The 72,089-nt window shown below is 33.5% G+C and overlaps 4 protein-coding genes across 5 annotated transcripts; 2 read left to right on the top strand and 2 right to left on the bottom strand.

Moving 5' to 3' along the window:
* Positions 1-22,278: 22,278 nt before the first annotated feature.
* LOC105774696 (protein DETOXIFICATION 51) lies at positions 22,279-24,315 on the bottom strand. The gene has a single exon (XM_012597254.2). The coding sequence runs from the start codon at positions 23,977-23,979 to the stop codon at positions 22,405-22,407; it is 1,575 nt and encodes a 524-aa protein (XP_012452708.1). The 5' UTR covers positions 23,980-24,315; the 3' UTR covers positions 22,279-22,404.
* Positions 24,316-33,251: 8,936 nt separating this feature from the next.
* LOC105774564 (uncharacterized) lies at positions 33,252-35,596 on the top strand. The gene is made up of 3 exons (XM_012597097.2): positions 33,252-33,369; positions 34,837-34,897; positions 34,991-35,596. Exons 1-3 carry the CDS (start codon positions 33,317-33,319, stop codon positions 35,162-35,164), a joined length of 288 nt encoding a protein of 95 aa, XP_012452551.1. The 5' UTR covers positions 33,252-33,316; the 3' UTR covers positions 35,165-35,596.
* Positions 35,597-46,580: 10,984 nt separating this feature from the next.
* On the top strand, positions 46,581-54,011 carry LOC105772824 (hexokinase-1). Of its 2 annotated transcripts, XM_012594290.2 has the most exons (10): positions 46,581-47,150; positions 50,435-50,585; positions 50,674-50,856; positions 51,362-51,436; positions 51,570-51,725; positions 51,896-51,994; positions 52,080-52,210; positions 52,583-52,664; positions 52,976-53,340; positions 53,458-54,011. In XM_012594290.2, the coding sequence occupies exons 1-9, from the start codon at positions 46,879-46,881 to the stop codon at positions 53,321-53,323; spliced, it is 1,497 nt and encodes a 498-aa protein (XP_012449744.1). In that variant the 5' UTR covers positions 46,581-46,878; the 3' UTR covers positions 53,324-53,340; positions 53,458-54,011. The 2 variants fall into 2 exon arrangements, with proteins under 2 accessions (XP_012449744.1, XP_012449742.1); XM_012594288.2 differs by having other exon boundaries at positions 52,976-54,011.
* On the bottom strand, positions 52,804-55,385 carry LOC105772825 (probable 3-hydroxyisobutyrate dehydrogenase-like 1, mitochondrial). Its single transcript, XM_052633005.1, has 2 exons — positions 54,291-55,385; positions 52,804-53,566 (listed from the first exon to the last, which is right to left on the bottom strand). Exon 1 carries the CDS (start codon positions 55,316-55,318, stop codon positions 54,296-54,298), a length of 1,023 nt encoding a protein of 340 aa, XP_052488965.1. The 5' UTR covers positions 55,319-55,385; the 3' UTR covers positions 52,804-53,566; positions 54,291-54,295.
* Between the last annotated feature and the right edge of the window lie 16,704 nt (positions 55,386-72,089).

The raw sequence follows: 72,089 nt of genomic DNA, 5'->3' as shown, positions 1-72,089 counted from the left end.
TAGGACACAACATATCGAATTCCCGAGAATGAGCCTTTTATTTGTGTTTTAATTAAAAAGGATGCTCGGTTTCTTAGATCCTGAGGAAGATTGGAATCCAGTAAGTTAGGACACAATCTTTTCGAGTTTCAAAATACGAAATTTTGTTTATTTTAAAACCATATTAAATAAAACTAACTTAACATAAAATGGTAGGAATAAACACAATATTAACTTGTATAACAAAATGATGATGATAATACAAGCACAAATAATATACTTAATGATCACAAGAAATAAAATACATAAAATAAAAGAGTCAAGTATATGAGATAATAAGTAAAAAAACTAAAGCATTTCCTAAAAATAATAACGAACATATGAATAAATAAATGAATAAATATTGAATAAAACGACAATAGCAATACAAATAATAAGAGGTAAAATATCTACGTATTTATATTAGTAGATAAATTATAAAGTATACAAAAATATAAGTACGTACATATATATATATATAATGAAGTCTAACAGTATAAGTGGGTAAAAATAATAATAAAGATATTAAAAGATATTTACATTTAGCTAAACAAATAAAATAGAAATATGGTAATAATAACAATGTAAAAATCATGGCATAATATAATAGTGAGAAACAAATAAATAAATAAATAAATAAACTAAGTTAATTTATAAAATAGCAAAATAACAGGAAAAAGACTGATTTAAATTTTAAGACAAATATTCGGGGCAAAATGGAAAATGAAATAAAAAGGGAGGACCGAATGGGAAAAATGCGCAAATTCGGACACGTGTCCGCTTTCAGTGCGCTGATGGGTCAGGGATCTGATCGAAGTCTAATCAAAATTTTGTGGGTAAATTTCAAAAAGGTTAAAAATAAGCAACAGGACCAAATCGAAATAAACTGAAAATGCGGAAGGACCTGGACCGCAAATAACGCACCCGCACGAAAACACGCGGACCCTGGGTTGCAGGTCGGGTCAACACGCGGGTAGGAAGGGATAAAACGACCGATACGGCGCCGTTTTAGGGCCACTGAAACAGGCCCTAAACGATGTCGATTTTCGCACTATAAAAGATCCCTCCTAACCCTAAAACCAGTCTGTTGACACACAGACACCAAGCCTTCAACCCTCTGCGCCATTTTAGCAACGAAAGTCTCCCCCCTCGTCTATTCAATCTTGGCCTGAACGGAGGGGGATTCGGCGACGCACCGAACCAGGTAATGTTTCTAAACCCTTCCCCCTTTTATTTTATAAATATGCCTATATATATGATTAAGATCAGGCAGAAAAAAAGAAAAAAGCCATTAAAAAGGAACCGAAAAGAAAAAAAGGAGAACCTTTTTTTGGTATTGATTTCGTTTTTTCTTTAAAGTATGCGTGTGTAACCCCTTTTTACAGAAGACGATTGGCCTTATATAGCCAAAACAGAAAGAAGAAGCTCAAAATAAAATTCTCTAAAACTCTTTTTTTCTTTTACATTTTTTTCTGCTATTATCTTCTGTCCATTTGTTATGGTATATTTCTTTACTGTTGCTCTCTGTTTTTATTCTTCGTTTGCTTGTCCTTTGCAGGTACGGGTACGGAGGTGCGTGGGCGCGCATGTACGGAGGCTCGCGTGGCACAGTGCATGTGAGGAGAGGCGTACTCGTACGGAGGCTCGCACGCACGCACGAGAGCTCGTCACGTGCGGAGGGAGAGCAAAGGGACGTCACTGCTGCGGCGCTGGGAACCTTTGCTGCTAGGGTTTCCAACCTCTGACTTTGCGTTGGGCCGCTTCGTGATTGGGCCAGGGTATTGGGCTTAGGCTAATTGGGTTTAGGCTAGTTGGGTTTCTGTAACTTGGGTTGATGTTATTGTTTGTTTTGTTTGGTTTTTGGACTTTTTAATTTGGTATTTATTTGTGCACGGGCCGGGCAAATATTGGGCGTTACAGCTGCCCCTCTTTTCTCGTTGTCGTGTAACGAGAATAGAGCAAAGACTAAAGAGGACCAGTTTTGCCCGGTCGTGTTTGGACTTTGGTGCTTTTCTTCTTCAAGTTGCCTCATTCCATCCTACAGCATCTTCAGAGGTAATGGAATTGGTGCTTCGATCCACTCCATCGCAATGTCGGAGAGATAGGATTTGTAACTCGTAACTTTAATCTGATTAACTGCAATGTCGGGGAAGTAAGATTCACCATTGTGGCTTTAATCTGTTCCACTACACCGCTTGGGAAGTAAGATTCGATATCTTCGGTCTATTCCACTGTAATCTCAGGGAGGTAAGTCCTGATGCGATCTACTCTACTGTAATTTCAGAGAGATAAGATCATTTTAATCCTCTCCACTGTAATCTCAGGGGATAGGATTATTGGCTTCAATCTGCTTCACTATAATCTCAGGGAGATAAGATTACTGGCTTTAATCTGCTCCGCTGTAATCTCAGTGAGATAAGATTTGAATATCTTCGGTCTATTCCACTGTAATCTCAGGGAGATAAGAACTGATGCGATCTACTCTACTGTAACTTCAGAGAGATAAGATCTATTACTTTAATCTGCTCCACTACAACCTTAGGGAGATAGGATTATCGATTTCAATCTGCTCCACTGCAACCTCAGGGAGATAAGATTTGCTTCTTCAGTCTGCCCCACTGTGACTTCAGGGGGGATAAGACTCGTTTTCTTAGTCTGCTCCACTGTAACTTCAGGGAGATAAGACCCTATGCAATCCACTCTGCTACAACCTCAGAGAGATAAGATCTATTACTTTAATCCGCTCCACTACAACTTCAGGGAGAGAGGATTATCGACTTCAATCTGCTCCACTACAACCTCAGGGAGATAAGATTTGCTTCTTTAGTCTACCCCACTCTGACTTCAAGGGGATAAGACTTGTTTTCTCAGTCTGCTCCACTGCAACTTCAGGGAGATAAGACCTGATGCGATCCACTCTGCTGCAACTTCAAAGAGATAAGATCTATTACTTTAATCCACTCCACTACAACTTCAGAGAGATAGGATTATCGGCTTCAATCTGCTTCCTTACACTTGAAGATAAGATTCGCCGTCTTCGATCTGCTCCGCTACTGCTTAGGGAGACAAGATTTGTAATTTCCAACCTATTCCACTGCTGGTCAGGGACATAGGACTTGTGGCTTAAATCTGTTTCCCTACTCCTGGGGAAGATAAGATTCGCCGTCTTCGATCTGCTCCGCTATTGCTTAGGGAGATAAGATCTGCAATTTCCAACCTATTCCACTGCTGGTCAGGGACATAGGACTTGTACCTTAAATCTGTTTCCCTACTCCTGGGGAAGATAAGATTCGCCGTCTTCGATCTGCTCCGCTACTGCTTAGGGAGATAAGATCTGCAATTTCCAACCTATTCTACTGCTGGTCAGGGACATAGGACTTGTGATTTCACCGATCTGTTCTCTGGGGAACATGACCTGTATAATTCGTTTATGAACTTAATTATGCCTAGTGATTAGGATGTCATGATCAGAATGAATCAAATGCTCCTAACTAGACATGTGTGAATGGTGTTTGTATGAATGCAGAATTTTATTTTTCTGAGAATGATCCCGCTTAGGTTGTCATTACTCGAAGTTTATTAAGGCTTTAACACTAACGTGCTACAACGTCTTCTCGCTTGACCAGCTTCTTCAAAGAATCACTTAGTCAGATTGCCCCCACTATAAACTTCAAAGTTTAATCCATTGGGGCCAAAACTTGTACCATTTTTCTCTCGCTGTAACCCCAGGGTAGAAAAATCTGGCATTTTCTCAATCCCTCTATCACAATTCAAGGATATATAATCTAAATTGTTCTAGTTCCTTGCACCATTCACAAGGTGTCGTACCAAAGACTTATGCGCAGATGAAGGCTCTTTTCTCCGAGGTAACATCTTCTTCTTGCCTGGTGATCATTGCTTGCTTGTTTACTTAAGCTTTGTCACCAACATGACATCTTGTCAATCAATGCATTTGACAACAAAATCCAAAGAGAAAGTCCAAATTTAGACTCTTCCTTCTCAAATTTCCAACATTTAAATTTGGTGTGCTCTAAACAATAGTCCTGTTTCAGGCTCCTATATTATTTAGAAACTTTTCAGAGTAATATGCAAAACTTCCTTTGTGAAAGTTTTATTAGTCTATTAATCATTATTCCAATGCAACATGTTTGCAAAAAAAGGTCATAACAATGGATAAGAATAAAGTTGGTTCTGAGCATAGCTCAAAATAAATTATCCAAAATAGTAAAGATGGATGACAAAGAAACTGATTAGGAATGTGTATCTTGGAAAAGAATGAAATATTCCAAGAACAACAAATTCAATATGAATAGTATGAAAATTGGGTGCCCCAGATATTGCAGCTTGAACTTCTCTGTACAAACTTTCTGATGACCATTCTGAGTTTGACATGTGTTTAGGAGATCTAAAGTGCTTTGTTGATACCCCAAGATGTCGCCTACCCTTTCCTGTTGGTTCAGGTATGACAAGATTACCACATGCCCTAATCTGATTAAGATTCAAATCGCTCTGATCACTTCATGCCCCCATTTTGATCAATATTTGAGCCGCCCTTTTCAGGTTTTCAACTCAAATCCCCTTTGGCCTAAGGTTCCCTTTGCGAGTTTTCCCCTTAGCCTCTCCATTTTTACTTTTTCATTTTTTCATTTTTCATTTTCATTTTTCCCCCCTTTTTTTTGACTCAAAGTGCCCTTCGCAGGTTTTCACCTTGGTCCTTTCGAAGTATTTCTTGACTGGATCCGAGTTTATAGGATTAGCAATCTCACTCAGGATCAGTGCACTTCTGAAAAATGTCTTCTTTACAGGGACATCCCCGGCTTAGCATCCGTTTCCCCCTAAAATCTTTTTGTAGAGGAATGGTCTTTTTCAGTATCCACCCTTTCGTGGAATTCTCTAATATGGCCCTGTTTATTATGGGCTCGTATCATCGGGTACATCCGACCCTAATGAATAGCTTTTAACCTTTTTCCTAGGTCCAACTAATCACATCACGATTGGATCCTTCCAACTCTAATACCTAGAGGGAGGGGATTTCAATAGGTAAAACTACCTTAACCCCGTAAACCAAAGAGAACAACGTTGCTTTGGTAGAAATCTTGATAGATGTTCAGAAAGTAATGAGGGAAAATGGTAATTTTGCAAGTCTCAGTCATTTTTCAATTTTCTTGATGTTCATCTCTAGTCAATTTGGTGACGAATCGTGGTGTCTGCTTCTGAGTTGATTTCAGACCTCAGCTATCGTGCTATTGTTTAAGCTCAATGCATTCTCCAATACCATCTTCTCTGAAATTCTGTATCGGTATATGATGACTTTGGCCCATGAAGTAGCCTCTCAACAAAAATGAAGCAATGCCCATTAGAAGTCTTCGATAATGGTGATGTCCATGCCCCAATGTACTCGAAATTTGAGTCGCCCTTTTTGGGTTTTCGACTCAAATCCACCTTTGGTCAAAATGCCCTTTGCGGATTTTCGCCTTGACCTCTCATTTTCTTTTTCTTTTCTTTTTTTCTTCTCTCTTTTTTTATTTTCATTTTGACCTTGATTTTTTTATTTTTCTTTTCTTTTTCTTCTTTTTGTTTTGATTTTGATTTTTTCTTTTGCTCCTTTTTTTGAATTGGATCTGAACTCTTGGGATTAGGCAAGTCCTTATTATCCCTTTCGAAGAATCTTCTCTGATAACGGATTTCCTTTATAGAGCCTTTTGGGGCAAAACTACAACTAAAAACTTTTGATATTTCTCTTCCATCAGGATAAAATCCAACAACATCTTGAAGGGATAAAAACTCGACTTCAAACGGACAAAGCTATGCTGAATCAACGAGAAAGACATTGCCCTGGCAAAGAATTGTATCGTTCATATTGCAAATTTCTGCCATCGCGCTGCTGTGCAGATTTCATAATCAGCTGTTAACCTGGCATATCCTGATATGATGATACAAAGACAACTTGAACTCTAGAGGTAACTCAACAAGGTCTTGCTTCGTTTTTGTAATCAGGTCAATTCCAATATTCACCAAGCCTACAATTCCTAATGATTCATTGTGAGGCAGGATCTGTCTATCCTCTCATGCTACCATCCTCAACAAGTCTAGAGATAAGTTACGATTTATGTCATTTCTAAAGTCATGAGATCCGTTAAAAAACATATCTCGCTCAAAAGGGATTCTAAGTCTGTAGTAATGTCACTCATGTCATTGATATCTGAGGACCCATAGTAAGTACCAAAGAATATGCAAAAGAATGTATAAATTTATGAATAAATATTTGTACAATATAATTATGAATGAATGAATGATGTGGAAGAAAATCCAAAAGAATGAAATACTCAAAAATAATTATTCAAAAGGAACGAAAGAATATTGGCTCAAGTGATCACAAAGATGTATTTCATTAGAATAATAACGTTCAGACATGAGCCTGTTTCACAAAGAAATTTCTATCATTTCTAGGCTAAAAACAAAAAAATGTTCTGAACATTACTCTAGATAAGCTCTAAAACTATAGGGATTTCTTCCGCAGTCTAATTGCTTAGAACACTCCAGATTTACAAGGGCAGATATTTAACAAGGTCCCTTTTCATTTGTGTCTTCATATATGTCATTCATGTGAATGCTTTCCAACACCTCTTCATTCACTCCATTATCCATCATGATTGGGTAGTGGGCCTTCTGCACTAGATGAGCGGTCAAGCTTGACAATACCCATGTTGATAAGTCTTTCAACTTGTTTTTTGAAGGTAGTGCAATTCTCTTTTGAGTGCCCCGTAATTCCCGCATGGTAGTCACATTGTACGTTCGCATCATATCATTTGGGGTATGGAGGTTGTAGAGGTTTCACATGAAAAGGGGAGACAACATATGCATCAAACAAATTTTGATACAGCTCTTTATATGACACCGGAATTGGTGTGAACTGGAGCTTCTCAGTACTTGGCTTCACTCCAGATTATTGTCTCAATGAACCTTGTTGACTAGCGACCCCTTTACCTAGATGGCTTACTGATCTTGAGTAACCTATGTTATTCATCTCATCTTCTTTTCTCCTTGAGACTAATTTTTTGTTACTCTCTTCACCCTCTATTCTTCCATTCCTGATGGCATTTTCAATCATTTCACCATTCATGATTATATCTGAAAAACTTTTTGAAGCACTTCCCAACATGTGCATGATGAACGGGGCCTTCAGTGTATTGATGAAGAGCATTGTCGTCTCTTTCTCCAAGAGGGGTGGCTGAACCTAGACTGCAACCTCTCTCTACCTCTGTGCATACTGTCTAAAGCTTTCATTCAATTTCTTTTCCAAATTTTGGAAGGTGATTCTATTGGGAACCATATCTGTCACATGACTGTATTGTTTCATGAATGCCTGTGCTAGGTTCCTCCATGAACCAATCTCGGTACGGATCAACTGATTGTACCATTTCGACGCTGCTCCAATGAGGCTATCCTGAAAATAATGTATTAATAGCTGATCATTGTTAATATACCCAGTCATTCTCCTACAGAACATGGTGATATGGGCTTCGGTGCAGCTAGTCCCACTATATTTCTCGAATTCAGGCATCTTAAACTTGTGAGGGAGTACTAAGTCTGGAACCAAGCTCAGATCTTTCGCATCGATTCCATGGTGATTATTGGCGCTTTCTAGGGCTTTGAATTTTTCCTCCAACCATTTACACCTATCCTCCCATTGTTTTGACAGTTCGACGCTTGCCTTTTCTTTTCAGTCATTTCATCGAAATCAGGAATAACATGATTCACTGGGTTATCTCTAGGATTAGAACCTAATCCAGCCTGAAAGTTCATCGGTAATGAAGCATCGGTTTGAAACCTCTGAGGTCTAATTGAAACAGAGGATCTGCGCGGAGGCTCTTTGGTCTGAATCTGCGCATGCAGAGGCGTAAAGCCTAGAGGATAGGAAGGTCTATCCTTGTCCTCTTCTTTATCATTTATCATAGGGCCTTTCCCATTATTTATTCCTTTTAGTAATTGCGTCAGCTCAGTCATCACGTTCTTTTGAGACTTCAGCATCTTTCCTGTCATGTCCTGTTAAATTTTTTCCAATTGCTCTTTCACTTGCATCTGTAACTGATCTTGCATATCCTTTTGCATTTGCTCCAATTTCTCTAATCTTTGATCCATTTCCTTAGTTTTGCGACGAGTACCATAAGGATGTTTGGTTGATTGGTTTTCCAGATTAGCTGAAACAAATTTACTCGTTTAGACTCTTTCGATGGATTTTAATGCATGTAATGCAAATGCGTGAAATGAATACCTAGAGAGACATTGATTTTGATTCAATTACATTTAGGAAACTTTTCTAGAAAGCAAATTCCTTTACATAAAGCAGATGCATGTACGGCCTCGCCCTTATATTCCAAGAGACAACATCGATCTTTTTCTCCATCCGCATGCTTGAAATAATCTCGCCAATTTCCAATAGATGCCACTGCTAGCTCCTTTTCTTGATCTTGGTCGCGATCCATCACCTACCCATCTTCATTAAGCTCGTCAGCTTTTTTAAGGGAGTTGGAACGTCGAAGGCTCTTAGACAATTACCTTGAATCCTCAGGCTACGAAGCAAGGTCACGAACTCTTTCATGTGTTTTTCAGAATATATTAAGCTAGCCATATTGTTTTCCACTTTATCAAGGAATCTGTATTCCATGACAAGCTTTCTAATTTAGTAATTGGACTTGAATCAATATCTCTTTCCTAATATGCAAATGCAATGCAATCACAATCAAAACACAACAAAAGGGGTTAGTACAAAACATAAGTAAACAAGGAAAACAAAAAGTACCTAATCAGGTAACCACTAGGGATTTGGAGTGGCTCTACCTAGGTTAAGTTCCTAAGTCCACTATATGAGGTTTGGTTCTAAAGTCAAGGTACCCGAACCAGCAGATTCCTCGATCTTCACCCATTATAGGCTCATACAGACCGAGTTTGGTTCAAGGGAATACATTTCCCTATGGCTACACGGAGATGAAAATCTCACGAAGACATAGGTACGGATGTATCCCGAAAGTGATTCACTATCCTGCACGGAGGTGAAAACCTCACGAAGGAGTAGCGTCTCACTCCTACTTAAAAGGACAAGACTAAACAGTCTTATGCAATATGATGCTAAGGTATAAAACTCAATTTACAGTAATTATACAAACAAATGCAAAGAGAAGATCCTAATTAAATCAAATTTTAATTTTCGACAATAAGACAAAAACAATCAATTTTACGGCCTGACTCTCTTATCCTCCCCAGCGGAGTCGCCAAGCCGTCAAAACCATTTTTAAATTTAGATAAAATGAGGATCGATTTTTAAAATGAAAACGGGGAGTCACCACCGATCTTGTATTGAGGTGTGATCAGATCACCTTGAAAATAATTTTAGGTTTGCAAATTTTGAGAAAACAGATTCGGGAGTCAGTTACGCACAAGAAAGGGTTAGCACCCTCGTGACACCCAAAATTGGAACCGAATTGATTGTTTAATGTCTTAATGTCTAGATTTTAACAATATTTTAAAATACGATCCTTTTAACTTGAATAAATTGAATAATAAAACACTCTTATTTCAAAGAATAAAATGTCACACCCAGTGAGTTAGGGCGCAACATTTTTAATCTTCAAAATTAAGTTTATCTCCTGACTTTAAAACCTATGCATTTTTAGAAGGATATCTGATTATTTGGGTCAAATAAAAAATCAAAACCCAATAAGTTAGGGTTCAATTTCACAAAATTCCTAAATATCGAATATTGCCTTTTTTTATTTAGAAGAACCCTCGTCTCGAGAAAATAACATGTCATATCCAATACGTTAGGACACAACATATCGAATTCCCGAGAATGAGCTTTTTATTTGTGTTTTAATTAAAAAGGATGCTCGGTTTCTTAGATCCCGAGGAAGATTGGAATCCAGTAAGTTAGGACACAATCTTTTCGAGTTTCAAAATACGAAATTTTGTTTATTTTAAAACCATATTAAATAAAACTAACTTAACATAAAATGGTAGGAATAAACACAATATTAACTTGTATAACAAAATGATGATGATAATACAAGCACAAATAATATACGCAATGATCACAAGAAATAAAATACATAAAATAAAAGAGTCAAGTATATGAGATAATAAGTAAAAAAAACTAAAGCATTTCCTAAAAATAATAACGAACATATGAATAAATAAATGAATAAATATTGAATAGAACGACAATAGCAATACAAATAATAAGAGGTAAAATATCTACGTATTTATATTAGTAGATAAATTATAAAGTATACAAAAATATAAGTACGTACATATATGAAATATTAAAAGGTATATATATATATGCTAGTATGTATATATATATAAAATGAAGTCTAAAAACAGTATAAGTGGGTAAAAATAATAATAATAAAGATATTAAAAGATATTTACATTTAGCTAGACAAATAAAATAGAAATATGGTAATAATAACAATGTAAAAGTCATGGCATAATGTAATAGTGAGAAACAAACAAACAAATAAATAAACTAAGTTAATTTATAAAATAGCAAAATAACAGGAAAAAGACTGATTTAAATTTTAAGACTAATATTCGGGGTAAAATCGAAAATGAAATAAAAAGGGAGGACCGAATGGGAAAAATGCGCAAATTCGGACACGTGTCCGCTTTCAGTGCGCTGATGGGTCAGGGATCTGATTGAAGTCTAAACAAAATTCTGTGGGTAAATTTCAAAAAGGTTAAAAATAAGCAACAGGACCAAATCGAAATAAACTGAAAATGCGGAAGGACCTCGACTGCAAATAACCCACCCGCACGAAAACACGCGGACCCTGGGTTGCAGGTCGGGTCAACACGCGAGTAGGAGGGGGTAAAACGACCGATACGGCGCCGTTTTAGGGCCATTGAAACAGGCCCTAAACGGTGCCGTTTTCCGAACTATAAAAGACCCCTCCTAACCCTAAAACCAGTCTGTTGACACACAGACACCAAGCCTTCAACCCTCTGCGCCGCTTTAGCAACGAAAGTCTCCCCCCTCGTCTATTCAATCTTGGCCTGAACGGAGGGGGATTCGGCGACGCACCGCACCGCACCGAAAAGAAAAAAAGGAGAACATTTTTTTGGTATTGATTTTGTTTTTTCTTTACAGTATGTGTGAGTAACCCTTTTTACAGAAGACGATTGGCCTTATATAGCCAAAACAGAAAGAAGAAGCTCAAAATAAAATTCTCTAAAACTCTTTTTTTCTTTTACATTTTTTTCTGCTATTATCTTCTGTCCATTTGTTATGGTATCTTTCTTTGCTGTTGCTCTCTGTTTTTGTTGCTCGTTTGCTTGTCCTTTGCAGGTACGGGTACGGAGGTTCGTGGGCGCGCATGTACGGAGGCTCGCTTGGCACATTGCATGTGGGGAGAGGCGTGCTCGTACGGAGGCTTGCGCGCACGCACGAGGGCTCGTCACGTACGGAGGGAGAGCGAAGGGACGTCACTGCTGCGGCGCTGGGAACCCTTGCTGCTAGGGTTTCCAACCTCTGACTTTGCGTTGGGCCGCTTCGTGATTGGGCCAGGGTATTGAGCTTAGGCTAATTGGGTTTAGGCTAGTTGGGTTTCTGTAACTTGGGTTGATGTTATTGTTTGTTTTGGTTTTTTTTTTTTTTGGACTTTTTAATTTGGTATTTCTCTGTGCACGGGCCGGGCAAATATTAGGCCTTACAATAATGATATTAAATTTTAATTACTTATTAGGCTCATTCCGGTAGAAATCTTGAGAAATAAAAAAAATAATTAAGTTAAATTATGCAATAGAATGTACTCTTTATAAATTTGGGAATTTAGTTCTTATACTTTGATTTCTATTTTCAAATTTTAAAATTTAGGTCTAATTGTTAACACTGTTAATTTGTTTTTGTTAAATTTGTTGGTAGTAATGTAACTAAAAAATGACGTTGTAATAAACCTAAATTTAACAAAATAATTTTAATAGTGTTAATAATTAGACTTGAATTTTGAAATCGAAAATAGAGTGACTAAAATCCTAGAAATAAAAATACAATGACTTACGACATATTTTAAATTTTAATTTAATACAAAATTCAAATTGAATAAGATAAATAGGTGGATAGTTATTCATCGCTCAAAGTGTGTTTGGACAACACATGATAATTGGGTGAAAGTGCAATTAATAGGGTAGTAATTGCAATGTCTTTTAATTTTCCTAGACGTGTTTGATTAATAGAGTGTAATTACATCCTAATTTTCTGTCATGTTTGATAGTTTAAATTGTAATTACATAACCACATAATTTAAATTCTAAAGAAATATTAATTACTATTGTAAAAATTATCTATAATACTTAAGAAAACATCTCCAAACAAGTAGCAAAACCTAAAATCAAACCATTGTATACAATGCGTGAGTCAAAAAAACAAAAAAAGCATTCAACAATATAATTACCAATAAAATCAATATAAAACAAAAATCATAAGCAATTTTATTTAATTGTTCTAGCGCTCTATATTTGTTTAATTATACTTTCTCTAATGTTAAACATGTGCTCATATCTATAATCAATTGATCATTAGCCATGTATAAATAATTAATAATAAATATTATGTAATTTAATTAATTAGTAGGTCAATATGCATAAGAAATTATCTTTCATGAATAAAATTTTCAAATTATTTAAATAAAATTAGTAATTAACATATAATTATATTTTAAAAATAAAATATATATTCTAAAATTAGAATATTATTATTGTATAAACATAAAATTTTAAATTTAAATCATGTATGGACATGTTTAGAAAGTCATAGGATAATTAGATTAAGTGTAATTGTCTGTCGTTACCCATGTGATTATTCCAATTGAGAATTAAAAGTGTAATTAGTGTACTCAAATTACACCCTCAAAATATTAAAATTATTATATATAAAATTAATTTTTTGTAAAAATATTAAAATTATTATATTTAACTTTTATCCAAAGCTATCTAAAATGATATAAAATATTACATTTATAACATTAAAATTACAAAATAAATAATTTTAAAGATCATTTATTTTTATGAAACAACATGATTATATATACCTACTATTTTCATAATATAAATTGAGTACTAGAGATTCAATATTTAATTTTTCAAATTAAAAATAACTTTGTATATTAAATAATCCAAATAGAACAATTTAACTAAAAAAATTTTAATTTTTATTAATATTATGCGATTTTTGTGGGTTAAAATTCATGCATGATTTTCAAAACAGAAAACCAAATCTGGATGTTATAGGAGATGGGACAGTACAATTTGGGTTAATTTTGTGGGCTATGAAACTTCAGAGGTTATGGGCTTTCGGGGGGTGATTTTGCAAAAAGAGCCCATAATCTGAATTGGACGAAGTATCCCTCAATTGATTGTCGCCCAATTATAAAAGAAAGGTCTCATATGACACATCTAATGTTTTCTTTTTGTTTTCTATTTTTTACATTTCAATTCTAATCCTATAATTTTTTATGATTAAATTTTATTTATGATCATATCCCGAATGTCTTCCTTACATGCCACATGTCTAATTTTTTCTTTCTTAAATTTTAGTTTTGATCCTATATTCCACTCAAATTTATTTTTTAACATGAGTAGATAATGGCTACATTTTAATTCTAATTCCAATAATTTTTATGGTTAGATTTTAGTTTTAATCCCTATATTTCACTCAAATTTGAGATTTAATCTCTATACTTTAATTTTAACATAATTTTGTACTTCAATTTTATAATATCGTTAGTTAATCTAAATACTTTATTTTGATTAAAATGCTTATGTGAATTTTAAAAAATTTAACACTATTTGCCACGCCCCAAAATATAGAAAGTTAATTGAAATAATGAATTAAGAAATGACTTAGGTTTGATGGTTAAGTAGTTAGAGCACTCCATAAAGGCCTTAAGTTTAAGTCACTCCTCTCCCATTTCTTTTCTTTTTAATTTCAACAAACTAAGATAAAAACTATACCAAAATATATATTGTTAGGAGTAAAATTTTAACTAGAAATAAGCTTTAGGCCTAATTTTTACTCATATGCATCTCCCCTCTCTATACCCAAGTTCGAGTTGCCCAAATCCCCAAAATCCATATTATTTTCGGCAGCAGAGGTAAATTACCATGTAGCCCCCTAAAGTTTGAAAATCCTAGGTATTTAACCCTATTTTCCTAATTACAATTGAACTATAACTTTCTTTTCCAAACTCTATTGAATTTTTTTCTTTCTTTTTCCTTATTTCTTCTCCCTTTTTCTTTTTCATCTTCTTCTTTGCAAAATATTTTCTCTCCATTGCTGAAATTATTTTTGCTTCTCGAATCAAAGTCAATTTCCGTTTGAATTGTTTTTCTTCCGGTAGTCGATATCGCCATTGAAAGCATTTGTTTCTTTTCATCCAAGATCAGTAAGTACACCTAGTTTCAATGATCAAATCTCGTAATTCTCGTAGTAGTAAATCTTTGTTCAATGACGTAAATCTTTGTTCAATCAAATAATCTTTTGTGATTCTTGCCCAAATCTTGAGTCAATCTAGAAAACATCACTAACTTGTGTATAAATGTTGTTTGAAGGACTCATTTTAGGTGGATCGAATTAGATTTGATCGCGAGGAGCGTTGATTAGGCTCCTGGTGAAAGGTGTGTGTTCTTTTATAAGCGAATCTGGGCAAACCGTGTCTAAGAATAGAGCCACATGGACAAGCCCTCACCCGACCATTTGACCTGGAAACCCTTGGCTAGTTCGAATCTCACATGACCAAGAACCCTCCACACGGCCTACCACACAGTCGTGTCCCTCTTGTAGGTTAATTTTGTAATTTTTACACGGCCACAGTCTGTTACACGACTATGTAACCCTTCCACACAGGCTAGAGCCTCTCACACGGACTAGTCACACGGTCATGTGACCCCTGATTTATAATTTTACCCAAAATTTTATGAATTCATCAATTTAGCCCCTAAATAGTCCCCGAACTATTTTTAGTGTTCTGTCTCATTCAATTGAGTCCTTGATATTATGAATAATGTTGGAATCCATGATCTGATTAACTAAATTGTTACTATACATGCACAATATGTGATTAGTACATGTTTACTGTCATTGGTTTACTGATAAAATGTTATTGTTACTCGTACCACTGCGTTTTCGATTGCATGACCAACATGACTATTGTTACTAATAAATTGAACACATGTCATACATGGCCACTACTACTGTTAATCTGAATACATGCTAAGCATGTCTACTATTTCTCTATTGTACTATTATTAGCATGTCGTACTGCATTGCATGAGGTGAGACGATTGAAAAGAGGAAGTAATGTAGTTTATCTACAAACACTGGTGGTTTACCCACAAATTTATTGGCAGCTTTTATCTACAAACACGTTATGTATTCACAACCTACTGGCAGCGTATTAACCTGCAAACACTGGTGGTTTATCCACAAATTTACTGGCAGCTTTTATTTGCAAACCTATTGTGCATTCACAACCTACTGGCAACATATTAACTTGCAACACTGGTGGTTCATCCACAAATTGGAGTGTCCGGGTTAAAGAGTTCTAGGGAACTCTTACTGTGGAGGGTAGCGATGAGGTAGGACTTTTATTTTTTGTTAAATTGATATCACACTGCATTGACACACATAAGCATGCTCGAATGAACTGTCAATTTCTGCTATATTATATTATCATTACTGTACTGAAAACTGTTATTATGTATGCTAGGTTTATTATTCTACACTGATTTTCTTGTGATTGAACTCACACTGAGCTTCATAGATCTCCCCTTTTATTTCCATCTCTACAGATAACCCACCAAGTTAGGACGCGGACACGACATCCGGAGGGAGTCGACTCGGATTTGTTTTCCTTTTATATAATATTTTAGAGTTATAAATCAGTTTTTTATTATTCAGAGATTGTAATGTTTTATTTTTAAACTGTGGCGTAGTACTTAAGATTGGGGTTTTATAGCATACATGACATTTTATTTGATGTTAGGACGTTGAAATATGCATTATAATTAGCTATGCACGAAATATGATTTTTACTAAAACTAGGTTAATTATCACTTTTCCGTTGCTAAAATTATAATTAAAATTTTGACTAATAAATAGGTTAGGAGTTAGCTAAGTTTTTAAAAGTAATCACTATTACATAGGATAGTTAATCTAAATCGATTTTTGACTACTTATGGGTTGTTCTAAAAATAGACTAAGTTTTCTTCTAAAAAAATGTTTTAATGTGACTATTTTAAAACTCTGATAGCTTATTGGCCATCTTGGTGGCCAATATAATCTTCCAAAATTCGGGCCTAACTTCTAGGTCAGGTTGGGGAGGTTACATTTGGTGGTATCAAAGCCTAGGTTTTCTAAACACAGACTGTGGAAATTTGATTGAGTCTGCATGCATGTATTAAAAGGGTATTTTGGAAAAAAACCATGCCACAAGTTTTTGAAAAATTTATTTTCTACAGGAAATTAAATCCGAGACTCCAGTGTCGGTCCTACTTTAGTTACTTTACCTTTGAAAAGTTCAAAGATCAACTGTAATCTTTAGACTGGAGATACTCAGGAAATAGCTAATGCTTGAACTTTTGTTTGAAAATTGTAGATATACTCTAGATTTAAAATTCTTGTAAGATCATAACGAACACTTAAGGTAGATGTGGTAGGGGTAGGCTACATAGGTTGCACCTGTAGAGTCGCTCACTGTTTAGGGAGAAAACTTGATCATTGAGGAGGAGTACGTTGAGAATTCTACCGCCAATTGTGGTGGAAGCTATGAGAACAACGACGACGAGGTGACATAGGCGATGCTGAGGGTGTTACAAAAGGTTGTTGGAGCCCAAACTAGATCGGGGAGCTGTAGATTTATTGCGGAGAGGCTCCAATCGAATGGGACCGAAACATTCAAAGGCGTTGCTAGAACGACTCCTACTATGACAAAATACTGGATGAAGTCGACGGAAAAAATTCTGGAGAATCTAAATTGTACTCCAGAGAAAAAGTTGAAGATGATCTCAACTTTATTAAATTTATAATAATATAATTATACTTAATTCTAACTTTATACTATTTGTTTGTTCATGTGGTGTTAAAAATAATCAATTGAAACAAAATATTTTTTGTAGAGTGAAAAAGTATAATATATATTTTATAATGATAATCTCACATATTTTTGATATATCATAATATTTTTACATGACTCCGTTTTGTGTTCTTTTATCATATAACTTATCCCCAATATTTCACGAAGAAATGATTTAAAATAATAAAATATTACTCATTGAAAAAATTAAATTATTTAAATTATAATAAAATGTAATTGAAGATGAATATAAAGTGTTAATTCATATTTCTTGAAATTTATCTATTTTAATTTTTATTTAATTAATTTTAATATAATAATATTTAATGTTTATGGGGAGTGGAGACCGTTGCAATTAGTCTTGGTTTAAATAAGAAATATTTAAATTTATAAAATATTGATTATTTTATTGATAAAATTGAATAGTTTAAACTATAATTAAAATGTAATTGAAATGCTAATAACTGATACGTATAAGACAACTTTTCAAAGGTTTTAAATTCTGTTTTGATCAGACGAATTCATTAACTGTTGACAAAAGCAGGCCAATGACAAATCTAACATATTTCGAGAGAAAATAATAAAGTTACAGACTATTTAATAATGTTAAATTGTTTGTGAGGTATTAGACTAGGTTTAGCCTCTCCCAAGTTATTTTTTATAAATAAAAAAAGGTATTTGTGCTTAATCACTAATTAATTGTTATAAGGGCTGTTGAATAAAATTAATTTGTTTAATTATTTTTTATTAAGGATAAAATTATGAAGTTGCCCTATGAATAAACTTGTTCAAGTGGATTAAGAGTTGTTAGATATCATTATATTTTAATTATTAATTATTTTTAGTTTAATGTTATGATAAAATTAAGAGGTTAATTATCCCATTAATGATTGTTTATTATGATTTTATCTAAATAATTAAGCGTTATAAGAGTTATTTTCCTTCTTAAATTATTATTGTTTTTAATAGAGACGTTAATCATCACATTAATCACTAATTACCTAAAGTGTCTTTAATTATTCATATTAATCTATGATAAATACATCATTATTAAGATTTTATCTAAAAATATTATTTAAATTTAAATTTAATTCGTTTTATTATTATGATTTTATATAAATATTATTTTTAAATATTAATCCTGTAATATAGTACACCATAAAATTTTTTCAAACTCGTACTTTTATATGTATTATAAATTATAGATAAAAAAGATTTTGCAAGCAAATTGGAAGTGAATCCTAAATTAACTCACAAGTAGGTATACTTACCAAACCCTTCTAAATATATCATGTAAAATTAAATTAATGTTATTAAAATTAAACTTATGATACTTATATTTAGAGATAAATTTAGACATCAAATAAATTTGAACTCAATGTATAAATAAATTATTTTGGATAGTTATTTTAAAAATAATAACTTTTTTTATATCGGATTGAACTCCTTTAAATACATAATTAAATGTACTTATAATTGTAAACTTGTGTAGGCCAAACTTCTACTATGTACAATGTAAATTCTTTTTATGTTGTGTATTCTTGGTACAAACTCTTTTTTGCTGCCGAATGAAACACATAGTATAGGAGTTAGTACATGTATTTTGCATGCTTTTTTTTTTATAGAACGTAGTAGCTAAAAATAAGTGGTCATCCAAATTATGAAGTGGACCCATGATGTCAACCTCTTAGGGGTAGAGAATCATGGGTGAGCAAATTAAAGGAAGGCTAACATGGTTGCTAGGCTAGCTCTAGAAGATTACAAGTTCAAAAAAAAATTATATGATAGAAAAATGGTTTGGGCTGTTTCTCAAGGGGACATGTAATGGCAAGTTGAGAAATAAAGAAGCAGGATACAGTTGAACAAATCATAGCAACCAACCCTACTCTATATGCGTATATTATAAGTTAAAAGGGAGTGGTTGCCAAAAAGAGTAGCCATGTGAGAAGCATGATGCTGTAGAATAATGCTGCCACTCTTCTATTTTACTATAAATGGGATGGCAACTTGATTCGTTAGCTTATTATACTCCCAATATGCTTTGCAAGTATCTAACCTACAGGTTCTCATTTTTCTAATGAAAAAGATCGATGTGCTGATGGGATGACTACAAGAGTTGCAATGAGGTGCGAGAGTGGACTATATATAAATAACAAGAGTTAAAAGGTAGAAGACAGGAGTAGGTAAAAGTATCCAAGAGACTTTTGTAGCAAGAGGTAAATTGTATTCTGTTTTTTTTTATTAAAGAAATATACAAATTAATCATTATACATTAGATCAAAAATTAAATTGGTTCTTTTACTAAAAATTTTATCCTTTTATACGGTTAAAAATTGGTCTCCATTTGTCAACATGAGATATGTGTGATACGTTACAAGTAATTATCTGGTTATTTCATTAACTACGTAAACTTTTAATGATAAAAATATGTGAAAATTTTAATATAATGTACAAAATAAAATGCATGTTGTGTATGTCGAGTAGTTTGCTGTACTTATTGTGCGAAAATGAGGCTTTGTGCTAGCACTCACCATTTGGGTGACTTTTGAGGATATAAATTTATGATTTTTTTTTTTTTTTACTTTATAAGAGACTAGACTACATATACATCTTTTTTCTATGTAGTTTGGCATACATTGAAGGAAACTGTAAGTCTCTTCGGTAAAGAAGTTGAGTTTTGTGAATGAAAGGATACTAAAACGAGAAATGATTGTATGAAATAGTGATATTATCATTTTTTAATAGTTTAATGTTATATCGGATTTTCATTTGTATTTAATTTTTTGATGATGAAAATACTGAAATTCGAATGAAAATACATTGTAACATTAAATTGTTGAAAAAGAATACAGATAACTTGGCATCAATATTTTTATTTAAGAGTTTTATTTGATTTGATTTTAAATTTAATTGGTTTCAATTTAATTATGAAATATTAGAGAATCTCAAAAAAAAAATCTCCTTAACAAATGGCAATGAATTATTGTTTTAGATGGAAAAGAAGTCAAATAGTGATCCTCCCCCTTTTTTAATGTAGCACACTTGCAATTAACCAGATTTGACCTCACACAAGTTGATTAGAGAATGGAAATTATAAGGGTGAATCTGTTGAGATAGGACCACACAAAAACCTATTCAATTTAGTACATTGAATTATTGAAGCCAAAATTCAAAATGCAGTGATTTATGTGCTACAGCTTTTTTTATTTGGAATGGAAGAAGATAATGCTTTATAGGGAGATCTTCTAACTCTTCTTTTTTCCCACAAGAGGGCAATTGAAGATATTTCGTTGGGCCACCGGGATGTGTTTCAGCTTATTACACTATAGAATATATCCACTATCTACACACAGAATGAAGTTTAAAAGATGCTAAAATTATCTTATTCTAAACCATTAAATCTATTATCCAACTCCAACTTGCGATACTCGATGTTGATCTTAAAAATTCACGCTATAGGTTAAAATAACAAAGATCCTCCAAAAATGATAAAATCATATCATTTGATTTATTAATGGTTAGTATAGTTTAATAAGAATATCTATTTAGTTGAAATATGAAAATGAGATAGATTGATAATATCTTCCCTAATGACAAACAAATTGCCTTTATGATTATAATTTCCGTCAATTACAAATAGGGATGTATCTAGGGTGTGGGGTGATTGCCCTTTTAGAATTTTGAATTTTATATAAATTATCATGTAACATTCGCTTCCTTTGATCAAATTGTATTTCATATAATTCGCCTCCTTAAGCTATAAGGTTATATTTTATATTAACAAACTATTTTTCAGTTTTTAATTATACAACTTTAATAATAATCAAATATTAATGTATGATGAACCTTAAAAGACTAAACGTAGAGGCTCAATATGGATTTTTAAAGTCAAATTCTAGAATTATTCATCAAGTATTTATTTTCTTCTTAATAGAATTATTCGTCTTGTGCTAACTCTTCCCGTGTCTACTGCAACAACCGAACGATTATTTTCAGCCATGAAAATTGTGAAGACAATGCTTTGCAATAGAATGGAGGATGATTTTCTTTCAACTTACTTGGTGGCATACATCGAAAAAGAGACAGCTTGAGAATTTTCAACAGATTCTATCATTGAAGAGTTCGATCTTATGAAAGAGCGGATGGTGCAATTTAGGATGCCTAGTATTGAGAAATAGGACTAAGGTCAAGTTTTTTTAATTTAATTTTTGAAATTATAATAATATTTATGAAATTTTTAGTATAATATTAGTTATTCTTTTTTGCATATTGGAAAGGAATATTTAATAGTATATAGTATGAATTTTTTTCCTTTTAATTTTTTTTATAGCTAAATCATTTGTGCTTTTTTTAAAACATTAAATTGATAAAATCTGAAAAGAATTGACACTTTTTTACGTTAAAAATAAACTTACCCCTTAAAATAAAATTATAGATTCATCCTGATTACAAAGGTTGACAACATCAAATGGAGGTGAAACCATGAAATTCCAAAAGAAGGAAGTCCCTAACCAAATATATAAAAACATGGTGGGACTACATTATTCTTTGCTTCTTTATCAAGCTTCCCTCAGTTCCACGCTATCATCTTCCTAAAACCAAATCTAATTTGATTGTAAACCAAGTTAGAAATTTCTATTGAAATAAAAATATGTATTTTTAGATATTAAAGAATAATTTTATTATTTAAAAAAAAGTTAATCAAGTCTTAATTGATTGACATTAATATTTTATTAGTTGAAGAGGACGTAAATTCAATTATGCTAAAGCACAATTATCTTCCTATTTAGAGTTAAAGAGAGGTAAATGAACTCGGTCAAATATGTAATGTTGTACGTAAATTTTAATTTTGTATAATTTTATATTCACAACTAAAACCATTATCCATATAGCACCACCTAACGTTCATATATTATATACGTAAAAATAATGTTTATATAATATAAAATAAACCGATAAATTTATTTAAATGAATTAAACTAAATTTGATGTAAAGAATTAAAGATGTGGTTATTGCTTGGTTTGAGGTTAACAAATAATGTGGATGTGAAGTTTAAAATAAAATAAAATTTAAAATGAAGAACAAATTAGAATTAGTTTTAATTATATAGCAGTATTATTGAAGATGTTGAAGTAGAGATAACAAAACCCTTTTTTTGCCCTTCTTTATTTGTTAATTCTTATTAAGCAATGAAGAAATAAATTTACTAAAAATAAATAAATATCAGATTCTAAATTTACTACTGCTAATTTAGGTTAATTAGGCAGCTGAAGTCAGCACACTGCAAATGAACGGCTGTTGTTCTTCCTCACCCTTACTATTATTATCAAAATCATGAGGTAGCCATGTAGTATCTACACACGTCAGCATCTGGGCCCTCTTGGCTTGTAGGTCCCAGTCAGTGGACCCCACCACATACAGCATAAGCCCAGCGCAACACACCTGGGCCGAAAGTAGGCCCAACCATATCCCAGAAAATCCGACTCCGACATAGAATCCGAGTCCGACCGCAACGGGCATGCCCACCAAGTAAAATGCCCCGAGGTTCACGTTAGCTGCGGTGGAAGGACGTGCACTCCCTCTGAGGACCCCACATCCCACTGTTTGCGGGCAGTTCCCCAGCTCGCATAACCCTAGGATAGGTAGTGCAATGGATGTCAGCCGTAGGATCTCAGGATCAGATGTGAACATCCTGGCCCACTTATTTCTCATCCCTGATGCAAACGTCGACGCTGATAAGCCCATCATGGCTGATACGAAAACCGCCACCACAGCCAATAATCTCGCTTTATAAGGACGGTTTGCCCCTAATTCGTTTCCGACACGAGTCGAAACCGCGAAACCCAACGAAGAAGGGAAAACGTACAACAACGACGTCGTTTGAATCAATATCCCCATTGAAGCGACCGGCGCCTTCGGGTTCACCAAAAGCCCACACATCACGATCATGATCTCGTACCACCACCACTCCAAACAAACAGAAACACAGCTTGGCGCGGCTAGCTTGAGCAGCGGCTTCCAGCCGGTTAAACACTCCAAAGTGGGTTTTTCCCACGTGGGATGGTGGAGGCCCGAGGTCCAAATGTAAACAACCAGGGAGACGAGAACGAAGAAGTTGGAGATGGAAGCAGAAGCGGCTACCCCGGCGACGCCCAAGTTGAAATGGGAGACGAGTAAGAAGCTGATGGGTAAATGGAGAATGGTGGCGGCGAGGGTTGCTAAAGTGAGCGGGTGGGTGATGCCTTGAGCGCGAAGGTAAATGCGTATTGGGTGAATGAAAGAATTGGTGAAGAGGTCAAGTAGGGAAAACAGTAAGTACCTTTGGCCGATGCGGGTGATATTAGGATCTTGACGAAGATAAACCATAATGTTGAACATGTTTATCCAAAGAAAGGATATCAATATGGAAACGAATAAGAGGAAAATAACGTAGCGGTGAAGGGTTAAAGATAAAAGTTTATGTCTTTGAGCTCCAAAGGCTTGTGAACACAGTGGCTCCATACCTAAAGCAAGGCCGGAAAGGACAGAGTAGCCGGTGACGTTAGCAAAGGCTATAGCTAATGAACCGGCAGCCAGTTGGATATCGCCGAGATGGCCAAGGAAGAGCATGGAAATGATGGAACGAGAATAGAGAATGAGACCAGTCAAGGCTAAGGGGAAGGCTAGATTGAAGAGTGATTTAGCTTCAGTTATGATGTCAGAGATCGAAGGGCATAGGTGATGGGCTCCATGGTCATGGTGATGCCTATGCTTTCCAGGGTGGAAATAAAGGTGGGTTTGAGAAGAGTTCTGAGTAGAAGTAAGGATGGAAGCGGTGGTGGTTTGGTTACACATGATGAGGATGATGATAAGAGGGAAGAGGGAATCAAAGAATCAAACCAAATCCTGTTTGTTGTTTTCCGTTTCAGATACTCTCGTAAGGATCACTCTTTTATTTTCTCTCTTAGTTTGTATGGATGCTAAGTTTCCTCTTAAGGATAGACAGATTGGTTTGATTTTCAGCAATATTAATAGAGAAGTTGAGGTGGTGTTTTTATTTTTTTTTACTCTTCTTTTTTGTCTCCTATACAATAGTATACATGCAGTAGGCAGTATATATGTATATTATATATGTAGTGTGTGTGGTTTGTAGTTGTTTGATAAAGGGTTCAATTTCCGATAAGTGAAATGGAGTTTTTCACGAGAGGTTGTTGGAGGTGTGACTTTTTAATAATTTCTGGCCTCCTCGTCCGGCAGCTTACTTCTGCACTGCTATCACTTTTTTTTTTTTTCTATTTTCTATACCATTTTGTTGTTTACTTTTTTTAGTAATTGATATACTTAAATATGTCTGGAATTTTATTTTATTTAATAAGGGCAAAAAGGAATTATTATAATACAATATTATACAGATCAATGTAAAAATAATAATTAATGTAGTTATTTTATTATTAAAAATAATATGTTAATTAACATGTGATCTTAACTCTTTTACTGTTTGATTTATCCTGATATCAATCTCATTTTAATCAAACTATATTCTTTTGATAAACCCATTTCAGAATTGATTAAAATAGAAAATTGACTTAAAGAGAGAAATAATTTTTTTAAATACTGTGACTCAAATAAAATTACATTGAAATTTGAATGTGTATCTAAATAGTTTCCTAAATAAATAAAAACACAACAACTTTCGAAGCTCACAAAAATAAAAATAAAAAAATTTGGAGATTCCTACATTTTCTACTGATTAATACAGTAGTAATGCTATGCCATAAAGTACTTTAGCACACTTGTTAGCAAAACAAAATTTTCAGTAATTAGCCAAAAAGAAAGGTTCATTACTCAACAAAGAAAAAAAGTGAGTAAAAATGTAAAGAAATAATCAGTGTGAAAAGAAAAAAAAACTAGAACCAGAGGGATGATAATGACACGTGACAGGTCACACGTGCAGTTAAGAAGTTGCTTTTGTCCTTTAGGATTTCATTCTTCGTTTTTTACTTGTGGCAGTCCTTGAAGGACGGTGCAGAAGAGACAGAGTCGAGCAGAGCAGGCCAGGCCAGGCCAGGCTAAGAGAGAGAGAGAGGGAGAGAGAGATCGAAGAAGACGAAGACTGAAGACCCTGAAAGGACTGATATTGGATTGGACGACTGAAAGTTCGCTTTGCCCAACCATTTGGGACACCACAAGCCCAGGTCCCTACCCTACCTCTCGCATCAGCTAAAACAAACTTGGATTCATTTCACTACCACAACTGCTGTTGCTGGCTTTTCTCCCCACCACGCCATTTCTCGTCCCCACAAACGATGAGAAATTACGCATATTTCTGGGTGAAACGAAACACCGTAATACATATATACATGATATCTAGTAAGTAGTACAAAAGTAATTATAAACTGCATGCAGCCACATTCTTCCTTGATTTTGTTTCATTCATGTTTTCTCTCTCATTTTATGTCCCTTTCTATGTTGAGTTGGGTGAAATGGAGTGATGTGTCGTGTTGTGTTAAGGAAAAGGAAAACAAGCTTTTATAGTGAATACTTATGACCCACATATTTGGCTGCACCCTCCCACCTTCCCTTTCTTCCTTTCCCCATCTGACACTCTCTGTCACTGGCTGGCCTTCTACTTCCTGCACCATTTCTCGTGTTTCTATAACGGGAGCGCCCTCTGCTGTAAGGTCCCTTTTTTTGTGGGCTCCTTTCCCCTGCAAAAAAGATTTCTACTCTTTTTTTTTTTGTTTTTTTTTTCTCTCTAGAATCCCTGCTCCATGCTGCTTCGTTTTGGACCATTTGATTTCATTCCCCTTTTGGGGTAAGAATAAGATAATCATCCATCCCTTCTTTATTTCTACTTGTATATATATCATCCCTGACCAGTATTAGTTAACTGAGGCCAAGACTCTTCTACAAATGACAGATCAATTAAGGAAAAAAGAAGTTTTGTTAAACAATGAGCAATTAGCTATAGTTAATTAATATACAGGAACTTGTTCTGTCAATGATGGAATAACTTAGATGAGACTATGCATAAACTTTTTAACTTGTCATGGTTTCACTTGCATGCATGCAGGCACATGGAAAACAATGTCGAAGGTACTTTATTAGGCATATATTCCGATTTCCTCGTATATATTTCAATTTGAACGTCTTTTGTGGATGGTACTTGAAAGCTTATCTTACCCTAACTTTCCTTTTCGCTTGCAAGCTTTTTCAGGTGTGGGTTTGAGCTGGTGCCTTATAAAAATGCATGGGTCATCAAAAAAGAACAGGAAAAGCAAGAACCAAGTTGTAAGAGAAGAGACCCACACGTATGTCATATCCTATCCCACGTGGGGCGCATCTCTGCACATGGTTTGTGAGACATTATTCTTGTCTTAATTATTCCACTTTCCTTTCCCATTTTCAAATCCAACTTCTTCTCCATGCCTTTGATTTCTCCTTTTTCAGCAGCACACACAATATACGCAGCAAAATATGATATTTGATTTGGTTTGATCTTAAATAGGTTATTTTATTTAGTAATTGGAGATCATACACTTTTGAGTGCGACTACTTTAGCCACAATGTTTGACTTACTTATTGGTCTTCTATACTCAACACGCTGGGAAGAAAACAACAAGCAAATTGGTTAATGGGGTTGCTTTGATTAGATTTAGACACTTCAAAGGAATTGTAGTCGTCAACATGTTCATGTTCCACAAAAATGAACCAACACTTATTATTATTCTTAAATGTTTAGGTTCCTTGATTGATGCAGAAATGATTGAAGATGTAATTGGTGATCAATGGCTATTTACTTATAGAATTCAATTGGATTCAAGCTTCTAGTGGAGCAAGTAGTAGACCTTTATTTAGACGGCTCTCTTTGGACGTAGTGTACACATGTGTAGTGCAATGTTGCAAGCCACGAATCAAAGTCCATAACGAATGCACACAGAGTGTCTCATAGAGGTCAACTGATTAAATGGGGCTCATTTGACCCATTTGAACTAACCCGATTCGTGGAACACATGGAAAAGTCCATCTACTTGAAGCGTTAGTGACCTAGTGAAACATTCCAGTAAAACTAGAGTTACCAGGGTCATTATTGTAAATCCTAACGTATAAAGATGTATAGAGTTTAAATCCCTTAGACTCTTATATTGTAGATAGGCACTAATCTTAGCCGTTGATGTAATTCAATCTGTACCGTTAGGTCTGGAGGAGTTCAACTATAAATAGAGGCATTACCTCTCATTTGTAATTATTCTATTGATAGTTAAAGAATATATTTGAGAGTATTTACTCAAATACATTGTGTGCATTATTTTACTGTGGCTTTTATGTTCAATTCAAGTTTCTTTCTCTTTTGAATTGCTTCTATTTTACTTTTGGTGCCATAAAGTATTTTCAAGAGAATTTTCACTTTTCGAGAGTTATTTTCAAGAGAATTTTCACTTTTCGAGAGTTAGGTTAACTTAGGCGGATTTGAAACAAAGAAATCATGCGGTTTGCCAGACTTAAGTTCTAATCTCATGAAACAAGTATGTCCTTATTATGTGTGCGTGTGTTAAGTGTACGATGAGGGAGATTTCATGTAAGTGATATTAATTATTTAGAGTGAATGATTAAATATTAAAATAAAAGTAAGAAATTGTGGAAGGTGGGGTCGGGAATGACATAGTTGAAGTTGAATAAGTGAGGCAAATCTATGTTTTCGCGTTGAGAAACACAATGATTCAACCTTGTCTCCTACTCGGTCACTTGGTGCAAAGCAGCACGGGTCCAGGGCCACCACCACCCAATCCCCTTATTACTTTATGTATATATACAAATGGAAGGAACATGTTTAGGCAATAATAATAGTAAGCATAGCTAAGACTTTTCATGCTATCACCCATTCATTGCATGTGATATTCACTAATTGCATATAAATCAATATATTTCTTTGATATATATGATTCTTTTATTGTTCCTTTGTGTCAATGTTGAGAATAAGTTGTGAATTAGACATTATATAGCAAATACGATTATAGGGTGTGTTTGAAATATGATGTCATTCATTGCTCTCTTTTATTTTCTATTATCATATTTTGTGGGGTTATTTCGATTAATTAAATTAACTACAATTCAAACCAAAATTAATTAAGAATAAATTAATCCAATTAAAATGATTTTGATTAATTTATTTTGTTTTTTTTAACGAAACAACCTATTTTATAAGATAAGAAACAAAATATTAAAATCAACTACAATGCAACTTAGAGGTTGATGCTACCTTTGTTATTTTATCTGCACCTCTTTGAATTGGATCTCTTGAGCTTTCGTGTAACAACTCGTTTCCAGTGAAATCGAAACAGTGGTTTCGGGGCCACAAATTTGAAGTCAAAAAATTTATTTTAATATCTACAGCATGATAATATGATAGTATAAAAATTTCGTTAAGAAATTTTTCCGGTTGTATACTCAATTTGTGAAAAAGGACTAAATCGCGTAAAATGCGAAAGTTTTCTTCTATTAGCTAAAGATATTAAATAGCTATAGAATTTTAAAGTGGAGGTCTTTATATGGTAATTAGACCAGTAATTGAGTTAGTGGATGTGCATGCTTGGTAATTATGAAAAATTTAAAGTTAGGTAAGGGTAAAATGGCAATTAAGTAATTAAAGGTTAAATTAATTAAAGAAAAGCTATCATCTTCCCCATTTTTCTTCACCATAGCCGAAATTTACCCTAAGAGAGGAGAAGAGATTTTGTTCAAGCTTTTCCTTTGCATGTAAGTGAAAACCTATCCCGTTTTTAATAATTTTTATGTTTTCGGGATCGTTATAGCTTAACCTAGCTAACTAGGGGACTAATTTGCAAAATGATTGAAAGTATAAGGTTTTGTCACGAGAGCATTTGAGTTGTTTGTGAAGTTTAATGGAAGAAAATGAATCCTTATTGTGAGTTAAACACTTTTTGTTAAGTGATATTTTTATGAAATTGTAAACTAGGGATTAAATTGTGAAATATGAAATTTGTATGGTAAATGTGTGAAATTCTGAAATGTATGGACTGCCATGAGTATATATAATATTCGGCTAGGCTTAGGTGTGAATGAAATTGCATGAATTTCATTTTACGAGCCTAGGGACTAAATTGTAAAAAAGTTAAAAGTATAGGGGTAAAATAATAATTTTTCCATAACATGGTTTTTGGATTAAATTGTATGGAATGAGGTTTAAATTAATTAAATTTGATTGTATAGATCAAGAAAAGCAACATTCGAAATTAAATCAGGGAAAAGACAAAGTAGTGGACTTACCGATCGTTTTACCTCCGTACTAATTCGAGGTAAGTTCGTATGTTAATAAGTATAAAATTATATGTGCTTTAAATGCTTTATTATTATATTTTTGATGATACGACTTCACGAAAATATTCGATGAAGTTTCGGAGACGTATGGATCCTGGTTGAACCTTAGGAATAGATAGAAACAAATGACATGTCATTAGGGGTTACCGTATTTTGGGTGTTGGTCTCGTACGTCCTACCGGTGGCTGAGTTTTTGGCATGTGTTGCGGTTACTTTACAGCTTGTGAGAGCAGCACCGTGTAGCTACGTCTTGACTGACAGCTTGTGTGAGCAGACCTAGTTATGGCTCAAGAGAGAGCATTGATACGAGATATGAGATAGTGGTGGTTTTGACCACGTATTGACACTTAGTGTGAGAGATACCTGTGTATCCGATATTATTCCAAATGGTTCAACGAGCACAGTGTTGTTACAAGGATTATACGAGTTTGATACGAACTACTACATGTATTTTGTGAAATACGGGAAGTGATATACATTTGACATATGAATTCATGGCTAACATGACTATGGATTATGTGTTAGGCTTTTGGGCCGAATGGAGTTGAATTATGTCTTAATTTTACTTACCTAAATTGTGGTTGATTGGTAAGTTGTATTTTTAGTTATACGAACTTACTAAGCTTAACTGGTTACTCTGTTTATTTTTTCGTGTTTTACAGTGTATCGAAAGCTCGTTCGGATTGGAAGTTGTTGGAGATCTCATCACACTATCAAACGCTTGTTTTGGTACTTTTGACAATATATATTTTGATTAAATGGCATGTATAGGTCATTTTGGCTAATGGTAGCCTATATGTTTTGGTCATGTATTTAGCCATTTGATTTAGCTTGTTTTGGTATATTTTGTTATGTATATATATGTAATTGGCCTTATGTTATGTGGTGTATGGTTGCTATGTGAATGCCTTGTTGTGAAATGGTATTTAGGGTACCAAATGGTTGAAATTGAGATGTGGTATGCATGCTAAGTTTTAGGCACAATGTCTCAAATATATGTTTGACCATTTAGGTATATTTTGGAAGCATATTTTGACATGTTATAAATGGTCTTTTGAATTACCTATGAGAATCATGATTGTATGTGATATTATAACATGTTATGAACTTGATATTGGTTGGTTTTGAACGTCTAATTATGCCATGGTTATACGCAAATTGTCAAGTTTAGGTTGGTACCAAGTTGGGTGAGAAATATGGCTTGGAAAATGGCCTATTTTTGTCCACACGGGCAGAGACACTGGCATGTGTCTCAGTCGTGTGTGACACACGGCCGTGTGTCCCCTGATACTTCTATAGAAAACAAGTCAGTAGGTTCACACGGCCTAGCACACGGGCGTGTGGCTTGGCCATGTGGCACAAGTCAGTATACCCTCCAACTTTCACACGGCCTAGCACACGGCTTGACATACGGGAGTGTGAGGCCATTTCGAAGGGTACACGGCCTGGAACACGGGCGTGTGGGTTGGCCGTGTAACCTAAGTCAGTGAGTTACACAGGGTCGGACACGGGCTGGGAAACGACCGTGTGTCCCAATTTCGAACGCCCACACGGCCTGAGACATGGGCATGTCTCTTGGCCGTGTGAAACACATAGCCTGGCCACACGGGCGTGTGTTCCCTACACTTTGAAATATTTCAATATTTTTCTAAAAATTCCTTAAGTACTCGGTTTAGTCCCGAACCACTTTTAATGTCTTTTTGGGACCTCGAGGGTTCGTATTAGGGACTATATGAATGAATTTGAATGATTTTTAAATTGAATGAGAAATGAATTCGAATTGTTTGATTGTTTGATTTATAAGTTCGGTAATGCTCTGAAATCGTGTTCCGACGTCGGATACAGGTTAGGGGTGCTACATTTCGTATTCACATTGTATGAGTTTTGTAACCACCCTTTGAATATATCTATATTTATTAATATTTAATTTTTTTTATTAAGTAAATTGTAGGTGTGTGGGGATAAAATAAATTTATGTGAAATGAATGAAAGCTTTAAAGCTTGTATCAATATCACTTTCTTTAAGGTTCTATTCGCCCCCATCATGTGCAAAAGAGTTACTGGCAAATAAATCTCGAGGATACAATGAAGCCCAATGACTATCGACGTTTTGCACTGACGGTAACAATCCACTGAGTATTGAGCTAAACATAACAATAATATCAATTTCTATAAATAATTTCCGCAATAATTCTTTATAAAGCAATCTAGGAATATAAAAGATGATGAAAGAATATAAAGAAACTTTTGATTTTTTTGCAGTGTGTCCTGAAAATGAAATTTTACTCCTATTTATAGGAGGTCTCGTGTCTCTTCATTGGGATATAATTACACAAATGGGTAGTCATATCTTTAGCCATAAACATAATTATTCAATAGATATCTACTTGAATAATTATTACCCTTTATTTTAATTAAGTGACATAACTTTTGGTAACTTATAACTTTTTATTTATAACTATTGGAATACTATATATATTTTGAAAATGTTCTAACATAAATGCCACATTTCAACCAAATCGCTATTCAACGGAGAATTTACTAAAAGTTGATCATTTTATAAAACAGTAGATGTTATTTTTAAAGCAAATTTGTCTTTCAATATACAAGTTTAAAAATATTTATATATAGTGGGATTCAAACCAAAAATATTATGATTTTAATAATTTTATTTTACTATTTTAACTAAAATAATATTTAAGTATTATATCAATTCCTTTTAAAATTATTACATAAAATTGTAATTTACATTGTGAGTGAACTATTATCTAATCTAATTCGAAGTGTGTAACGAAACAAAATTAACAATTCTTTAATTTTTTAAATAGATAATCCTATATATCCAACTAAATTATGAAAATAAATCAAAAGCAAAAGAGAATAAAGATTATAAGAGCTATCAATTATCAAATTAATGCATATTAAAAATCTAAAATAAATAACAAAAAGTATAAAAGCTTAACATGATTTGTTATACCTTCCCCACCTTGGGACACATGGTAGCAGGTAGTTATCAGAAGTTCAACCTTTTGCCTCGATCACCCAGTCAAGCGGGAGGTACTTGCTCAATGAGACTAATTACTTATTCTTTCGATCACCTGATCTTTTGTTAAGAATGTGATCATTTTGATCACCAAAACTTACATGTATTTAACGATTTCGTACCACAACTCAAGGAGAATGACAATGCATGCCATCCAATAATTATGACCTGATAGTGGATCCGTCACATTAATTTCACCCAACATGAAACTTTGCCTATAAATATCCTCCAAGATGATGGAGTAGGGATCTATTGTCTAAGCATACTAGTCTACACTCTATCATTCTACTTCCAACTCACACTTCCACTATTTTCATTCTCTATACTCTCTGGTTCTCTGTCCAGATAGGATGAACTAACCTCCATCAACACCTCCATTTCCTCCTTTGTTTCTCTTCTTTATTAAATTTCACACATCAACACAATTAAATTTAATTGATAACTAAAATAACACTCAAATATCAAATTTTGATTATTTCAATATAACTTAATTTCATTAATGCAACAAATAAATCTATAATTAAATATTTTTTTAAATCAGAATTAAATTTCGATCGATTAATTCGATTAAAACCAAATAGCACCACCAATATTTTGGAGTGAAAGATTTGAGAACCCTGATGTTTATTTATCCGGTGGAAACAAACATGGATATGAACACATCAAATATGGGCCTGACAATACCCGACAACCCTAATAGTTTTAGGCCTCATACCCGCAATAGTTTATTATTGCGGGATGGCCCATGATCTATATCACCAACTGTGCGTATAAATTTGGAAAAATTTGAAAGCCGGTATTAGCGAGAGAATGGAAGGACCTGAACTCAAGAAGAGGAAAATCCCTAAGCCACCGCCTCGCCGGTAATGTTCTTTATACGCCTCTCTGCGCTCTTGGTTTTTCGTTTTTCTTTTATGTGTTTCTTTCTCTTGAGAAAAATATGCGCATCTGAGTTGCTTGATGCTTGCTTTTTAGAGTGTGTTGGAAAGCATGAGCTTATTCACTGAAATTTTGTTTTTCCCTTTTGGTAAATTGTAAGTTGTCTGCTTGCAAATTCAACTTTTATTTTTAGTGAAGGATGGGATTCCATTTAGAATTCAATTTTCAGCATTTGTTTTGTACTTGGGAATTGATGCATAGGATAAGCTGATAATGGATGGAGAAATTATGTGAATTGGCAAACTAGGGTTTGGGATGAAATTGAAATATTCAAGACAATTTGTTGAGAGCGAGTATCTGCTTTGGACTGTCTCACTCCCTCAACGGAATGTCTTGTTCCTGTGTCGCAGTTCTGTTTCTTGTACTCTGAGCAGAGCCCAAATGCGCTCACGGAGTTTAAAGAGTGCCTCAGTTGGTGAGATACGATTTGCAAGCTCACGAGGGAAGTGTCAATGTTGTGTAAAATATTAATTATGCATATTGTGCCCGTGGGCCAAGTGGTACCATGGATGCGAAGGTTGATGGTTCGAATCCCTTAAGGTGCAGTATGCATAATTAAAATTTTGCACAATACTGACACTTCTCCCGTGAGTTTGCACGTTGTATCTCCACTAGCCGAGGCGATCACCAAACTCTGTGAGCCCCTTTGGGCTCTTCTCCGAGTATGGGAGACAAAACCTTGACACGGAGACAATATCTTCAGTTGAGGGAGTGAGACACTCTAAAGTAGATACTCGGTCTCAACACACTTTTTTCTGTGAAAGAGTTTACAAGTACAATCACAAAAAAATACATGTCCGCATAACTATAATTATAATACAATCGGACGTAAAACCAGAATATACCTGTTTCTTACTAAATAGAAGAAAAGATTTGGTTCTTATTTCATATCCCCTGCCTCAAGTTCCAATCTCACAAGCAATGTGCCAAAGCTTCCACAAGAAAAAGAATGTTAAGCATTCAATCTAAAATATAACATTATAGGCAATCTAGGATTTAAGTAATATGGGATAAACCCACTTTAACAGGCACCCATCCATGTCATGTAGTTGGAGATGGAAGACCCTATCATATTACAAAATTGGAAGAGGTAAAAGACGAGAATAACAAGCAAGAAAAACATTACCAAACTTGTCCTTTAATATCATGTTAAGCATGTAACATAAAGCCAATTGGTAATAGGTGGAAAAGTCTAACTTGAATGTGAGATCATGGACAATCTAAAATTAAACTAATGTGGGATAACACCACTCTAACAAAGAGAACTTAAATTCTTGCCAGTTTGTTGCATCATGTTGTTTCATTCTGTTGTTAAATTGTTCATATGCCATGGCTCATGAAGAATAAACTCATGATGAGTCCTTACTTGGGATTTTATTTTATTTTTGTAGGACTGTTGCTTCACCTGCTTCAAAGACTCTCAAAGATGCAAAACCAACAAGTAGTTCGAGGGTAAAGCCTTTTCTCCTGCTTCTATTCTCATGATGTTTCATTTTTCTACCCTTTTTAAACCTTGTTTAAGTTATAATATGTCTATCCAATCAGATTCCAGGTGTACAAACAAGTGATATTAATAGTTTCAGAATCCAACAAGACAAAAATTTTGCTGTAGCTCAAGCACAACAAGACGGCTGCACCGGAAATTTTATGAAATTTGATTCATGGTATGGGAATTTTCTGGTACCGGTTGTTCCATCACGGGCAGAACTTAACAGATAAGTATTTCTTGTATCATATTAATTTTGATATGATTTTGTTTGCAAACAATGTGACAGTTGTTTAAGTCCTTGCTTTTGCTATATGGATCATAAGATTCTTCTCCGGCTGCTGGTTCTCATTTGTTTGACAACAAGAGATCCAATAGTACTTGTAATCGTGGTATTAGATAGGGATAGCCTAATCAACGAGTTTACCCACTTGATATCTATCTGTTTTACTCCATTTGTTCATTTATTGTCAATTTATCACTCATATTTTTGGCTATAGAACCAATTCCAGGCCTAAATTTTATCTTAGTTTGCCTTTGTATAGGAGTAAAACCAAAACAAATAAGATGAAGCTTAGAAGATATCTGGGTTTAGCTTGCCTTGGATAGTCTTATTCATTTCACTATCAAAGTGAATAGAAAAAGAAAATGATTGCTCTTTTAAATTTGCAAGGTTACAATGTGATCCTCAAGTAGTTGAGTAACAAATTTGTCATTTTCTGAAAAATATATCCTTATTGGAACTTTCACTCAGACTTCCTGAAGATAATTAGATTATGGTAATGAGGAGTAATCAATTTATTGATTTTAAAACAAATATATTTACAATCATATCTCTAATGTATCCCTCAATGTTGCTTTTCATGTATTGTCTACGACCCTTTAATACAAGTATCAATAATGTAATTTTTTTATTCAATTTTTCATGTACAATAAATGAGAAGGAAGGAATTGATTTTAATCTCGATAATGACCCAATTTTTCTTCTTTGTATTGAACGAGTGAGGAAGTTATAGCAGCTTGAGGACTAAATTAAAGAAACGTTTCTATTGAAGCTTTAATAGAAGAATAAATAACATGTCAAAATTTGACAGGATGAGTAAAACAAGATTAGATCTTCTAGGTGAAAAGGAAGGGTTTGGATTGTTAAAGACATTGTTGTAATTGGGCACTTTTGAAACAATATTAATTGATGCATATGCTAGATTTGGCACTCAAATGAATAATATTTGATAAAGTAAAATAATGGTGTAGATATATATACATGTATTCCTGATACAAGTGTAAGATATGAAAGATTCAATGTTATGTTTTTTTAAGGTAATTTATAAGAGGTATCCTAGTTTCTCCGAACCAAGGGCGGGCGCCGGCCGACCACAACTCTGCAGCTATGTGACATATGAGGACCAATTCTCTTATATCTTCTCATTTAATATACATTTATCTTCATATTTTTAATTCTCTCTCTATATAGATTACTATAATCCTTTATGCCATTGAACTATTTATCTCTTCAAGATATGATGCTCAACTTTTGTGCAGGCCTATAGTTTATAGAATCTAATTCCTTTAAGGTAAGTTTGGCTAAAATTATAGATATATTTCAGTTGTTTTTATGTGAACAAATTTGTTTCCTAATGGGGTTTAAGCTTATAAAGATCAGAATAATAACTCATCATTCAACATGACTGTTCAAACTAATGGATTGAAAAGCTCCAATCAATTAGCATAAATGTAAGTCTACATAAGTTTTAATTGATATTAATCATACCTTTTCATCCCTATCCCTTAATAAAACAAATTATTGATACATGTTCGTAACCTGTTATAATGAAGAAAATAGACTTGGTTAATGGCAGGGAAGTTAAGCATTCTTCATTCCCTAATTTGGATATTATATTTGGAGGAAGGAATTTTTTTTCTTGTCAATTTAGTTTAAAAGATAGATGTGCGTTTACAATAAACAATGAAACATATTGTATGAGTTCAAACCTTAATATTTACAATTTTTATTGGTTTTAATAAAAATAAGAAAAAGCAAAAGCACCATTGTAATAATATAATTTAGTCAAAATTTATAAGGTTGTTTTCATAATTTCATCAACTAAGTTGGTGTCATTTGACTTGTGGCACTAGGCTAAGTTTGGGCTTTAATAATAGTAGAGATATACAATTGATAAATATAATAAAGTTTACATAAAATGTTAAAATGTGCAAAATAAATTAAAACAAAACTTTTGTTGGAATGGTAAAGTTAATGTTTTATTGTTTGAAATTTTAATATTTGTAAATTTTATCGATTTTACTAAAAACAATAAAGGTATCATCGTAATAATATTACTTATTCAAAATATGTAAGGTTATTTTCATAATTTAGTAATTGAGTTGGTGTCACTTGAGTCATGACATCAAACTCGCTTGACCTTTAATAATAGTAGAGCTTCTAATGGCTTGGGTTCAAATCTTAATACTTGTATTTTTTTATTGGTTTTATTAAAATAAGAAAAAAGATAAAAATACCCTTTTGATAACATAATTTATTTAAAATGTGTAATATTATTTTCTTAATTTCATCAACTGAATTGGTGTCACTTAACTCCTAATACCAAACTCAGTCAAGGCCTTAATATTAGTAGAGATTTATTAATTAAGTTGGTGTCTCTTGACTTGTGATATCAAACTTAATCAGGGCTTTAATATTAGTAGAGATTTATTAATTGAGTTGGTCTCACTTGACTAGTGACACGAAACTCAATCAGGGCTTTAAATTAGTAGAGATTATCGATATATATACAAAAGACGTGAGAAAAATTGTGTAAAAATATTAAAATGTATAAAATTATCAAAATAAAACTTTGGTTGAAATGGTAAAAAATTTTTATAAATGTTGGTAGCATGAGTTCAAATATCACCATATGTAATTTTTTACTGTTTTATTAAAAAGATAAATGTACCCTCATGATAATATAAATTATTTTATACATGTAATGGCATTTTATAACACCATTAATTAAATTGATGATTGATTTGTTGGGAAAAATTTTGGTTCGAAAACCGTTTTTTACATAGCGAAAAGTTAAAATTGAGTGTGGGTACAAACAAATTTGAATCAAACACAACCATAAATTATTTATTTTACTTTTAGTGGGAAAAAATCTCTTTAATAAAAAGATAGAATTGTTATTCGAAAACAAAATTTATACTTAGAAATAAATTCTCACTATTTTCGGGTAGAACAAAAATATCTCAAAGTTGTGTAAAACTTATTGTGTATTTAGTCCTATCGGTATCATCTATTTATAGAGAGAATAAGTGAACACCTTGTTAAAGTAGTTGAAATCTATTTTATAGAAAAACTTCCTAGTTGAGCTAGGAGAGAGAGGGGCTAATCAGGTGTACTTTCACTCATATGTAATATGACGGGGATTTGATCCTCTCTTATATTGAGTCCAATTATAAGTGCGTTTTGTACTTTTAACCCAATACTTTATAATTCAATCCAACCCAATACTTTATGATTCAATCCAACCCAATACATATTTTCTATTTTCCAAAATAAACATCATAAATTAATTTAAATAAATTAATTCCCCAATTAAATAATTTTTCAACCCGAATTTGATTTTATTAAAATCATGACAACTTTACCATAAAAGAATCTATGAGAAAATATATTTGATTTTTCTACATTCATCAAATTCATTATAACCAAACTTCAATTATTAATTAATTAAATAATAATTTGAAAACTATAAATTATGTAACACCCTAACTTGTCTTCGTCGTCGGATTAGAGTTACGGAGTATTATGGCACATATCAAATCAAATAACATAATAAAACCATTCAAATATTAATTTAAATATCAATATTCAATCCACATATTAAGCATAACTTAAATATACTTACATGCCTTATATCAAACTTACGGGACCTTAAATATAATTTGAAAACAATTAGGGACTAATTTAAAACAAAACAGAAAAATATGAAAATTTTGGAAACAGGGGTCACACAGTCGTGTGATAGAGCCCAGACCATGTGGCTAAAAAATAAGGCCATGTACAATTCGAAATTTGGGTCACACGATCGTGTCGCAACCCGTGTGCCCGCCCGTGTACAAATCGAAATAAGGTCACACAGTCATGTCTTCAGAATGTGTAACAACATGTGACCGTGTGTGATAAACTTGCATCAAAATTAAATAGTCCACATGGCCGTGTGGTGTAATCGTGTGTGGCACACAGCCGTGTGACAACCCATGTCCCAAGCCGTGTGCACCTAAAATAGCTTCCAAAACAAGGCAAACTAAACCAATTTCTTAGGTGCCAAACCAAACCAAAAACAAGCATTCATATACCTTCAAAACACATTCAAACAAGCTAAAAACATACCAAAACATACAATCTAAGTGCCTAACCAATATGCCCTCAATAACACCACATTTTATGCACAAACCAATTCACATTCAAAGCTCACAAATACATACGTTAAACACATGCTAAACTTACCAATTCATACCTTCCATTCATGTTCAATTCTACCACAACCTATCAATTCAGAAGCAGCTTAACCCAAAATGACCAAATCATCTACATATAGACCTTTACAAGCCATATGCCAAAAACATATATATAAATGAGCCCAAATCAAGTTTACACAACATCATTCAAGTATAAAATGCACCACAAATATTAAATATCCAAAACATATACAAGACACATATTACATGCCATATAACCCAAAGTAATCATGTCAAAATCTATCGATAGATATCTGGATAATGTGATCTTCAGGTTGATCAGGTCGCCCAATTCCACAAAAAGTTATCTACAAAGCAACAGGAAAAATGATACGAGTAAGCTTCAATAAAGCTTAGTAAGTTCAACGATCGAAACAATCAGACTTACCTTATAAACATATCAATTATACAATAACAATTAATAAACAATAATCTTGTCAACTACAACCATTTCACAGGTGAGTCTTCATGTTTATACACATATTGTATAATCTGATCAATTAAACTAGATCATTCAATACAAATTCATTTATACATTCAGAAGATCATGTAGACATTTATAAGATTAAATAACGAATCATATAACCATTGAAAATCTGTCCGATGAACGGTATAAACGGATTCGGATATGCGGTTAACTATCCAGAACACATTAGAACACTCAAACGAGTCAAATCAACCGAGAACACACTTGGGCACCAAGTGCCTAGCCCGTAGGCTAACATCCCTCCAAAACACACTTGGGCACCAAATGCCAAGCGCGAAGGCTTTACATCCGCCCCCAATAACACGTCAGAATCATTATAAATATAACACGATAGTCCGCAATAAATGTTGGACTCCGGTATATTCAGTGGACAGTAACAAGTCAGGAATCATCATCACATCGTAAGTCAATCTCATATAGTGCGCAATATAACTTATTGGCATGCCAATTGTATCCTATCTTATGTTCATCCGGGCTCGATACAAGTAATTACATAATATTTTACAAATCAATTACATTTCTCACCTTGAATTAACTTTATGATTATAGCATTTTATAAATATATATGCGTGTTGGGGATCAACACAATTAAGCAACGAACAAGTAAAAAATAGCAGAATAAATTGAGAAATTGAACACACAGATTTAACGTGGAAAAACCCCTCCAAAGAGAATAAAAAACACAGGTAGAGATAATTTTACTATAATGACAAAAAAAACGAAGAGTACAAAAGATGGAGATAAAAACTAAACTCCGAAACTCGAAAATAAGGAACCCTCAAAACGTAAAAACAAAATTCTCCAAAAATGTTATGAATTCTAATATTTTAATGTGTGTATTTTCTAAGGTTTTAAAAGAGCCTATTTATAGGCTAAATTCATAGGTCAAATAATAATAGAATAATCTAGACTAATCTAAGTTCGATTGAAACAAATAAACAGAGATTAACTAGGAGATTATCTCTTAAATTTGATTGAAATATGAGGCGTGCTTAAAAATACGAATATTCAACAAATCATAATCCACAAGTCAAATATAACATTACAAATTATTCTAATTTAAACCGTACGAACTTACAAGGGTTAGATTGCAGAGATAGTAAAAGTTCAAGGTCTAATCAGCAATTATTTGTAATTGCTGATTATTCAACAAATCATAATCCACAAGTCAAATATAACATTACAAATTATTCTAATTTAAACTGTACAAACTTACTAGGGTTAGATTGCATAGATAGTAAAAGTTCAAAGTCTAATCAGCAATTTTCCTTTTTCCCTGATTATCTACTTGTTCTTGATCTATAAAATAGTTTATTTCAACTTATTAGCCTCAATTTCATATAATATTTAATTTGTCGAAACCATTTTTATTTTTAGAAAAAAACAAAAATTAGTTGTCGATGAAAATTGGAAAAATTGGGAGTCGCCACCAATCTTTTATTACGGTGTGATTGGATCACCTGAAAAACGGCTTTGGTCTATGAGTTTTAGAAAAACGGATTCGAGAGTCAGTTACGTACGAGGAAGGATTAGCACCCTTGTAACGCCCAAAAATTGGTACCAAATTGATTAATTAATGTCTTGACGTCGAGAGTTTAAAAAAATGCAATCCTTAATTAAATTATTTATTAAGACCTTCTCATTTTGAAAAAAGAAAAAATATCACACCCAATGCGTTAGGGCACAACATTTTATTCTCTTCACGATGAGCTAGTCAAAAACTCGTGTAATAAAATTTAAGAAAATATCTAGTTGTTTAAAATTTATGAAGAAATCGCAGCCCAATACGTAAGGGCACGATTTCTTAAAATCTCAAACATTCAATATTTTCTTTATTTTTTAAAAAAAATCTTTATCTCGAGAAATCAACGTGTCACATCCAATACGTTAGGACACAACATATTGAATTCCTGATGATAAGTTTTATTTTGTTTAATTAAAGAGCAATCATCGATTGTTAGATTTTACAAAAAAAAATCGGAACCCAATACGTTAGGGCTCAATTTCCTTGAAAAATCCTAAATACGAGTATTATCCCTATTTTGAAAAGTTCTATTTTAAAATCGAGTAAAAAGATGATGTGATGTTATGTTGTATGTATAAATGTCACGATAACAAATACAACAATAATAAATACGATAATGGCATAGAAATAATATAAACAAATAAATAAACGAAACAAATACATAAGGAGAAAAAGTTAATGACTTGCAAATTATTAAATAAACGAGCAAGATAAAAAATTAATGAAACCATAAATAAATAGAAAATAAACCAAAAATATAAAGAATAAAGGTACATGACATATACATTAAAACTATGAAGAATACACATGAATTTATATATATAGAATTTAGATTATAAAATTTATATAAACAAAATACATATTTGTGAAAATAAAGAAGAGTATAGAAATATATATATATATATATATATATATATATATATTATAAAAGATGTATTAAAATATAAGTAGATATTTAAGCATTTTGAAAATAAACAAAAACATATATATACGTGTTTATAAACATAAAAGAATATTTGTTTTTTAAAATATATATATAGATTAAAAATAATAAATACATTATCGAAAATAAATATGTGTATATATATAAATAAAAAATATTAGTTTTTAAAATATAATAATAAATATGTACACAAAAAAATATTCATGTAAAAAATAATTACATATGAAAATTATAAAAAATAAAAATAATTACATTATTAAAATTAATTAATTTTAAGATAAATGTAAAAAAAAAGATTGAATTGAACTGCAAATAAAAAAAATCTGGGGTAAATCCGTAAATAAATAAAGCCCAAAGGACTAAATTGAACGCGCAAATTACATAGAGGGGCTGGAAGGGAAATTTTTCCTTCTCCTCTAAAACGGCGCCGTTCAAAGGGGACTGAATTGAAATTTAAAATAAATTAAAGGGCCAATTTTGAAAAAAAAAACTAATGGTAGAATATTAAAAAGGCGGAGGGGCTAAAAGCGCAATTTATCCCTCCGCATAAAAACACGCGGACCCTAAGGCGGATCGGGTCGGATTCGGGTCGAGTGCTCAAAACGACGCCGTTTTGGGCGTCTGAGGGTTTCCCCAAAACGGTACTGTTTTGGTACCCTATAAAAGCCCCTAACTCTAAAAAAATTTATTTCAAAACCGATTTAAAAAAAAACAAAAAAAAACCTTTAAAAAAAACTCTCCCTCCCCCAGTCCGTCCAGCCTATAGTCCGGTCATCGGTCGATCACCGGCCACCGCGCCGGCCGCCGATCTCCTGCGTCGGCACCACCGTCTGTGGCGGCCGAAAAAGGGGAAAAACCCCTACTCAGTTCCTTCGGTCTCTTTAGGCCCAAATCTGGGCTCAAAATCCCCAAAATATCAACAAAATCCTCAAAGCAAACAAGAAACCTTTCGGTTTCAGGCCACCGTTCCTCGGGGGTGGCTCCCTCGACCGTCTCAACGACGTTTCAGACCCGAACGAAGGTGAGTCTTTTACTTTTTTTTAATTTTATATCAGTATATAAAAAAAATAAAAAGAAAATAAATAGTAAAACGAAAATGTATATCAACCTTTGGTTTCGATTGACTCTCTATTTGCTGTGAAAATACTTGTTTTTTTTATTTATTTTTCGAATCTGGATTCGGGATCCTTATTACAGTGTATTGAGTTTGCTTTTATAGCAAACAATAAAACAAGAAAAGTAAACAAAATCTTCTGGTATCTTGCTTGATTCATGATTTCAAAGATTTTTCTTGCCGTATTCTGTTTTGTTTCCTTCCTTGTTGCGCAGGTATGAAGATTGTGCGGAGATTCGGGGGCATGGTTGCGGCTGCCAAAGTTTACCCTAGATCTCTAGGGTTTCTGAAATTGTTCTTGGGCCTGGGGGTTAATTTTGGGTCATTCGTTATTGTATTTTGTTTTGGGTTTGGGCCCAAAAAAACTATTGTATTTGGACTGTTTAGCTTCATGTAGGCCGGGCAAATTTGGCCCATTACACAATTTAGTGCATATGATTTCCTATTTACAATTTTCACATTTGCCCCAAACTTTTATACTTTATTCAATTTAGTATTAATATTAAAATGAGTCTATTTTCACAATTAATTCATAAACCCAATTTTTACCAAACCTTTAACCATATAAAAGCAACCCTTAAATTCTGAAATTTTTCAACAAAACCCTTCCAAAATTCACATGCTTTTAATTAAATCCTTTAACTTAAAAACTATACAAATTACTTTACAAACTAGTTCAAATTCACTACCAAGCAAAAACAAAATGGTAAATTTTCCAAAATTTGATAACTTCACAAATTAACCCTGAACTAGATAGTTTAAGTTACAATGATTTCATAAATATAAAATTTACAAGAAATCGACAAAATAACACTTACATGCAATCGCCAAACAAATAGAATGCTTCAAGCTTTAATTTCCATGATTTCGATCACAAGAGATAAAAGAAGAAGATGATGTTTTTTTTTTTATGTTTTAAGTTTTATTTATTTTATTTTAACTTTATTTTAATTGAAATTTCATTATAAAATCACCTAATGTCGGTCCCTATCACAAATTATGGTCTAATTCGTAAAGATCCTCTCACTTTAACTATTTAAACATTTTAGTTAATAATAATCAATACCAATTAATTTTTACCACTTTTACGATTTAATCATTTTTCTAATTAGCTATCAAATCACTAAAATTTTCGGACCAAACTTCAATATATCTATATAATCACTCCGTAAATATTTTATAAAAATATTTATTATGGGTTCGATTTATAGAAACAAGGTTCCGATACCTCATTTTCTAAAACCACTTGATTTTAAGGACAAACCACTTGTACTTAACTATATATTCAAATAGCAAAAATTATCCGATAACAATTCTATATAATACTATATTTGACTCGTAAATATTAAATAATAATATTTATGGACTCATTCGTCGGATTTGTGATCCCGAAATCACTATTTTTGACCCCATTGAAAAACAGGTTGTTGCAAATTAATTCTCAAACCATTTCCATACTTAGTAAGAAAATCACCTTCATTTCTGAATGTTTCCCATTTCTATCCATTTCTGTTAATTTGATTCAACATGCAGTTCATTTCTGATTTCAACAAGATAGCGGAGGGACCGATTGAATATATGTGATTAGGGCTCAAATGATTTATAATTAAGTTCCAACTTTTCACCGCTTATTAATTATAAACTAATTTAGTAATGAAGTCATTCCACTATAGTATCGTGACTGAGCTCTCCCTTATGACATATCATTACGAAAGCAACTCGATCGATGCTCATCCAATAACCTTGTCATAAGTGTGTTACCCTCATTGGATATCCTTAATCTCTTAGGGATAAATCCGATTTGTCCGGTTCGATTGTATAAATTTAAAAAAAATAGAGAAATAGATTCAACTATTGATTTGACATGTTCGATCGATTCAATTGATTCACAAGTCAACCAATCTGACCCCTTATTCTAAACCAGTATCTCAATCGATTTCTAATCCAATTAGTTTGATTGACTAATTCAATTCAGTTCTGAAAATAGTGAGAGATAAATAACTTCATCCAATACTTGTAAAAAGTTATGAATTAGTGGAATTACATTAATAATTACTAGTGAAGATTTTCAAAATTTTTTATTTTTATTATTTTTATAGTTTTACATTTTTAAAAAATGTATCCACACTCTATTAAGACTTTGTTTATAATTGAGATCGAAAATTACTTTTCAACTCAAACTTTAATTTTAAACTAAAATTTTGATAAAAAAACTTTTTAACCAATCATTGATTTCAAATGGGATTTTAACCCAAGTCAAAAAGCCAAAAATTTTAGCTTTTGGCTTTTGAAAAATGCTTTTTAATAAAGTTATCTTTTATCCGCCATTAAATCTTCTACTTTACAACATTTTGTTTACAATTATCATTTTATTTCTCAATAATATTTTTTACAAAGAATAGTAAATACTTTCAAATTCTTTTTAGAAACATTTTTTCATAAAACTTTTACCTCAATGATAAATCGAGGTAAGTAGTAACCACATATATCTAGAAGTTCATATTTCCTTATAAATAAGTGTTTAATTGCTTGTGATCTCTAATTAAGAGAAGTGATTGTATAAAGCTGTGATTCCACGTCATCCATATTCATTTTCAATAGAATAAGAGAATGTCAAATCAAATTTTATATAATCAAGAGAAAATTCTGATTTGTCACTTTTCTATTGAATACGAATATAAACAACATACAATCACAATTTTATATAATCATTTAATCTCCAACAAAATAATAAAGCAAAGAAAGGAGATCATCCAAACCATGTGGCTTAGTGAAATTGGGTGACTAATAAAACCACCAAGTTGGCAACAACATTTATGAATCCCAGATTGATGTAGTTGTACTTATTTCCAACCATGGATTAACTCATTCTAATCCCCACTTTTATCTTGAGTTACACAAAGGAGAGATTCCTAAATATCATAAACCTGACACCTGTCCACTCATGTCTTCATTAAATTTAATACATCACATTGGAATGGAAAGGTCATTATCGTAATTTAAAACCACTCCTCACTTTTAAATATCTTCTTCTTCTTTGTATTTTTATTTATTTTATGCCAAATAACAAAATAATTACATCTTCTTCCTTTTATGGTCACTTTTCTCTTTGCTTTTTTTAAACAAATGAAAGCCGCTTCATTGCAGAAGCAAAGCCAGTAACTACTACAAATATATTGAATTTTCCAATAAAGAGACAATTAAAAATTCAGTCATCTAGACCTTCCCTCCTTTTGTTTTTTTTCTTTTTAAATCCAAGTTAGTGAAACTTGGATTGTTTTTTTTCTTTTGGGGGAGTATCCGTACAACTCTGAAAGTACTTTTTTTTCCTCTTGTTTGATTGGTGTTGCGGTGGTGATGGGGAAAGTGGCAGTAGGGGCGGCGGTGGTGTGCGCGGCGGCTGTGTGTGCAGCAGCGGCGCTGGTGGTGCGTCACAGGATGAAGAGTTCGGGGAAGTGGGCCCGGGCGCTGTCTATACTGAAGGAGTTTGAGGAAAAGTGTGGGACCCCAAGTTCGAATCTTAAACAGGTGGCTGATGCCATGACCGTTGAGATGCACGCCGGGCTCGCGTCAGAGGGTGGCAGCAAGCTCAAGATGATCATCAGCTATGTACATAATCTCCCCACTGGGTAACTTAACCATTCAACTTTTATTGTTCTTTCCTTAAAATTTTAAGTTCCAATACTTCTGGAATTCTCTTGATTGATCAACTCTGATTATGAGCTCTATTTCAAAATTTAAAAAAAAGAGAGGAAAATTTGTAGAAAAGTTTAATTCATGATTGACATTCAACTAGTTTGTGAGATGAAAAAGCTTTAGAGATTAGTGGTTTTGATTTTACTCACACTGTGGTCCATTCGGATTTGCTGTTAAGGAGATTGATAATTCATTAGATGCCCTGAATTGAACTTTCTATACCCAAAGGGTAAAAATTTAGTAGTTTCGAAATTTACTTTGAGTAACTGATGTGTTGGATTCCACTTATGATGGCTTTTGTTGTGTTATCAACACTGCATGCTTATCAACTTTATGCTTGTTTTGTTCTAAAGATGATTTATGGGTTAGTTTTTTCTACAAACAAGTGCTGCTTTTAGTATTCTTGTTTGTCCCATCAATATCTACCTTTTTGCTTTCAATTCATGGGATAGAAATAACTCACCTTTTCATCTTTAGCTTACCTTCCAAAACCTTTGATACCTTTTTTACTTATCAAGTTTATTTGGGGTTGTGGGTTATAGTTGCTTTCCTTTGCATTCTACTCCATGCTTCCTGCCTTCATTCTATCTCTACGTGCTGATGTCAAATATAGATATTAGAGTGGGTTGCCACAGATTCTATGTTTCTCCTACTTCCCCTTTTTCTTTTAGCTACCCACCTATATTTAATACTCATGTGAGATGTACATCCAAATATTGGTACCCTATATGATTTTCCTACCACTTTCTAAATACATCGGGAACGAAATTGAACATACCATGGATTAATGTTGCACACATGCACATGGATGGAACTAAATAGAAGGTGAGGGGCCAAATTTCTTTTTCCTTTAACATGTAATACTAAATATTCTAACTTTATACATATAATGTTTATAAATTTAAACATGAATTGGTCCCAATTAAATTTGTAATTTGGAACATGATTGACCCCAATTCAAATACAACTCACTTTTTAAAACCAATTAGATTCAAGTTAAATTTCATTTTATTTCTAACTTATATTTTTTCCCCAAAAACACTTCTATTTGTTTACTTTGTTCTAAAAGCTTTAAAAAAAGAGTTAAAAGCTTTCCCATTTATTTAAAAAAATTCCAGTCAAAACAAATGTTAAACTCTACAAGTATTTGGTGCTGACAGACAACAAGGTAATAACAAATAGTGATTTTAAGTCCTAACAGAGGTTTAATTTTTTTATTTATTGTATTGGAAGAACCAATGAGTCTAGGTTGTTGCCCTTAGAAGATTTGGGTGGTGATCTATTTATTTGTATATATTATTTAAATCTTTATATATTTTAAAATTATTTATTTAGATTTTTTTCTCTTACTTCTTTGTTTGTTAGGTTTTTTTTATTTTTATTTTATAAATGAAATATCATCTATAGTCAGCACTTCTTAGTAAGTCTAGAGACAAATTTTAAACCAATTGGGTTAGTTTACTATTGAGGTTGAAAAGTATTCTTGAAAAATATTGTGAAAAAGTGCTTTTGAAAAATTTATTAGTGTTTACCATTGCTGTCAAAAAGTGATTTTGAGAAGATAAAATATTAATTTTAAGACATGATGTTGTAAAGTAAAAGATTTAATGGGAGGATAAAAAGGTAACTTCATTGAAAAGTACTTTCCAAAAGCCAAAAGTTAAAAATTTTAACTTGGTTAAAATCCCAGTTCAAAATCAAGGTTTGGTTTGAAAAGTTGTTTGTTTATCAAATTTTTCTATTTGGAATCAAGATTTGGATTAAAAAATGTTTTTCAACTTAAATGGTAAACGAAGTCTAAGTACTCTTGAAAAAGGAAAACAAATAGCTTAAGTTTAAAGTTTTGAAAAAGGATTAATATACTATTTGGTACTTGAGTTTAGGTTCAATGTTCAAATTGGTACCTGAATTTGGTTTCAATATTCAATTTGGTACCTAAACCAAACATCATCATGTGACCCAATTGAATATTTGGCATGTGTTCTACTAAAACACATATATACTTAATTGGAAAAAAAACTCAAGTACTAAATTGAACATTGAAACTAAACTCAGGTACCAAATAGAATATTAACCAAAAAAATTATAAGTTTCAATCCTTCCGTTAACTAAAAAAGCCTCCTAATTCAAAATGAACACTAAACTGTGTAAGTATTTATTGATGAGACTCAACAAAACAAGGACAAATTGTGATTTCAATTTATATTTGGCCCAAAATGTTTGATACTGGTTCCGTCGTTGCATGTACCGATGTCCGAGTCTAAGTAACATGGTTTTGACATATAAGCAACCCAAATATCTTTTGCTTTCTATTTGTGGGATAAATAACTTATTTTACATATAGTTTATCTTCTAAGGCTTTGAAGTTTTTTGTCAAAGCCTCCTAATTATAAGTTTCTATTTGTGTTCTGGTTCTTGGTTTTAGATGCCCTCTTTACTGTTATTTGTCAAAGTTTTTTAAGATGAAAATTCTCTTTTCCATGGTGCCTAACTTCATTCTATGTGTACTTTGTATTATGATGATTTGCTGCTCAAAATGTTTTTCAGAAAGATAATAGAGTGGGTTTGCCATTAACACTATGTTGCTCTGACTTGTCGTTTTCCTTTAAGTACTTATATTCAACGCCTGTGTCTGAACCACATTTGGACATTGGTATGGGGATATAATCCTCCAAGTGCTCTCCAAATACATGGAAATCTTTTGAAAAAATTGGACATACCCACTGTGTTGCATGCATACCCGTGTCCAACACTCGCAACGAGTTTGAATAATACAGTTTTGATATATAAGCAACCCAAATAAACTTGTTTGATGTGGAGAATTTCTTGATTTTCCAAGTTTCAGGAATATTCGTTTCATTATTGTTTTAACTTTTAGTTAAGTTTTGCTGCTGAACTATGTATAGTGGGTGATAATTGCGAAAGAATTTACTTACTATCATGAAAGAAGTTGCTTTGCAAGGATGATTGGTAAAGTTGACTTCACAAATAAACCTTTTTTTTTCATTGGATTGTGCCATAAACTATCATATAAATATTCAAGAGAGAAGTAATTCTTATAAATGGATTCCTATGAACATAATTCCTAACAAGAAAAAGGAAGTTGCTAAGCTGTTATACAAATTTTGCATGGTGTGAAATATTATGTTTCTAGATTTACATGTTTGCATGAAAGCGGAGCTAAGTGTTTGTCATGTGTCCATGTTTAACTTGGCAGTGATGAGAAAGGGCTGTTTTATGCCCTTGACCTTGGTGGCACAAATTTCCGTGTTCTGCGTGTGCACTTAGGTGGTAAAGAAAGCCGTGTTGTTAAGCAGGAATTTGAGGAAGTTTCTATTCCTGCGCATTTGATGACTGGATCTTCAGATGTGAGACCCTTCTCGATCCCACCTATCAATATATAACACTGCCTATATTTGTTCATTCTCTGAAATTCTTTATATGATGTGATTGCAGGAATTATTTGATTACATTGCTTCAGCTCTTGCAAAATTTGTTGCTACGGAAAGTGACAGTCAACATGTTTCACCTGGTAGACAAAGGGAGCTGGGGTTCACTTTCTCATTTCCTGTTAGGCAAACATCAATATCATCAGGGACTCTTATAAAATGGACAAAGGGCTTTTCAGTAGAAGATACAGTTAATTCTAATAACCTTGACTCCAATTTGGCAGCTTTTTATGGTTGTTTGTAATGTGGTTGTTAATTTCCTTTCGTTCTGTTATCTGCTACATCCCTGCCATTAATATTATTAATTTTCTTTTAAATTTCCAAAGCATGTGGCATGCTGACCTTGGTCTTTTCCCCTCTTCTTAAGAAGCTAAATATTTTGTGCTTAAGGGCTACATATATACCCTGGAACTAAGATGCCGGTGAAGTGATAGTTTCAGATAAATACTTTAGGATCTGGCCTGGCCTATATATCTCTGATCAATCCCTTATTGTGTACCAACAGTTAAATTTGGCATTTAACTATTTTATGCACAACCTGAGAGGACACGTTCTTGCTAGAGATGCTCCAGAAAGCATACACGAGGACCTTTAAAATTTTATGTTACAGAGTTTTTTCTTTTTAATGCATTACAATGCCTATAACTACTGGAGTTCTATATCCTTAATGTTTTTTTCTTGGCTGATGCAAGTAGGTTGGACAAGATGTTGTTGGAGAATTGACCAAAGCAATCGAAAGGGCTGGCCTTGACATGCGTGTGGCAGTTTTGGTGCGTCTAATTTTGTTCTGCTGTTGCGCATTTTGCACAGTTTGTCTTGTTTAACATAGATGGATGCCATCTGGTGCTTTTACTTGGATACATGTTTGAGTTAATATCTCTAATTCTCTAATGGATTTTGCAGGTCAATGATACAGTCGGCACATTGGCTGGTGGTAGATACAACAACCCAGATGTTGCTGCTGCCGTGATATTAGGTACTGGCACAAACGCAGCTTATGTAGAGCACGCCCATGCAATCCCCAAATGGCACGGTCTTCTACCTAAATCGGGGGAGATGGTAAGTAGTATTAGTGTACCGTTACATATGTTCACTGCTTCTGTTAATGTTTGATTGAATAGACTTAGAATCGACCTTGTTATCAACTTCTTCCATGTTATTTGTGAAATGTTCTTGTGATTCTTATTACTGTTTCTGTCTAGAGTTTTAAAACCTCTCCATTTCTGCAGGTTATCAACATGGAATGGGGTAACTTTCGGTCTTCAAACCTTCCACTAACAGAATATGACCAAGCACTTGATGCTGGGAGTCTAAACCCTGGAGAACAGGTCACTTTCTTCGGTCCAAGTTGCTTGTTCCAACTTATTAACTTTTGTATATGCTAGATGTAACTTTATCAACTACTTTTCCCAGATTTTCGAGAAAATGATATCTGGTATGTATTTGGGAGAGATTGTACGTAGAGTTTTGTGCAAGATGGCTGAAGAAGCTGCCATTTTTGGTGATACTGTCCCACCAAAGTTGAAAATTCCTTTCATACTTAGGTATGCCTTGATATCACGGTCCCCAGTTAACACTCATTATGTAGATTAGAATAAATTTCTCATGTTTCATATTTTGCAATGGAACTTAGATGGATTAGTTGTCTAATGGCTTCTGCAATCTTTAGTTGTAAACTCATCATTTGTCACCAATACTAAATCTTCAGAGTGCCTATTACTGGATCCTTAACCCATCCCAATTATTACCTGATCTTATCCAGTTTGGTTTAATTGTTTGTTTAGTTACAAAATATAGGTGGTTCATACGTTCTTCATGGAAGATAACTGTTTTGCGATACATTAAACATATCAGGCTTTGCTTTTAGCCTGATGAGCATTTTGAGAGTCGTTGACGCTTATCTGTTAAATCTGCAGAACCCCTAACACATCTGCAATGCATCATGACACATCTCCAGATCTGAAAGTGGTCGCCACCAAACTTAAGGATATATTAGAGGTAGAATATGTTAGTACTTTGTTGTATGAATGCATACTTTTCTATTAATCCTTTTGGTTGTCTTCACTTTCTCTTCTTAATGCTTGTATTTAATGTTTTAGAATTTGGAAACAAAGAAAAGAAAAGAGTGGAAAGGAACTTAACTTAATTCGCAATACCCCTTTTAGGAAATATTTAAGACTATGGAAAGAATTCTCTTCTTAAAGGAAATAAGTTTTTACATGAGAGTAAATGAGATTTTTATCATGTGAATTCATTGCTTTTATTAGGTTTTCATATGTTTAAGTTGTCTATTCTTTGCTTTATTTCAGATATCAAATACCTCTTTGAAATTGAGGAAGCTTATTGTTGAGGTGTGTGACATTGTTGCTACTCGTGGTGCTCGCCTATCTGCTGCTGGAATCGTGGGTATCCTCAAGAAATTAGGAAGAGACACAGTGAAAGATGGTGAAAAGCAGAAGTCAGTGGTAGCTTTAGACGGCGGGTTGTATGAGCACTACACTAAATTCAGAACCTGCATGGAGAACACCCTCTGGGAATTGCTAGGAGAAGAAGCCTCCGAGAACATTGCTGTTGAGCACTCCATGGATGGGTCTGGCATTGGGGCAGCCCTCCTGGCAGCCTCTCACTCCCAATACATTGAAGTTGAGGAACCCTGAAGATGGTTGAAGTGTAGGTAGGTTAAAGAATCACAGCTATTCGGAATTTCACTTTCCTCTTTCTTCTTTCAGTTTTTTCAGCTTTTGCATTCGTAGTCCACACTCATCCCAAGTTATGGTCTCTTTGATGCCAGCAAATGTGTAAGTTATGGTGATCCGGGGTGTCTAATCAAGCAACGATCAAATGTCATGAGTGGCTGATAGTAAACCAAGGAACTTTGGTCATCGATCCCTAAACTGGTTCTGAAAAGAAATGTAATGTATGGTTAGAGAGGTCCAAGGAGTGAAATCGCTGCGTAATAATAATTTTATCAACATTTTGAGGTTTGGGTCATTAGATGTTTCATGGTCGGCTACGTATCTTTTGGAAAACTTGAGCCAATGACGATACTAAAACTGCCAACGACACTACTTTTCTCAGTACAGATCCCACCCCTGCCAACTCCTTACCGAAAGATTGCTTTTGTGAGATGTTGTTAGGGTCTTACAAGGTAAAAAATCCTTTAGTTTCAAGCGATGGTCCGCTTCCTGTTATTAGACAGATAAACCTTTTTGAATCGAGTGCCTGTATACATGCACTTGTGTCTCACAACAATGGCAGGCATTAAAACTGAAAACCGAATGTGCGCGCTACCCATTTCTAAACATTGTAACATTGAAGAGATAGCATTGCCCTCTTATTGCAGAACATGTCTTCCATAGCCCTTCCACTCGGAATTGATAATTATTTCAAGTAGAGAAGGGAAAAAAAGTCTATAAACTACAGATGGTTCATCATTCACAGCAATTATAGCAGCAAAAACCATAAAATGGGGACTGTAAATGGTAGCATATCAAAGCAATCAGCTACCAAAATTAAGTTGAACAACTGAAGACTGAAACCAACCATCACATAGCATAGTTTTAAGTTTGGCATAGTATCTAATAGGGTTCGTCAATGTAGTATTACTAGAAATTAACAGTTTACCAGGTTTAAGAACCAAGGGTCGCGTTGTTAAGCCTCTCCAGAGCCAAAATCAGAGCTTGGGTTCCCAAATTCCCTTCCCCATGAGCCTTAAGCGACAAATAAAGCTGTTGAGCCAAAGCCAGACCGGGCAAAGCAAGTCCCATGTTTTGACATTCCTTTAAACAAATCCCCAAATCCTTAACAAAATGGTTCACGAAGAAACCAGGATCGAAGTCCCTCTTCAAAATCCTGCTCCCGTACAAATCCAACGACTTTGAGCCAGCTGCCCCGGTCGATATCGCATCCAAAAACGACGCCACATTCAGCCCTGCTTTGTGGGCGTAAATAATTCCTTCCACTAATCCCACCATCGTCGATGCTATGGTGATTTGGTTAGCTAATTTCGCGAATTGGCCTTTCCCGCTAGGCCCCATGTAGTTAACTTTTCCCATGAGGGTAAAGATGGGGTTTAGGCGGTTGACAATGGCTTCGTCTCCCCCAGCGAATATCGCGAGTGTCCCGTTCTTGGCACCTCGGTCGCCGCCAGAGACGGGCGCGTCGATTGAGGAGCAGTTCTTGGAAGATGCAGCGGTGGATATTTCGACGGCGAGAGAAGGCTCCGATGTTGTCATGTCAACGAGTATGCCGCCGGGACGGAGGCCAGAGAGGGCTCCGTTAACGGGATCGAGTAGGACTTGGAGGACGTCGGAAGGGTAACCGACGATGGAGAAAACGACATCGGATTGGGCGGCAAGGTCGTGAGGTGTTTGGGCTAGGCGGGCACCCATGTCAACGAGGTGTTGGGCTTTGGAAAGGGTACGGTTGAAGACGGTGAGAGAGTAGCCAGCGTTGATTAGATGAGCACACATGGATCGACCCATGACGCCAGTCCCAATCCATCCAAGGCGAGTGTTGGATGGGTTAATGGGACCGGCAGCGGTGGAGGTGGCCATGCTGCGGAGGAGAAAGGTGAGGTGAGGAGTAGATGACGATTGAGAATGGGGAAAGTATCGTGAGAGTGAGCCAAGTAGATAGGACAGTGATCGCATTTTATCTTTTATGCGAAATTATCTAATCTTATTATAACCCTTTTTATGATTGTGCGACATAATTTTATATTTATTTAAATTTTTTTAATTTTGAGAATTAGGGCACTACCTACCCTTATATTCGCATCAGGTTGGTTCCAACTTCAACCTAGTAAAGTGTAGGGTATAGTCAGTCACACAAAGGAAGCAACAGTAGTAAGCCCATGCGGTCAATTGTTTGGGGGCAGCCGAAGGAGGATTTTTTGGAAGGCCCAGAGTTTGCCGGTTAGCAAGTAGGTCTAAGCCCATGGCTCCAAGTAGGAGGCCTGCTAGAAAACTTCCGAAAACAGAGTATGTATAAGTAAGGTATTAAATACTACTACAACAATAAATTGATTGAATCTTAAATCAATTAGCGTGAATATCATTTTCAATGCAAGAGGACGTAGGTTTAAGCTCGTTGAAACGCATTATCCAAATATTTATGAGTTGGGGAGGGGTTAAGACTTTTAACAAAAAATAAACATGAGATATAGTGCGGTGGTTACTTATCTTATCCTTTTAACTTTGAGATTGGAGGTTTGATTTTTGCCTATCAAAATGAAACATATTTCATAGTTAGATTTTTACCTCTTTGGAGAACACCCACAACAAACAAAAAATATAATAATCTTCGCATTCTTTATGAATTTACTTAATCTATTATAATTTGATTTTTGTTTAATATAGTTTTTGAAATGGGTATATTTAATCCTGAATTTAACATTTTGTTTTAATTTCGTTTGACATGTATATTTTTAGATAGTGATAGAAACTATAGTAAAGGACTAAAGCCATACAAAATGCCTGTTTTATAAAATTTTTTTTTTTTTGAGAAAGGCCTGTTTTATAAAATTTGACTAAACAAAATAGAGGCCAAAAAGAACTTGGGAGGAGCTAGATGGAATCCATCACAAGATCTAAATTCTAGGGCAGAATGTGGAACTAAGCCTGCTTGAAATTTCCTTTGGATTTGTTGAAAACCCCTTTTTTTCCCAGGTTTGTAAATCAAAGTACAACTTAGATGTAAATATGGAATGGGTTGGGGGAGGAGGTCCTTTTTGTAAGGTGTTGGATTTGGATAGACCTTTTATGGAATGAAAATCAATCAACTACCAATTCACAGCATCAAGATTGGAAGGTTGATAGCGGAATAAGTGTACAAGGCAACAACATGACATCTAGCTGTTTTGCTTGGATTGGTCCCCTTCTAAAATCGGCATTTTCCCCAATACTCATTATCGATGGTTACCTCACCTTGGTCCCTCTTCTTCCTCCCCTTCTTTTTTTAACTCATTATCTCAACTCGCTTCTTTTCCTTTTTAGGTTTAATGTAATTTTTAGTTCATCAACTTGATAATTAGATCTATTTTGTTGTTTATATTTTTTTGCTTCACTTTGATATTTGAACTTTCATTAAATAAAATAACGTAATACTATTATTAGTTGAAAATTAAAATATATATAATTTAATTTTTTTTAATTATAATTTTTTAAAGTTTTAGATAGTGATGTTACATATCCTCATAACTTCATGTTATTACACTTTTATAAAATCTAAATTTAATATCTAAAATGAAAAACTGTCAAATTCAAGGCTAAATAAGGTATATATGTCTTTTTTTTATTTGACCTTTTAGGCCATCTATTTTTCTTGAAATTTAGGGAAATAAGTCGTTTTTGGAGAAAAAGTGTGAAAGCGTGTTCAGTTGGGCGCACTTTCACACTCTCTCTCCTTGACTATTTTTAGAGTTAGGGTTAAAGTTTTAGGAGTGAAGCCATGAAAGTTTATTGGTAGATTTGAGGAGTCGGGGATGCGATAACATGACTCATAACACATACATTTCATATGTCATGTTAAGATAGTACCATTACCTTATAAACCCTCCCATGAAAATAAGGTTTCGGGGTGACAGTGCTTGATTCGGTCATGGGTCAAAGTCTAAGTGGAGGTCTCAGCCGACAATCGTGATACGGTCATGGGTTCGAGTGTAACTAGAGGCTAGTTAACGGTCGTTATGTGGTCATGAGTTCAAGCTTTTTGGATACCTACAAATTATGCCTTACATATGCCATACATAATATTGAAGCCATAATCATAGGGAAAAACAAAGGATTTTTCGGTGTAATTAACGTAATTGTTTTCTATATTTTTAGGCAGCCGATATCTTTAACCTTTCTTTCTTATCCAAAGGCTGAAACTGAGGTGGACACATGAGGATTCTTAAGAGGAGAGCGGATGTTTCGACAGAAGTAGAGGTCAAACTCGGGTTGGCGCAAAAGCAGTTGTGGTTATTAAGGGGTTGTTTAATAACAACAATCATTGTCACCCAGAAAGAAGTATCACTTTTACTCCACTAAAACAACCGCTCATCTCTTGAGGGTCTTTCTGTGTCCATGGCGGTGCCAACCTTTGCATAAGAAAGAAGGTCAAAGATATTGATTGCGTGAAAATAGAGAAAAGAATTACGTCGATTATAGCTGAAAGCCCTACAGTTCTTCCTTATGATTATGACCTCAAACTTATGTATGGTACTTTTAAGGTAACATTTTTGGGTATTTAAAAAGTTTGAGCTTGTGGTTGCGTAACGATCGTCAACTGGCTCCTCCACTATACTCCAATCTATGATCGCATAACGACCATTGATTAAGACCTTTACATAGACTTCCACCTGTGACTGTACAAAGTAAAGTGACCCCGGAACCCAACTTTCACGGGATAGATTTTTGAGGTAATAGTCTCATCTCGACAAGATATAAGAAATGTGTGTTTCAGAGTGATATCGTCTCTATCTTTTTTGTCTTCACCTTTACCATCGTGTTCATCTTTATCTTTACCGTCGTGTTCATCTTCAAATGCATTATCTCAACCCTCGTCTTTGTTTTCATCTCTATCGCCTTCTTTCGTGCTTGAGTGCGATACTACCTTAAGCTCATATCATGTGTCTTCCACTCCACGAGAAAGTGGTTGTGCCGCTGACCCACCTCGATAAAACAATAACGTGGTCGGTGTTTGTGACACTATCGGTGAATCACCGTACAATATACGGTGACATTGACTAGGGCATCAATATTGGTATCAATGACGGTATTGGTGCCCCCATCGATAACGGTACTACTGTCGACATTTGGCTCGGTGTTTGTGTCAACATTGACATCGACATGGGGGAGTAGGATGATGGGGACAGAGGTGCCTTGAAATATGTACTTCGATAGGGGTAAAAGTAGGGCGCTGCAATGGTGCACAGTGTGGTGCTTCTGAAAAAACACGAGGTTAGTGAAATGAATAAAATAAGTGGAATAAACTGATTGGGATGTGGCGTAAACATCGATAGCATTTATTGGGTCGGAGTCGGTGACAAACCCGTCGCGGCACTTTTTTCAGACCTACGCTGCTGGGATTCTCGTCGTTGCCTCTTCTAACAAAGTTGCCTACTCTTTGCCTCCATCGATAACAGATACAACTTGTCAGCGACTCTAAACCAGGGCATGTACTCCAAACAGGTTGTCATGTCCAATAAGATAAATGGTTCATGGATGGGTAAAAATCTCATCCCACATCCCAAATGTTGATATACTCTTTATAGTAATCTTGCCAATTTTCGTCGTTCTTGCCTTACAGGTTCAACTTGTGTAGTGCTTCCATGTCTCATGGTGGCGGTGGAATTTGTTGCCTCCACTCGAACTATCGTAGCACTCGATCCGATCCGTGCCCATCATTGCGTACACTATCAATGGCACATTCACGTGCCACATTTTCTGACTGGCCAAAAATTTCAACGAGACGCATTCTATGATATATGGCTCAGCATTTGGCATCCATTCAAACTACAGTGCATAATTGTAAATTATGTTATGTACGAAATTTTATTTTACAAATCATTGCGAAATTATTATATGTTTAAAAACATAAGTAACTAACATCAACTGACGAGCATTGATTTAATAGCAGTCGGATATCTTCGAGCTGTTTGAGTAATCCCACGTAACTCGGCCTATAGTTCCACCTATACAAGCGATATGTTAATTCAAACTACAACATTTACTATACAAACTACATATTTATTAAGAAATGATTTTTACCTTGTCACCAATGGGAAAATATATGGGTCATTCACTCGAGGACGTAGAAATAGTATTCACCACTAGGTTTACGATTGCAGCAGAAGCAGACAACCACCAATTGACATCTTATCTGGTTTCATCGCCCGACACAACTCCTGGTACAATTTGGCCAACGCTGTTAATCCATAACTCATTCATTCACTTTCTTTGAAGTCGACTAATTGTAGTAGCCATCTTTTGTGTACCAAATTTTGAGATTTATAGGGTATTAGAATACCCCCGATTAACCTCAAGATAAATGCTTGGACGTATTGTTTTTTAACGATGTCGGGCGTATTCGGAGGAAGATATTTGATATTGGTTTCCAACCATTTCATATATATTCGGCCACGTAAAAATTATTCGGCACATTCCCCAAAAATACCTCACAAAGGTCCTCTTTACCGGGAACGATCGTTGACCCCGTGACAATTGGCCCATCCACCGGTAAACCAAGTTGTAAAGCTACGTCCTCGAGCGTAATTGTACACTCGCCGCATGGAAGATGTAAAGTGTGTGCCTCGGGCCTTTATCTTTCCACCAATGCGCTTATGAGTGTAGGATCGAGTTGCAACCCCCAAGCATATGAAATCTCGCATCTTGTAAGTAACGAAGAATTTTGATATTTAGCTCTTTGACAAGTTATGAATGAACTCTTCTGAAACACAATCATCCGCCTATTTATATCGACCAAAATAATTAATTTAAAATATTTTCAAAAATAAAATACTTTAAATTTTATTCAATTGAAAATAACGAAATTTAAATTTTCGTCTTACCATTATCGCTTGAGCGACGAAAATGTATTTGTCGTTGAAACAAATCAAAGCAGTTGTCATTCATGATAATTTAATCGAAATGAATAATATATGAAATAATTAAGTAAAGCTATAATATTTTTAAACAAGTGTATCGAAAAATTTAGAGCAAAACTTGAGAAAATTGAAATAATTGGGAGAGTTGAGAGTTTAGAAAGAATTGAGAAAGTTGGATTTAAGTGAAAAGAATGAAAAATGGCCTGGTATTTATAGAGAAAAAATTGCCATTAAGCTTTTCAAAAAGTTTATCGTTGCCAACGTTAAAAAAATTGACCATTGGTGGAAAGCGCACCCAGCTGGTTATGCTTTCACATATTCTCTCCAAAAATAGCTATTTCCCTAAATTTAAAAAAAAACGGCCTAAAGGCCAAATAAAAAAATTGGCATATATGCCTTATTTAGCCCAAATTCAGTTGTAAAAGTCGATAAAAATGTATAAATATCAAAATATACCTAATTGCTAAGTTGAAGGTCAAAAATTATATTAAACCCTTTTTTATGTTGATAAGATGTAAATAGGCTAATCTTTGTGAACAATTTTGTTAGAACGTTGACTATAACAATAGTTATAACTATCGAAACACCTAATGTAACATTAGTTTTGACACTCTTTATGGCGATCAATTTTACATATTGTAAGTTGGAAAATTTCTTTATTCTTATTATATTTCAAATAAGGCAATAAATATAAAAGATTTATATATAAAGGAAATTATAACAATAATAAGAAGAGTCTATGATGTGAAGGACCTTTTACTATGAATAATTTGAAGATTCCCTGTTTTGAGGGGTACTCTTGAAACACACAATAGATAAGGGTAAAACTTGGTTGATTGTTGAAGGAGCAGAATTTGAACATGGCTAATGTAGAGATCTAGTGCCCTTAATGTAATGATTTCGTGTATATACTTGTACTTTTTCGAACAATTTGATTTAATAAAAATCCATCATTATCATTAATATATTTTGTATAAAGTATTCAATAGTTTTTGCACGCAAAGCAAAATGAAAGTAAATATTGGTTAAATGATTATCTAATGTTTAAATTAATATTAAGGAGCATTACGTGATTGAATCGTAATGCGAGAAGAAAACTTATATTAGAAAATAATCTAAACACATCCTTAGTCTAATTGGAATTGAGAAAATCAATTGAAAGACTAATATATCGTCTATCAAGTCCAAATGGGGAGATACCTTATCTTGGGTATCGGAGCGGATAACTCCCAGAAGATAAAGACATTGATGTGATTGACTCAATTGATAGAACATCAGACATGACCCAAGTAGAATAAATCCTAAATGGATTTAAGATTTATTCACTTGTGATGTTCATAATGTGACATACCTTAATCCTGAGTGGATGACAGACTATGTATGTGTGACTCATATACTTTGATGTAAATGAAAGCCCAAGTTCAAATATATAAGGAACTGAAAGTTGATACATCGGGTATACGAGTTCTGCATAATGTAGCATCCTATATTTGTTTATGGATTTATTCACTTGTGATGTTCATAATATGGTATACCTTAATCCTAAGTGGATGATAAACTATGCATGCGTGACTCATATACTTTGATGTAAATGAAAGTCTGAGTTTAAATAGATAAGAAACTAAAAGTTGGTAAATCACGTATATGATTCTGCATAATGTAGCATCATTCCACAACAGTGGAATTCATAGCCCAATAAAAGGTAAATGATATCCTCTCATCAACATTACATGACAGATATAAAGTAACGTGGCCACAAGTCATTTGTCTTAGAGATAAATGATTTAATTATTATTTATTAGTAATTAACTTTTTTTTAAATGAATATGTAATGATTACTATGAGATAAAATAAGATCATATTGAGAGAACAAATTTATCCTAAAGAGACTAAGAATATCCTATAAGGGTAACATACTTATGACAATATCATTAGACGATCACTTAACGAATTGCTTTCGTAATGTTATATAATAAGGGAGAGTTAAATCATGATAATTTAGTGGAATGACTCAATGATTAAATAATGTTGTAATCAAAAGGTGAATAGCTAAAACTTAATTATGAATTATTTGAGTCCTAATTATATATGTCCAATCGATCCATTCACTAGTTCAGTATAACCTTGATGGTTTGCATTAAAGTGTCTCTCGACAGGCGAAAGACTTACCTTTATCAATTCCACTATAGCCTCTCTCTTTGTCTATTCTTTTCTACTTTCAAAGCTTCTAATAATGTTTGTGAAAGCATTGATAGAGCTATTCGTGGTTTTTGGTAGGGTCACAAAGCTTATGAAGGAAGCTTCGTCTTTAACTAGAACAAACTTTGTTCACGATTATGTAAATGGGGCTTAGGTATTTGAAAAACTAAACTATTTAATGAAACTCTTGTTTTAAAAATTATTTTGCGAATTTTGATTGATCAAAATAACCTTCTCTCAAGAGTTCCAAGGTCAAAGTACTACAAGAAACTCCCTTTTGAAATTGTCAATCCAAAGTCTTCTGACTTCTAGGCTTGAAAAGGTATCTTACATAGGAATATCTGCAATCAAGGTAAGTTGTTTAGCTCTGGAGCAAAAATAACTATTGGAAACATATAAACTCTAACTCTTCATCTTAAACAATACCAGAAACAATGATTCTGACATTTAAGTTTTCTCTTGCCTTAATCCTAATATGAGCAATTGGAATGAAAGTAAAGCTTTTGATCTCTTAGACCCTTCTCATGACGAAGACATCTTCAATGGGAGTCTTTCAATCCAATGTGAAAGTGACAAAACTATTTGGAAATTTGATAATAATGGCCTTTTTCGATTAAAAATGTCTATCACCATCTCTGTTGGATAAGTACACTAACCCTTCCTTCTAATAATATGCAAAAAAGCCTAGATTAATCCCTGACATCTCAAACTCCATTATATTCTTATGAAAAAATTGCAACAATTGCCTCATTGCAAAAAAACCTCAGACAATTATTTTTGGATGAGAAATTTTACCCATTTTGTACCACTCACAGGGAAACAATTGAACACATACTCCTTCGATGTCATTTCACACAGGACATCTGATTTGGTTCCCCTTATCTCTACACCTAGATTCCCTCAATACCCTTTCCATCTCCAAATGGATCCTCCAATGACTCAAATCAAACAATGTTATTTCACAGGACTCCAAGAGATTTTATACCCTTATTGCCAGTGCTCTCTTGGTCATTTGGAAATCAAGAAACAAACTTATTTTTAAAAATGTTGATCCTAAGTTGATGGGTGCCCACATAAGAATCACTGATTGTTGCTAGTCAGTTCTTCACTCTTTCAACTATGACCCTTCCCCAGCCACCCAGTCATGATTTTCATGATCCTTCGACATTGGATGACGTGATCCATATTGGACTCTTTGCCTCAACACTTTTTAGAGTAACCCTAACGATTTTATTGGTAGTGTTGTTATAGCATAGGGCTTCGATGGCTTCCAACTTCTTTCGATTAGAAGTTACAAATTTCCCAGCAAACTTCAAGTTAGAATCCTAACTTTGCACTCTATTCCTCTTATTTTCAAAACGAACAATGTTGCTTCATGTAGATTTCTCAATAAGGACAAAAAATGGAGCAATATTATCTTAGGCTGCATCGTTTTAAGATGGAAACTCCAACCGGTAATTGATTGCATTCAACATCTCCTTCACTCAATTTTCATTCAACAACAAACCATTGACAATTGATAGCTCAAAAAAAGAGATAAAAAAAAGTTACTTTCACTTCCAAAGTATTATTAGCTTCTATTGGCCATAATTTTGTTTTATTGCAATTCTATCTAAAAATAGGGTAAATTACACCAACAGTCACTCAACTTTGATCTCAATGACAAAAAAAGTCACCTAATTTTCAATTCAATCACTCAACTTTCAAAAAATAACAAATTAGTTATATTAACCATTTTTCGTTACATATGTAACTTGTCCGTTACATAGCATTTAACCGACTCTTTGCTGTTATTAACCAACTCCTTGTTGTAATTAATCGGCCAGTTGAAGGGTTAGCTGTCATTTAAACGGCCCCATTTAAGAGCCTAACTGGGCGGTAAAAAAAGAAGAGAAAAAGAATAAGAAAAAGAAGAGAAAAAATTGAGATGTCAAACCATGATTCTGGTGCGCTATTGTGGAAACCCAACCAATTTAAAGACTTCTTGGTCCATAACAACCCAAGTAGAAGGTTTTTTTTTATGCAAAAAGTATAGGAATAGGTTTCAAAATCCATGCCATTTTTTTCGCCTAGTTTGATCTACCATTGATTTTTTTGAATTGTATTGGGTTTTCTGAAAAAAGTGAGGAGATTGGAGAATGCAAGGATGATGGAAAGAAAAACATGGTGTTTGGTGTTGTTATTTGTAATAGTGTTGTTGTTTAAATGAAAAACCAGGTTATGTTATAGCTAGTACTGTTATTTTTATTGAAATGGAAAACCATTTTATGTAATAGTTGGTATTGTTGTTGTTGTTGAAATGGAAAACCAGGTAATGACTACTGGTATTGGGGTTGTTGAAATGGATTAATTTAAAATTTTATAATTTGTAAAGGAGACAATGGAAAATTTTCCACTTTAGGGGGGCCGACCCCTTGTTGCCTTTGCTTAAGTGTATTAGCTACTGTCAAAAAATCAGCTGCAATAGACATCAGATTGGCCTCCACTATAAGTTAGGTTTGTTTGTTGTTTTAAATTAATTCTTTTCATCTTTGAATCGATTTTTTTTTGTTTTAAATCGATTCTTTGCTTACTTTAATCGATTATTTGTTGTTTTAAATCGATTCTTTGCTTCTTTAATCAATTCATTATTATTTGAATCGATTCTTTGTTGTTTAACTCGATTCAAACTCTAACATAAGTTCACTGTTGATATTCATTTGGTCTGTTATCAATACTTGCAGAACACAATATTTGTCTTTTATCAATATTAACTTACACTATTAGCTACTACCAAAAAAGTCAACTCCAATAAACATCAAATGGGCCTCAACTATAATTTAGGTTTATTTGTTGTTTTAAATTGATTCTTTACTTATTTGAATCGATTGTTTGTTGTTTTAAATCGATTCTTTGCTTCTTTAATTAAATCATTATTGTTTGAATCAATTCTTTCTTATTTAAATCGATTCAAACTCCAACATAAATTCACTGTTGATATTCAGTTGGTCCCTTATCAATACTTGCACAACACAGCATTTGTCCCTTATCAATATTGACTTAACAACACAACATTTGTCCCTTATCAATATTGACTTACACCGATGTAAGTAAGTTCTTTTTCCCTCAAACCTTTTATTGAACGTGTCAAGCAAAGAGAGGTTCCCTCAATGCTTTGTTAAGGGAAAATACGTAAATACATTGCATAAAGTATGAGGAATCAGTTAAATGATATGTTATACTGTAGAACTAACTGAGAAGAAGTCATACTTAGAATAGCTCTAGAAAGAGTCAAGAATTGGAAATATATATTGTAGGAAATATATATGAAGAGACAAAACAAATGAAAGAAAAATCATAAAACATTGGTAGAAATTATACTTCATTCATTAACTAAGGCCAAACTGTTAACAAAAAGAAGGGCAAACTATTGCCAAATTTGCCTACAATTCAGTACACTTGAACTTATCTGAATTGTAGGAAAATTTAGAAAAAATATTCAATACAAATTTACAAAAAATAATCTGCCTAAGTTAAGAAATCAGTAGCAGTAATAGGCAAATTTACACAATAAGCTCAAAAAGTTAACAAAATAAACTTTCGGTTTACAATGTCATCGATGGGTCTGAAACAGATGACTTTTGAGTAGAAGGCATCCATCTAATAGTGGTTGGTTTCCTCTTGAAAGGAAGCTTTTCTTTTAGGGCAGCGGCTTCTTGATAAGTTGGGGCAACCACTTGGTTATGAGCACCAACTTTAGAAAAATCTAAACCTGCAATTTAGTTTGATACAAACAATGATCATATTTGAATGAACATTTAAAAAATGTTTTGAATCATATTTGAATAATTCAATGACATACATAGTTTCGAATAATTCAATACAAACTACTTTATCAAGTAGGAATTGATTTGTCTCTTTCCTAAGGTTATTATTACGCATATGGCAGACAATAACTTTAGAAAAATCCAAACCGCAATTCAATTTGATACAAACAATAATCATATTTGAATTAAATTTTTAAAAATATTTTGAATCATATTTGAATAATTCAATGGCATACACAATTTTAAATAATTCAATAAAAAACTTATTTGTCAAATAAGAACTGATTTAACCTTAAACTTAAGGCTTTCTGTATGCACATGGTAGACCATAACTTTAGAAAAATCAAAACCTACCATACACTTTAATAACCAAAGAAATCAAAATTTGACATGCACTTTAATACAAACAATAAACATACACAGTGTATAAGCCCTATGCACATGCAACATTTTTCAACAAAAAAATCCAAAAAACCCTAAACCCAAATCCTTCTAAATCCAAAAAATCATAAACCAAATACAGAAACTTACCCGTTACAGTAGATGCAACAACATCGACTGCTTCTCTTCTATTAACCATTGTGGCCTTAAACCCTAACCACCGGTATCTTTTATTGTCTTCTTTTCTCCCTAAACCCGAAACCCAAATATCAATCATTCAACCTTCAATCGTTCAATCTTACCCTTACCCTGGAAGTTTTAATCCTTCAATCATCCAACCTTAAACCCTGAAATGTTAATCTCAGTCAATTTTCTTTTCTACTCCTTCATCTCAATCGATTTGTCTTTTTTTTTACCTTAAACCAACCCATATTTTCTTTTCTTTTCCCTAAACCCTTCCAAACATTAAACCCTTTGGCTTTCGCCCAACGTGGTAAGTTAACTGATCACGTCACATATTCCGTTAGGCCTATAACTGAAAATGTTAATCGATGATTGATTTGTCCTTTTTCGATAACGTTAGTGACTGATTTGTTATTTTTTAAAAATTAAGTGATTGAATTAAAATTTGAGTTTCTGTTGGTATAATTTACTCTAAAAAATAAGTGTATCCTTTTTATTTGTAAATTAAATCGCTTTATTGTTTAAAAAGCTTTAGTTTGAAATTTGAATAGAAAAAAGAACCAAATTTGAAAAGGTCGCTTGAAATTGTAAAGCTAACAATGATTTTAAGGGTAAAAAAGTGGACTGGTAGGTTGATGATATCACCCAACACATCAGCTGAAAAGTAAATTAACTTTTTTTTTTCCTTTCATTAAAAGAGAAAAAGAAACAGGGTGGGCCACATGGGAAGTGTGGAGACAAGGGAAAGTAGGCAAACCATGTTACGTCTTTGCTAGCAATGGGTTCTTTCAAATAAAAAGAGCTGGCATCTGCCCCCATCCATGTGTGAATACCTTATGGGGATTCCGTCTTTTTATGAGATAGCTACGTTAAACGTAATTAAATTGGAAAAATAAGTAAATATTAATTTTATTCAACTAATCTTGAAATATTTATTTAAAAGTTCAATTGAGTTTTAATTCGTGTTTAGAAGGATGTGAATTTAATTATTTATAAAGTAGAGAGAAATTATGAATAATTATAGATATTATATTAAATAGAATAGATATAATCGTAATTATTAAAAAATATATTTATTTGAAAGGGAGGGAATTTGTTAGCATTGGAGGGATATACGGCGAGTTGGGCGCCGCTAATCTCTATTTTCCTAAACAAAACAACATCGGCTTTTCCAAAACTAGACAACAAATTGACAGCTTATTTATTGTTGAGCCATGGAGTGGCCTACACAACCGCCCCCAATTTTGCACTTCCTTTAAATTTATATACCAATTATTCATTAAATTTGGTTTAGAATTTGGATCCTGCCCCTTTTCCTCTCCTAAAAATATATTTTCTCTTCATAAATTTATAATTTGATTTTTTTTCTTTTATTTTCAACTCCAGGGTTTTTTTACCAAAATATTATAAAAAATAAAAAAAATACCAAAATAATTTACAAAAAAGATTATTTACCAAAATAATACAAAAAAATACGGCTGAATGGAGGGCCTGCCACAGGCAGCACCCCCCTTTGTTCGTATTTCAGCCATTTATTCGTATTTTTTTCCCGAATTTTATTACTTTTAAAAAATATACTATTTTCTAATTTATTATTTTATATTATTTTAGTACATTATGCTTGAAATGTATTCATTTAGTGTGTTTTTATTGAAAGTAATAAAATTCGGAAAAAAATCTGAACAAAGGGTCGAAATAAGGGTTTTTTAAAATTTATTTAAAAACACACTAAATGAATACATTTCAAACATAATGTACTAAAATAATGTAAAATAATAAAATTAGAAAATATTATATTTTTAAAAGTAATAAAATCTAGGGAAAAAATACAAACAAATGGCCTAAATAATGGTTTTTTTAAAATTTATTTTAAAAACACAGTAAAGGATGTGGTAGCTGGAACTAGGGAGCAAAGGAAGAAGAAGAATGTGGTAGCTGTAATTATTTGGGGGATCAAAATAAAAACATTCAAAAAATCGATGACCAACTAAGGGCACATTTGGTTCGCTGTAATGGAATAGAGGCGTAATGGAATAGAGACGTAATGGAATAGAGGCGTAATAGTATTCTTGTGTTTGGTTGAATGGAATGGAGGTGTAATAACATAAGGGAAAAAACTAAAATGACTAGAATACCCTTAGCAGAATTTTTTTTAGTTGATGATTATTGTTTTGTTATAAAATTTTAATAAGATTATTAATATAAATAATAGATATTTTAATCATATTTTAACATAATTATTATTAAATATAATTTAATAAAAAATATATAATTTAATAAAATTCTTAATATAATTATTCTTATATGAATTTACTAAAATCATAACATATAATAATATAAAAATATATATAACTTACTTATTTGCTCATCTTTGTTGCCCAGTGAAATCTTAAACCCTGAAATAGCTGTCTAGGGTGAGATTTTCTCTCTTCGGTACGTGGAATGTTGTTTTATTTTCCCTTGTATACTTTTAAATAATCATATTTCTCTGTTATTTTATATTTGGTCGATTTATTGTCCCATGATCATCTATTTGCATTTCATGAAATGGTATAATCTATAGAGGATAGTTGCTTATTCTCATTTCCCTTTCTGTTCGTTGATAGTTACTTAAAAAAGGTGCGGAGATTTATTGTGGCGTTTATGAACTTCTCTAGAACTTCCTCTTGCATCTTTGAGCTGCTTAGAGCTAGAGCAATGTGTGATATTGATTATATCTCCTGGCATTGGAATTACAAGAAATTTTAGTATATTGTTACAGTGCCTTAAATGGAAGCCATTACTGAAATGATAAGTAAAATGTGGTTAGTACACCAATTATAAATGAAAATTTGGATTTGCATTTCTTCTTTAACAAATGACCATGCATCTTACGTGAATTTCTGGACTGACCCACAACATAGAAAGCCATACATTATTGTTTACAAGAGAGCTTGAAATATTATTAAAAAGTTGGAAAGAGGTCAACAATTCAAGAGATTAAGAATGTTCAAAACAATAATTAACAACACTGCATTTAATAAAAAAAACATATCATGGTTAATCCCCCTTCAAAGAATTAGGGATCACGTCCAGAACCCTGTTTTCCCCTAGCAAAATATGCAAACTCACAAGCTCCAGACAACAAGGGACTGGAGATGTTACCGTTAGCATACTACACGCGTGATTGCAAATTTATGAACATTCAACTACAACAGTCTAGATCCTACCAAAATTTCTAAGCAAATACCTCAGAATCGATTTGCTAAATATTGGGGAAAATTTGTTTCAGGGTGGCATTGTAGTTAGGAGATTGCGCCTGCAATAAAACAGTACAGTTGATCACATATGAGAAAGGTTAGGAGAGAAAAATGACTACTAGGCCAGTATAGAAGATTGAGAAATGCCAAACGATAATCATCAATTGTGCAAATAACTCTATACCTAAAATGAATGCAATATGCCAAGGGGAGGATGATGATATAGACTTAACTGAACTCAGCCCAGGAAGGTAGAAAACTACTTTAGATGGATGCCACAAAACAGCATGCACCAAATGCATACTCTATCAATAATTAAAGTCTTCATTCAAATATTAAATTGGAAACATAATTGAGAAAATATTACATATATGAAATCAGGAAAACACAACAAGAAAACGGAGCTCCGTATCATACAAAGTAAGAATTAATCATGTTCCAACTATGAATTTGAACCAGACAGAGAACCAAAATGGATTTCTTCCCTAATTTTATAAAACATCACAAACACGCATCACGTATGATGGAAATAAAGTTTCAAAATGGATTTCTTCAGGATTTATAACAGAATTCAATTGGAAGCTCATTTTCCAGCAGTCGTAATGTTTCAACTAAAACAAAAGGGGACTAATCAGTCTGTAATAGGTAAAACAGCGCAGCTTTAATATAACACCACAAGAAACCTAAAACTTACCAAATGAGGGATAATACCAACTCTGCATACTCAAAAAGTGCAATGTCATTATAGCATTTCTATCTCCTACCGGGGGCATAGATAAGGGAGGGCAGGCAGTGGCCTTACCCCCCCCAAATATTTATGCATTTTAGTCCCTTAGAAATTTATGAAATTACAAGTTAATATAATGGTAAATTTGTACTCCTCCCCCCCGCCCAAAAAAAAAATTTATGGCTCATCTCTAGCAGGGCAAAGGTAATTTTCTGGCTTCACCCTGCATGCTAAACCAGCTAATCACACATCTAAAAGTTTCCTTAATAAGATGCAGTTTAAGACTTTGATTCATTCATTAACAGATACAAAGATACAATCTTTGAACTTAAACCTAACACTCCTGAATAGGACATATCATAAATGTTCAATCAGATACTTACTAAATAAGAACATACGAAAATACAATAACTTTAAAAGCGTAATACAATTAAACAAAACAATCAAAAAGTAAAAAGGAACTAAGACACCAACCTTGTTTGGTCAACGACATCGGCATTTGGTCTCAAACTTCTCAATCTCAGAAGATTTTATCGGTTATCTTATGCTTAACCGCATGACAATTCATAACGATTCGTCACTCGATAATTCATGCTTTATTCGCTTAACCTTTATATATAAAGGTCAAATAGTACTCTCATAAGTAAAAGTGTTATCACCAACAAAATGTGAACTATAAAAAAAAGAAGAAGAGGAAATATGGGTGTTTTTGCATACCAATTTAACAAGCTCTATAGGTTCGCTAGCTCTTCGAATCTTATCTGATTCTTCCATTTTCCTAATCTGATCTGGTGTATACTTTACCAGACAGGTTGATATCTGAACCGTCCCTGAAAGAAACAATTCACAGAACAACAACATAAGGAAATGCAAACCACATGTCAAATGAAAGAAACCATACTGCCAAGACCAGTTTATGCGTTCATATGAAAAAAACTGTATACCTTGGGTCCCTTCACAGCAAGATAATCACCAACGCGCAGCTCTCTGAAATGGTTGATATCAGAAGTGTTTGGAAATTCGACAAAGATAAATAAAACCAAAATCAAAATCAATTCTACAGAAAAGAAAAGAAAAGAAAAATAGGGAAAAAATTTGGAAGAAGAAGCAGAAATCTGGAGAAAAGAAAATGGAGAAAAGAAAAGAAATATGAGAAGAAAAGAAGCGTACCGTACCAGAAGAAGAAGTAGAAATCTGGAAGGGAAAAAATTGAGAAACATCGGGAGAGGATGAGGGGAAAGAAATTACCTGTGCAAGGAAGCGTGGAAGAAGGAGCGTTGAGGACGAGGTCAGAAAACG

The sequence above is a fragment of the Gossypium raimondii genome, chromosome 6, assembly GCF_025698545.1.
Source record: "Gossypium raimondii isolate GPD5lz chromosome 6, ASM2569854v1, whole genome shotgun sequence".
In the NCBI taxonomy this organism is placed as follows: Eukaryota; Viridiplantae; Streptophyta; class Magnoliopsida; order Malvales; family Malvaceae; genus Gossypium; species Gossypium raimondii.
This window is presented reverse-complemented; position numbering and strand designations above follow the sequence as displayed.

What these genes read in the sequence shown, in the direction of transcription:
- LOC105774564 (XM_012597097.2), top strand. Translation starts at nt 33,317, where the DNA reads ATGGAAGGACCTGAACTCAAGAAGAGGAAAATCCCTAAGCCACCGCCT. An exon ending in CCTAAGCCACCGCCTCGCCG is followed by an intron (nt 33,370 to 34,836) that starts GTAATGTTCTTT and finishes TTATTTTTGTAG; the next exon opens with GACTGTTGCTTCACCTGCTT. An exon ending in AACCAACAAGTAGTTCGAGG is followed by an intron (nt 34,898 to 34,990) that starts GTAAAGCCTTTT and finishes CTATCCAATCAG; the next exon opens with ATTCCAGGTGTACAAACAAG.
- LOC105774696 (XM_012597254.2), bottom strand. Translation starts at nt 23,979, where the DNA reads ATGTGTAACCAAACCACCACCGCTTCCATCCTTACTTCTACTCAGAAC.
- LOC105772825 (XM_052633005.1), bottom strand. Translation starts at nt 55,318, where the DNA reads ATGCGATCACTGTCCTATCTACTTGGCTCACTCTCACGATACTTTCCC.
- LOC105772824 (XM_012594290.2), top strand. Translation starts at nt 46,879, where the DNA reads ATGGGGAAAGTGGCAGTAGGGGCGGCGGTGGTGTGCGCGGCGGCTGTG. An exon ending in ACATGCGTGTGGCAGTTTTG is followed by an intron (nt 51,437 to 51,569) that starts GTGCGTCTAATT and finishes TGGATTTTGCAG; the next exon opens with GTCAATGATACAGTCGGCAC. An exon ending in AACTTAAGGATATATTAGAG is followed by an intron (nt 52,665 to 52,975) that starts GTAGAATATGTT and finishes GCTTTATTTCAG; the next exon opens with ATATCAAATACCTCTTTGAA.